The following is a 71,019-nucleotide window of genomic DNA, read 5'->3' as shown; positions in this document are numbered from 1 at the left end:
CTCTATATGGGTTCTTGGATACCCCATAAGGAAAAAGGGCAATTTTTATTTACAACAGAGGCTCTCTGGGAAGTCAGCCCAAATCACAGCCTGCACCGCATCCCAGAGAAAAAGGGAACGTGAGCCTAAAACGTACAGGGGAGGGAACCAAGCAAGCTGTTAAGGGCCAATTCTCATTTACTGCACCCTCATGGTAAGACCTTGGGAAAATGCCACCTTTTCCCAGACATGAGCTATATAGATCATGGTTATTCCTCTTGTGAAATCAGGGAGACTTTAATTAGTAAGGAATTCCATGAGTAGTAATGATACCACCACAAATAGCTCTGTCTCCAATTTCTACATTTTACCCTGGCCAACCCCTGAAAGAACTGAATGGTTCTGGCTTTGGAACAAAATTCTGCCTAAAAGGTCCTTCCTGGGGTTTTTTTATGATGTTAGCCGCTCTGAGCCCGGCCTCAGCCGGGGAGGGCAGGATACAAATAAAAAATTCTCATTCTTATTCTTATTAAAAGGGAACACAAATGTCAAGTTAAAACTAAATATACCACACTGACTTTGGGGAGAAAAAGAAAACACACTCACTCTCTATGGGGGTCGCTGTGTACCAGCGTTGCTAAGGGCAAGCCCCTGGAGACATGAGGTCACAGCACTATGACAACATGATGGAATGATGATGTCAGTGGAAAGGAGACCTCTTGCTCATCTCTTTTTCTATTTACATTATATTTGCTGATTTATGATCCGGCAAACCTTCATCGAAGATGAACTAAGAACTTTTTAATGGATTGAATATTTTTAAAATTAATTCTCCATTAGTAACATTCCAATGATAACAAATCAAATCAATTCTTGCCACATCATAATACAAACAATAAAGCCAATTATACATTCCAAACTAAAAATTTTGGGGAGGCCTTTCCATGTTCTCGCTGTCGGGAGAAAGTTTCTTTCACTTGTTCCTGCGTTCTTCTCTCTTGTTTCCCCCCAGATTCAGCTAGGTAGACCAACTACCTACCTCTAAGGGGCTACGGTACAATTTTTTAATTTTTTGGAAAGGATTCTTTTAAATACTTTTTAGGACTTTTTTTTAAAGACTTGATTCTTTTAAAGGGATTTTTGGAAGAGTTTTTTTAATATATTCCCCCCCTCCCCATTTCATAATTCTGATCTTCCAGTCATTTTAAAATATCCTTCCTTCCAGAACACTCTCCTGTTTCTTAGTCCAAATTCTAATAATTTTTGAAGAGCTGAGTCCAGGGTGTCGTACATTGTCCTGGGCAAAGGTGGTTGGCATTGCAGGGTAAATATTAGGCTCAAGTGGCATCGCAAATTTTGCACACAGTGATCTCTAGGATAAGCCAGGCATGTGTTGCACTGGGACCTATAGCACTGTGTTTAGAGGTCAACTACAGTTCCCATGATTCTCGGGGGGAAGGAGTCATGTGCTGTAATGTTATGGCATGTCCACAGCCATTAACAATAACCAAAGTGAATAGTTTCTGATTAATTTCTGATGAAATGTCTTGTCTCAATTATATTTTTAGAGTTTATCATTGCAATGGTGAGCTAGATACTGCAGCTTTTGGTTGTGGTGACCTGCTATTCGATATAATTAGTTAAAGATGTTTCTATATGTAACAACAGCAGCTAGGATTCTATATGCGCAGAAATGGAAGGAAAAAGAAGTTCCAAAGAAGGGATAAGTGAGATAACGGACTATGCAGAACTGGCAAAATTAGCAGTTTTGTGGGCAAATAGGCCTTTTTCGGATTATAGTACTGTCAGGGACTCAGCGGGAGCGCAGGGAGGAGAGGAGATGGAGAGCGAGGGGGAGCAATCCGAGGGCAGCGTAGGAGAAGATGACAGCAGCCCGATAGATTCCATGAGCCTCTCCAGCGAATCGGAAGATTCACAGAAGGGGGCGCCGATGGGCAGGGCAAGGGGCGACCCAAGGGGGACACCCCAGAAGCAAGGGGCCTGCGGGGACTCCCAGAGCAGCAGTTGGAAATCAGGACCAGCTTCCCCACCAGAGCGTAGTGGGGGGGAGGAGTCCCAGGTGTCAGAGCCCACATATGCACCACCAGCGAGAGAAGATGAGTCAGGGTTGGCCACGCCTCCATCGGAGAGCGAGGGAACGGTCAAGAGGAAAGTTGCAGGCTGGGCGCGCACGCCAAGTTCAAATGTACAGGCGAGCGGCACAGAAGGTAGCCCGGATAGGGAACCAGGTCCTAAAGCCCGCCAGAAGGAGGGGGAAGAATCATCAGGGTCAGCGTCAGAGGAGTCCAGCAAGGATGAAACCCTAGCGGGCAGGAGGTCCCAGAGGAGAAAGGAACTTAGGAAGAGGTGGAGCAAAGCGAGAGTCTTAAACTGGTGTGGAAGGGGCGGAGACTCAGACGGGACTTCGCCGGTCTAAGGTCGAGACGTAGAGCTGCGCGCTGCGGCTTTAAAATGGAAACTGAACCTCAATAAAGACTTGTACATAACTACAGCCTAGCGTTGGTCCTCTGTGAGCTGGGACCTGGAGGCAGCTCTGACAGTAAGTCCCGTCTCCTTCAAAGAACCTCGCAACGTGAGAGGACGCAGCGAGGGGCGAAGATTGGTGCTTCGCGAGCTCACAAAAGCAGCACAAGATGACTACAGAAGAACGACTGGCAGCTTTGCAAGACGCCGTGGTACAACTTAACGCAGAAATACCAGCGGCAAGGAGGAGAGAAGAGGAATCAGATGCTGTCTGCAAGGATCTGCAAACCAGGTTGGAAATGTTGACTAAACAGGGGCCACCGGGAGCCAAATCAGAGGGGATTGGGCTCGGGAAGAGAGGAGGGAGCCTTGTGTCGCATTTCGATGGGAGTCTGCAGCAATATCCTAACTTCAGAGCAGACGTAGTTTTTGCGCTAAAGTTGCTGGAGAAGGACTTTAGAGATGAGCAGGAGAAAGTAGGCTTCATACTAACGCATCTCCATGGAGAAGCTAAAGCGTGGTTGCGCAATCTGTGGAGAGATAATGATCCAGCCCTCCAAAACGCAAAAGCCTTCATTAAGGCAATGGACGATTGTTTTTTATCGCAGATAGATGTGGATGTCGCTAGAAAAGAGATTCACGGTTTGAAACAAGGCAGAGCCACTGTAAGGCAATATCATTCCCGCTTTTTTGCATTGGTCAACGCGCTGGGATGGGAAAAAGACTCAGCGTCCGTCAGGGACCTGTTCTGGGAGGGGCTCAACGGGGCTGTGAAAGACGAAATCGCAAGGGGGGAGAGACCACGGAGCACTCAAGAAGTGGTCCAGAAAGCGCTGACGATTGGGGTGCGGCTAGAAGAACGTCCCTGGAGCAAGGACGAAGGGCGTTGGGGACGCACGCGAGCAAGAGCACCTCCTTTCTTTCCCAGAGACTCAGCGCGCGCTCAATCCACGCCTCCACTGGGAGGGGGAGAGGAGCCGATGGAGATAGGTGGTGCCAAGGCTCAGTCAACAGCCAGAGCCCTCACACCGGGAGCAGTCAAAACGAAGGCTCCTAGAGGGAACAGGAAGTGTTACATCTGCGAAAGTGCTCAGCATATGGCAAAAGAGTGCCCCCAGAGGCTCCGCAAGCACAATGCAGCCTCAGCAAAAGTAACAGAAGCAGTTCAGCAGAGGGAACCACAGCAGGGAAACGACGAAGTCTGGCTGGAAGCAGAGCCGCTGGGGCCCAGCCAGACGAATCAGTGAAGCAGTCCCCAGGAATCTTACAGCCCACAGACCCCCTCCCGCCCAAACCAGTGGTGCAGCTCACCGCAACACTCCAGCTTCCCAATGGGCTCACCATGGAAGTCCCTATTACCATTGACTCTGGTAGCAATGCAGACTTTATAGGAGTGGATTTCATCAAGCAACATAGCATAGCGCTCCTGCCTGCCACGATGCCCCTGAAAGTAGTGACAGTCGATGGAAGAGAATTGCTGGGGGGACAGGTGGTACAGCAAACGCCGCCAATGGTGATGCGAATTGGAAATCACCGCGAAGTCATCAGCTTCAACGTCACCCAACTGTCAGACACGCCCATAGTGTTGGGCATGAGCTGGTTGGACAGGCACAGCCCGGCATTGGCATGGTACCAGCGTAAATTGACCTTCTGCTCCTCCTACTGCGCAGAACATTGCATCATGACTAACCAGGAGGACGAGGGGCAAGAGGATGACCCACAGCTACAACTGGGCATGCTGCAAGCGGTACCCGACAAGTACAAGGCGTTTTTGGAGGTCTTCTACGAGAAGGAAGCGGACAAGCTGCCTCCCCACAGACCCTACGACTGCAAGATTGACCTCCTGCCGGGGGCAACGCTGCCGACCGGAAAACTGTACTCCATGTCTGAAGACGAACTGCAAGAGCTCAGGGAGTTCATAGATCACAATTTGAAGCGGGGATTCATCCGAGAATCCAAAGCAGTGGGGGGCAGTCCTGTGTTCTTTGTGAAGAAAAAAGACACGCCCCAAAAGAGGCTGGTAGTTGATTTCAGAATTTTAAACTCGAAAACCAAGCCCACGGCTTTCCCGATGCCCAAGATCGACGACTTGCTCGCGACGGTGAGGAAGGGACGCATCTTCACCAAGTTGGATCTACGAGGGGCGTACAATCTTATACGCATGCGGGAGGGCGACGAGTGGAAGACGGCCATGTTCACGCCCTTGGGCACCGATGAGTATAGGGTTATGCCCTTCGGTTTACAAAATGGCTCCCACTGCTTCCAAGCCTTCATGCATCACGTGTTAGCGGGGCTCCTCTACAAGAAGTGCGTCTGCTTCCTGGACAACATTCTGATCTTCTCAGAATCGCAGGAGGCTCACGAGAGAGATGTCAAGGAAGTCCTGCAAAGACTACAGGAGCACAGGCTTTACGCCAAACTGGAGAAATGCCAGTTCGACATGACGGAGGTGGATTTCCTGGGCTACTAGCTGTCCGACAAGGGAATCGCCATGGACAGCGCCAAGGTACGATCAGTACTGGACTGGAAAAGCCTGCGCAATTGGAAGGAGGTCCAGAGGTTTGTCGGCTTTGCTAACTTTTATCGCAAGTTCATCAAGGGCTTCGCTATGCAGATGGCGGCCATCACGGACACCCTCAGCTCCAAGAAGAAGACGTTCATCTGGACGGAGCAGGCGGAGCAGTCCTTTCAGAAACTCAAGCGTCTTTTCACTTCCGAGGAACAACTGCTGCATGTGAACCCCAGCAGACCCATGAGGGTGGAGACGGATGCCTCCGACAGAGCCGTGGGGGCAGTCCTGTTGCAGCAAGACCCGCAAGGGGATTGGAGGCCGTGTGCTTTCTACTCCAGGAAACTCAGCAAGTCGGACCAGAACTACACCATCTGGGACAGAGAGTTGCTGGCCATTCATGCAGCATTCAAGGCGTGGCGGCACTTCCTCATCGGAGCCAAACACACGGTGCAAGTTCGCACGGACCATAAGAACCTGGAGTACTGGCGCACGGCGCGGTTCCTGAACCAGAGACACATCCGCTGGGCGGAGTTCTTTGCGGATTTCGACTTCAGGATAGAATATATCCCCGGAGACAACAACATCATGGCTAATGCGCTATCCAGGAAGCCGCAGTATCTGGAGGAAGCAGCACCGGTAGCGGCCAAACACATTTTCGCACCCAAGGCGTGGGCATGCGCTTCAGCCACCGTAGACCTGGAAGCAATACGGCGCGAGCTACGAACAGATTCCTTCGCACGATCCAAGATGGAGGAGGTGCGCAGCGGCACGGCGAAGGACGACAAGTTCCAGATACACGACGGACTGCTCCTCCGCAAGGGGGCCATCTACGTGCCAGGAGATGAACTCCGCGCGACAGTACTGCAACAGCTACACGACGCACCCAGCACCGGACATTTTGGCAAGGACAAGACGGTGGAATTAGTAGCCAGAGACTTTTGGTGGCCCAAGATGCGGGGAGAAGTCGCGGATTACGTCACGAGGTGCGACACATGCCAAAGGGCCAAGCCAGTACACAGACCGCCAGCGGGACTGTTAGAACCGCTACAGACCCCGTCCGAACCGTGGGAGAGGGTGGCCTTGGACTTTGTCACTGACCTGCCCGGCTCGAGGGGCAAAACAGCAGTACTCGTGGTAGTCGACATGTTCACCAAGATGGCGCACTTCATTCCTTGTGAGAAGGTGGCCACAGCAGAACAGACAGCCAAGCTGTTCATAGACCACGTGTTCAAGGTGCACGGCCTGCCACGGTCTATCCAGTCCGACCGGGGGCGCCAGTTCATCTCGAGTTTCTGGCAGAAGCTGATGGGGATCCTGAACGTCAAGGTCAACCTAGCGTCGGCAAGACACCCGCAGACCAACGGACAAGCGGAGAGGGTCAACGCCATCATGCAGCAGTACCTGAGATGCTACGCCAACCAGCAGCCCTCGACCTGGGTGGACTACCTGCCCCTGGCCGAGTTTGCCTACAACAACACACAACACGTGTCCACGGGGGTGACACCGTTTTTCGCCAACAACGGGCGACATCCCAGGACCTTCCCGGGCTTAGAGAAAGAGGGGGAGGGGGAGCCGCAGGGAGCAGAGGCATTGGCAGAGGAGTTACAGGAGGTCCATGAACAGCTCCGTAGGCAGTTAGACCTAGCAAAACACGTATACAAGATGCAAGCAGACAAACACAGAAGAGTGGGGGAGGACATACGGGTAGGGGACTGGGTCTGGTTAGCGGCCCAGGCAGTGCCGGCCAGATCCTTAGCTAAGAAGAAGCTAGGACACAAGCAGCTAGGGCCTTACCTAGTCGAGGCACAGATCAACCCAGTGGCTTTCCGTTTGACACTACCGGAGGGTTCCAGAATGCACCCGGTCTTTCATAGATCGGTGCTAACGCCCTACAAGGCACCTCACAGGTTTCAGGAGCCAGGGACAGCTCCCAGTCCGCTTAGAGACGCAACCATGACAGGGGGGTCGCCGAGGGCGGAGCCACTCAATGAGGTGACGGAGATTTTGGACTCGAGATGGGGGGAAGAGGGGGTCGAATATCTCATCGCAAGGGAAGGTGCCCCGGCCAGCGCCAACAGCTGGGTGCCGTACTATGCGGTGGAGGAGCACTACCTCAAAGACGAGTTCCACGCACTCTTCCCACACAGGCCCATGCCGGAGGATTATTTTGACGAATATCTTTTCACCCCTACACTCTCAGCCAGTACGTTTCAGGGGTTCTCCTCGGCTGAGGAGACGGTTCCAGAGACTACCTTGCCGGAGGGGTCGATCTCAGACTTGGGTGCGGAACGCTCTTATTGGTGGGACACTCAACCCGAGGAGGAGTGGCGCAGAAGACTGCTCAGAGGGCCTTGGCACGCAGACTCCCCAGAGGAAATGGGGGAACAAGGGGGCATGGACGGGTTGGGGGAGGACCCTGGGTTCGAGCACACCGGCAACGAGATGGAAGCGGAGGAGAGCGACGTCGATGTACCCGTCACGGACTGGCAGCATGCCAGGGGGGAAGAACTGTATCCGGCATGCACCCCCACAGCATTGGAGCACCCGGAACCCACGCCAGAAGAGGGGGAGTGGGGAAGGGGGGCTTCGAGGGGGGGATGGATGTCAGGGACTCAGCGGGAGCGCAGGGAGGAGAGGAGATGGAGAGCGAGGGGGAGCAATCCGAGGGCAGCATAGGAGAAGATGACAGCAGCCCGATAGATTCCATGAGCCTCTCCAGCGAATTGGAAGATTCACAGAAGGGGGCGCCGATGGGCAGGGCAAGGGGCGACCCAAGGGGGACACCCCAGAAGCAAGGGGCCTGCGGGGACTCCCAGAGCAGTAGTTGGAAATCAGGACCAGCTTCCCCAACAGAGCGTAGTGGGGGGGAGGAGTCCCAGGTGTCAGAGCCCACATATGCACCACCAGCGAGAGAAGATGAGTCAGGGTTGGCCACGCCTCCATCGGAGAGTGAGGGAACGGTCAAGAGGAAAGTTGCAGGCTGGGCGCGCGCGCCAAGTTCAAATGTACAGGCGAGCGGCACAGAAGGTAGCCCGGATAGGGAACCAGGTCCTAAAGCCCGCCGGAAGGAGGGGGAAGAATCATCAGGGTCAGCGTCAGAGGAGTCCAGGAAGGATGAAACCCTAGCGGGCAGGAGGGCCCAGAGGAGAAAGGAACTTAGGAAGAGGTGGAGCAAAGCGAGAGTGTTAAACTGGTGTGGAAGGGGCGGAGACTCAGACGGGACTTCGCCGGTCTAAGGTCGAGACGCTGCGGCTTTAAAATGGAAACTGAACCTCAATAAAGACTTTTGTACATAACTACAGCCTAGCGTTGGTCCTCTGTGAGCTGGGACCTGGAGACAGCTCTGACAAGTACGCTGAACTCGTAAGGAGGATTTGAGCTATGAGCAACGTAAGTAATTGGATTATAATACTGGGGTTATGATTTGACAAACAGAAGACGGGGTGCAGCAGGAGAGAAACAACAACTCCATGGAAAACAGGGTGGGAAGTTGACGAAAATTAAGAGAAAAGTCAAAATTGTGTTTTGACTGTATATGATTTTTAAAATATTGAAACAATAAAATATAATTGTAAAAAAAGAAGAAGTTGTAACCATTTTTAAGCTTCTGGGTAGGCAGCCTCAGAATGGCTTGCAAATGTACTTTGAAGAAGCCAGCTTTGGCAGAGGCCACTGTGACTTCAATGCCAGCCCATAATAGGCCTTATGGTAGATGGAAGCTGGGCTCTCTCTTGGCACCTCGGAATTCAAAGAGGTCAGCTCAAGCCCTGCTGTTTCCTAGCTCAGGGCGCCATATCACCAAAGTCTACCCCTGGGGTTTTTTTCATAGAATCATAGAATCATAGTGTTGTGACGTGGGGTTTGTGATTTCAGCTCTCTTGACATAATATGCTGGAGACAGTTCTCTAGTAACACTTCTTTATTAAAGCAACAAGACTAAGACCTGAGGAGGGGAGAGCTACATTTATAGGGACAGGGAACTAGCTAGAAAGGATACATTTTGGAGGGAACAATATCAGGCAATCACAGTCCTGCCTTTTGGAGGCAACCAATAAGACAGAGGATCCAAATACAGCAGCTTAAATGAACCAATAGTAGCTGTACCCTCTGGAACCAAAAGGCAGTTACTTTAAAGGTAAAGGTAAAGGTACCCCTGCCCGTACGGGCCAGTCTTGACAGACTCTGGGGTTGTGCGCCCATCTCACTTAAGAGGCCAGGGGCCAGCGCTGTCCGGAGACACTTCCGGGTCACGTGGCCAGCGTGACATCGCTGCTCTGGCGAGCCAAAGCCGCACACGGAAACGCCGTTTACCTTCCCGCTGGTAAGCGGTCCCTATTTATCTACTTGCACCCGGAGGTGCTTTCGAACTGCTAGGTTGGCAGGCGCTGGGACCGAGCAGCGGGAGCGCACCCCGCCGCAGGGATCTGAACCGCCGACCTTTCGATCGGCAACTCCTAGGCGCTGAGGCTTTAACCCACAGCGCCACCTGCGTCCCATACAGTTACTTTACCCTAATGCAATTACAGACAATAATAATACAGATATAAAATCCTTTCACTCAATACACAACACCCCTCCCCCCCTAGTGAGCACAGCAGACGTAATCTCTAAGGTACTGTGGGGTCCTACAACTTCTACTTGATCTCCTGACAACACGTGTTGCCGGTTCTGGATTGGGTATCACCTGTGGTAGGGGGGCTGCTATAGGGGTTTCGTCAGGAACAGATGGAGTCCCAGACATCTCAGGGTCCCCTACCTGTACCTCGTCATCCTGAGGACTAGCAGACCCTGGTTCATTTGCTGAAGCCCCTGGTGATTGCACCTCTGGGCCATTTTCACTCTGGTCTTGCAGCTCTGTGTCGTTAGCCAGGGATGAATTATCAGACTCTTCCCTGCTGAGCGCCCGGCGCCTCAGCTGATCTATATGTCTCTTCCAAACTTGCCCATTTTCCAAGGTCACATAATAGGACACAGGTCCACTAGCCCGGGTGACCACACCAGCCACCCACCGTGAACCTCGTGAATAGTTCCTCACCCAGACCAGATCTTCAGGGGCGAAATACCTTGTTGTGTCAGTCTCAACCTGGGGGTTTGCTCTTGAATTACGGTTTGGCATTTTATCCGGGTGGACATAATCCAGCACCGTTCCCAATCTTCTACCCAAGAGCAGCTCAGCTGGCGACTTGCCCGTCGCAGTACACGGCGTCGCATGCTGCAAAAATAACATTCGTGCGATGCGAGCTGACCAGTTACCCTCCATTAAGCGCGCAATGGATTCTTTGGGCCTGCCCATTGGAGGATGGGTGGAAGGGCGCGGATGTGACCCCTCTTATGAAGTTATCAGCCAAGAATGCCCTGAATTCTTGGGATACAAAAGCTGCCCCATTATCTGATACAATGGTCTCAGGTAACCCGTGGGTTGCAAACAGCTGCCTCAACACCTTGATTACGGCAGCTGATGCCATGCTAGGGACCATCGCCACTTCTAACCATTTGGAATATGCATCGACGATAACCAAAAAGACCTTCCCCTGGAATGGCCCAGCAAAATCTAAGTGCAGCCGGCTCCAGGGAGATCTGGACTGCTCCCACCAGTGAACTGGTGCTCTGGCCACTTCTGGCCGCACCTCTTGGCATGCCTTGCATGTTCGTACCCATTGTTCTATGTTCTGGTCCATTCCAGGCCACCACACATAACATCGGGCTAGCGACTTCATCCTGACCATTCCCGGGTGTCCCATGTGAAGCGTCTCAAGAACCCTGTTTCTCAGTGGTGCTGGGATGATCACCCTATCTCCCCACAGGAGACAACCCTTATGCATGGATAACTCGTGCTGCCTTGTCGCATAAGGCCTGAATTTGTCTTCATGCGGACCACCTGGCCACCCCCTCCCCACCCAAGTGAGCACACGGGAGAGAACAGCATCTTTCCTCGTTTTCTCAGCAATATCAGTAGCCGTTACAGGAGCCCCCGGAAGTGTTTCCAGCATCATTATGTGCTCCGCTGGAGCAGGATCCTCATTGCTCCCGCCAGGAAGGGGGCAATCGACTCAGCGCATCAGCGTGGCACAACCGTTTCCCCAGCACATGGGTCAAGGTGTACTGGAACCCGTTCAGGAATATAGACCAACACAACATTCTGGGGGAGAGAATTTGTGGCGTTTGTTTGTTCGGGTTAAACAACCCCAACAGTGGTTTGTGGTCCGTTTCAATGGAGAAATGACGACCGTACACATAATCATGGAACTTTTTGATTCCTGCCACAATTGCAAGCGCCTCTTTGTCAATTTGAGCATAGTTGCGCTCCGTGGGCGACAACGTACGGGAATAGAAAGAGATGGGCTTTTCCGACCCATCCAGTTCCCTATGACTCAGCACCGCCCCCAGGCCGTATTGAGAGGCATCACATGCCAGGACCAGCGGCTTCGATTCATCATAATGAGCCAGGACGTTCTTGCTACTCAGCATTCCTCGCAAGCAGTCAAAAGCCTTCTGCTGCTCCTGCCCCCATCGCCACACATTCTTTTTCTGCAACAGTCTATGTAATGGTTCAGCTACCGAAGCTTTCTGGGGTAAGAACGAATGATAAAAGTTAATAAGTCCCAGGAATGACTGCAACTCCGTCTTGTTCTGTGGTCGTGGTGCCTCGATGATGGCCTTAACCTTAGCATCTGTGGGGTGGAGGCCTGATGCATCAATTTTAAACCCCAAGAATTCCACAGTTGGCACCCCAAAACTGCATTTTTCCTTTTTTAGTTGCAACCCCGCCTCCTTGAACTTGAGCAACACTGCACGGACACGCGCAACCAGTTCCTGTGGGTCTTTTCCAGCAATCAAAACATCATCAAAAAATGGCAACACCCCCAGCAGACCTCTTAACAGGCGTTCCATGAGCCCTTGAAAAATCCCTGGGGCCACACAAACTCCAAATTGTAATCTGTTAACTCTGAACGCCCCTTTATGTGTGACAATAGTCTGTGCTTCCGCTGATTGTGGGGTTACTGGCAGCTGTTGGTAAGCTTGTGCCAGGTCAATTTTGGCGAACACCTTGCCCCCAGCCAGTTTAGCCAACAGATGTGATACGACTGGAATGGGGTATGAGTTTCCCCTGAGTGCCTTATTGATAGTACATTTGTAATCAGCACAGATCCTGACTTCCCCATTTGCTTTAAGGGGCGTGACGATTGGAGTCTCCCACTTAGCGGAGTCCACGGGTGAGAGAACTCCCTGCTTGACCAATTTATCCAGCTCTGCTTCGATCTTGGGTTGCAGTGCAAATGGCACTCGCCTTGGTTTGAGTCGGATTGGGGCCACCCCAGGGTCCAATTCGAAGTCAACTGGGGGCCCTTTATAACAACCCAGTTTTCCATTAAAGAGACCAGCAAATTCTTTGCATAATGCCTCGCTCATCTCAGGGCAGGTTTGGATTGAATTAAGCCCTGATATACTCAGTCCCAGGGCGGGGAACCAGTCAGTGCCCAGGAGACTGGGGCGACTGCCCTTCACAATCACCAGTTTGAGTACCGCCTGTTTGTCCCGGAACTGTACTCTCACGGCACACATTCCCATGACATGGATGAGGCCCGCTGAGTATGACTGCAAAGATGCCGGGAAGGGCTCCAGAGGGGGCAACTTACCCCTGGAGAAGAATGTCCTCGCGGTCTGGTCCGACACGATAGTGAATCCAGATCCGGAGTCCACCTCCACGTCGCACAGCTGACCCTCAATCTTCACCTTGACCTGTGCCTTGCCTTGCGCTGGAAACTGCACGACCCTCCCATTGATCTCCGTTACGTAGTGGCATTCCTTTAGAACATGGTTTGCTGTGGGCGATCTGCGATGCTCCAGTCTAGGTGCTCCAGTCACTCCCAACGCCGCCGATCTACAGACCCTGGCGATGTGACCTGTCTTTCCGCACATAGCATCCCGGAAACGACAACTCTTCCGCTCATGGTTTCCGCCACAACCAGGGCACCTGCCTCGGTGATCTTTGCGCACTGTGCAGGCCTGACGCACTGACTCGACCCCACGGACTGGGCTCTGGCTCGGAGCAGCCTCTAGCTCGTCCATGGCATACGCAACTTCTATCTGTGGCTTAGGGGCCCTGCGACTGGCATCAAGCTCCTCTCTTTCATAATTCTCCGTGGCGGTGGCCTCCTTCAAGGCTGAAGCAAGGGTAACCTCTTCTTTAGCCACAATGCGTCTTCTGGCTTTCTTGCTGCTCAGACCACCGATAAACCGATCCAGGAGAGTCTCTTCCAGATCTTGGAAGTCGCAGTGCTGAGCAAGCTTCCGCAGTTCAGCTAGAAATGCAGATACAGACTCCCCAGCACGCTGCTGCCTCTTATGAAACTCCATCCGCCAGGCCATCTTGGTCTCAGTAGGCGCTAAATGGCTTGTTAGGCAGGCAAGAATATCTTTGAGAGATGTCTCACTTAGCTTCACTGGGGCAAGCAATGCATTGGCCAGAGTGAAGATCTCAGGCCCACAGTAGCTCAGGAATGTGGCCCTTCTTTTGCTGGCATTGGTGATCCCTTGAGCCACTGCGAAGAACTCGAAGCGTTCGACGTAGTCTTCCCACGTGTGGGGCCCTGATGGCTGGAAGGGCTCCAATACCCTTGGACTCTCCATTGTCCTGTGGGCAGGGTCGTCTACTCAGCTGGCCAGTGAGTCTTGTTCTTAGCTACAATACGGACTCTGAGGCAGGGCTGCGTTTAACCGCTCCTCAGCATTCCGGATCCCATCCTCATCGCCAGTTGTTGTGACGTGGGGTTTGTGATTTCAGCTCTCTTGACATAATATGCTGGAGACAGTTCTCTAGTAACACTTCTTTATTAAAGCAACAAGACTAAGACCTGAGGAGGGGAGAGCTACATTTATAGGGACAGGGAACTAGCTAGAAAGGATACATTTTGGAGGGAACAATATCAGGCAATCACAGTCCTGCCTTTTGGAGGAAACCAATAAGACAGAGGATCCAAATACAGCAGCTTAAATGAACCAATAGTAGCTGTACCCTCTGGAACCAAAAGGCAGTTACTTTACCCTAATGCAATTACAGACAATAATAATACAGATATAAAATCCTTTGACTCAATACACAACACATAGAATCATAGAATCATAGAGTTGGAAGAGACCACAAGGGCCATCGAGTCCAACCCCCTGCCAAGCAGGAAATACCATCAGAGCACTCCTGACATATGGTTGTCAAGCCTCTGCTTAAAGACCTCCAAAGAAGGAGACTCCACCACACTCCTTGGCAGCAAATTCCACTGTCGAACAGCTCTTACTGTCAGGAAGTTCTTCCTAATGTTTAGGCGGAATCTTTTTTCTTGTAGTTTGGAACCATTGCTCCGTGTCCGCTTCTCTGGAGCAGCAGAAAACAACCTTTCTCCCTCCTCTATGTGACATCCTTTTATATATTTGAACATGGCTATCATATCACCCCTTAACCTCCTCTTCTCCAGGCTAAACATGCCCAGCTCCCTTAGCCGTTCCTCATAAGGCATCGTTTCCAGGCCTTTGACCATTTTGGTTGCCCTCCTCTGGACTCGTTCCAGTTTGTCTGTGTCCTTCTTGAACTGTGGTGCCCAGAACTGGACACAGTACTCCAGGTGAGGTCTGACCAGAGCAGAATACAGTGGCACTATTACTTCCCTTGATCTAGATGCTATACTCCTATTGATGCAGCCCAGAATTGCATTGGCTGTTTTAGCTGCCGCGTCACACTGTTGGCTCATGTCAAGTTTGTGGTCAACCAAGACTCCTAGATCCTTTTCACATGTACTGCTCTCAAGCCAGGTGTCACCCATCTTGTATTTGTGTCTCTCATTTTTTTTGCCCAAGTGCAATACTTTACATTTCTCCCTGTTAAAATTCATCTTGTTTCTTTTGGCCCAGTTCTCTCTCTCTTTTTTTTTTAATAAATATTTTATTAAATTTTCAAAATACATAATAAAAAGAGAAAAATATAACCAACCATTCAATATAACTTTTCTTCTATAACTAACTGGACTTCCTCGCGTCTCCTTACCCTGCGTTATTTATAATCAGAATGTCAGCAAATTATTACCTTATTTCATACCTTATTTTGTACTTTCCAGATATTATACTTCTAAATTTAGACTAATTTTTTTCAATTGCTCATACCTTAAAATTAAACCAAATATTGCCTTAAATTTTGACCTTTTCTTACTTATAACTTAATTTTCTATTTTACAAAGCCTATTTGCTGGAGCTGGTAATTTTGGCCCAGTTCTCTAATCTGTCAAGGTCGTTTTGAAGTGTGATCCTGTCCTCTGGGGTGTTAGCCACCCCTCCCAGTTTGGTGTCATCTGCAAATTTGATCAGGATGCCCTTGAGTCCATCATCCAAGTCGTTGATAACGATGTTGAATAAGACCGGGCCCAAGACAGAACCCTGTGGCACCCCACTAGTCATTCTTCTCCAGGATGAAGAGGAACCATTGATGAGCACCCTTTGGGTTCGGTCAGTCAGCCAGTTTTGTGGGGGGGGGGTATTTTGTTGAGTGCTCTCTTGTTGCCACACCTGCTCCTTGCATTTGCTCCTGACCTGAGCACAAGGAGACCCTTTTGTTTCTGGCGGACCACCTGATACAAGCGTTTCCTCACATGTGCAAGCAAACAAATACCTCTGCGCATGTGAAATGCTTTGCTCTGCCTCCATGCTTCTGAATCCCAGTTTCTGGAAACCTCAGGAGCAGAGAGGGCTCATGCGCTCGGGTGCTGCTTGCTGGTTTCCCACGGCCATCCGGTTGGTCACTGTGAGAACAGGAGGCTGGACTAGATGGGTCATTGGCCTGACCCAGCACAGCCTTTTCTTCTGTTCTGTTTCTTCTGTTCTTAAGCAACCATAAGGCCTGATTGAAGTGGAAGAAGGTTGCGCTCCATAGACAGAGGGGCATGGAGCTGAGCATGGCTGTGAGGCGAAAGGCTGGGGCAAGGTTTTGGAAAATGCTCCATTCAGTTCTGCCAAGCTTCACCTGGAAACCCAAATCCCCTCTATCGTAGGGCAGCAGTATTCTGAGGGCATCTTCCATGGGCCATGGGCCTGATCCAGCAGCCTCTTCTTGTGTTCTTAATGTAGAACGGTAGCAGAGGAGGGGAATCAGGGTTTCCAGGTGAAGCTGACCTTCTGATCGGCAAGTCCTAGGCTCTGTGGTTTAACCCACAGTGCCACCCGCGTCCCTTTGTAGCAATATAGCAAGTGGGAAAATGAAGAAGGGAGAATCAACAAAAGATCCACGAAAATGTCAATGAATATCAAGCAATACTCATTGGTTAAAATCATGATGCCTGTTTAAGCAAACCAACAAAGCTTTCCAAAGATCTCTGAAGGAAGGGAGGGCTGCTCCTTGACAATATCCGCCCTCCCTTCCCCACAAGTGGGCAGGGTTTGCGGCACCGAGCAAGGCTCACCTGGGCGGGTGCCACCCACCTGCTTGAGCTGGCCTTTGACCTGCCCTCGGCCAGGGAGGACAATGGACGGCTGGCCAGGGGCGGGCCTAAGGCCAAAAGAAAAGAGGCTGACTCCTGGGCTCAAGCCTCTTTTGCTGTTCTTACGCAAAGCCTTATCTGCTTGCAGTGTTAGTCCCCAGGAATATTCCGGGCACTTGTTCCGTATCGGGGCTGCCACTTCAGTGGCGATACAGGGTTGGGACCCCGCACACATCAAGACACTGGGGCACTGGTGCTCAGCAGCCTACAAAAGTCACATTCGTCCCGGCTCCTCCTCCTTATCACTTGCAATTTAATTGTCTTACAGGTTTGCCCACCATGAAGATCTGGGTTATAGGCCACAGCATTGTCCATTGGGCAGCGGATTATGCACAGTCTCAAAATCGTGGCCATAACCTTAATATCCATCCCAAGGTATGCTTTTGTTGGATGGCCCAGCGGGGCATGCTTTGGCGGAGCTTGATGCCCATGCTGCGTAGTGCCGCAGCGACCCATGGCCCTCCAAGGGTCTTGATTATACATGTGGGGGAGAACGATCTAGTGGAGCAAAAAGGCAGATTTAAAAAGCCTGCATGACTTGTACCCATCAATGACCATCGGCTGGTCCAATCTCCTACCCCGTCTTCACTGGAGGGGGGCTTCCAATCCCTCTCGCCTCAGTTATGCAGTGAGTAAAATTAGCAGGGCCATGTGCAACACCATGCGCCAAATTGGTGGGTTCTCTATCCCACATCCCACCATCACAGCAGATAGAGTTGACCTATTCCGGGGGGACGGGGTGCACCTGACCCCACTGGGCAATGACTTCTGGCTCCACGACTTGTGACGAGCCCTTGGGGACTGGATAGATTGCGGGGTTTAATTGGTCCTCGGTTGTGGGACTTGGCTGCGAGGCCCCTTAGGGCCTCGAGTGGCGGTTCTAGGCCTTGGCAAGGTAGCCTTTAGTCTAACATCAAGTTGGGGGGGATGCAGTCATGCTTGCAGGGCCCATTGAAGGGCAAAACCGGGAGTCCCTGGCCCTAGAGCGGCGGCATGTAGGTCAAACTCACCAGACGAGGTCAGTGGAAGGGCATGCTGTGTAAGTTTGCGCTTTGCAGTCCCCTCTCACTGGGCCTCAACTGCCTGCATATCCTCAGCCAGGTGGGTGGAGAGGGTTGCCTGCCAAGGCCTGTGCCAAGTTCCCCACTTCTGAAGCTCAATCAAGTTGTGGCCAATTTGAACCCATACTCTGGTTGTTGGGGACTTCAGAATACAGACCAGAATGGAAAAATCCAGGCAGCAATATTTCTTTTAAAAAGTCTTTTATTCAGTTTGAATTTTGTCAGACAAAATACAAAAAGGGGTGCATTCAGGAAGAAATGAGAGAATGCCCACGAACACCAGGGGCAGACAGTTTTTATACCCTTAGGCAAAGCAAAATTTCAGCCCCTTGACCCACCCCTTAAACATTCCCCTTTATGCATATTCATTAAAAGCTCAACCAGTGAAAATTGGTTTTTGCCTCGTTCAGTTCCAAGCTGCATTATACACTAGGTGGCGCTGCGAGCTTAAAAACTATTTGACCTAATTGCTGTTTCCAGGAAATGCTCTGGCCCCCTGTTTATCAGGAAAGGGGACTGTGGTTTTAACTAGTTCAGGCCTAGGTCTGCATTTAGAATCCTGCGGTGGGCAGACATCCTGGGCAAACAGACAGTTTCTCAGAAACAGCTCAACTACTAGCAAAATCCCCTGACCGCATCCTCTTGCAAACTCACTGTGTTGCAAAAATATTGTTTTTGCAAGCAGGGGAGAGAGAGAAATGTCTTTTTAGCTTTTAGTTTGCTCTCTAAGATGGCTTTCAGCTTATAAAATGGCTCCAGCCTGGCTCTCCAAAGTGGACCCCTGGTCTTCACTCCTTCATGGTCTCTTGTCTTATCATTTGGGAAAAGGGGTAGGCACCACAAACAGGGTTTAGCGTGTGTGCCCGCAAACGTCTAGTAGCAGGGAGTTCCACAGGGCTTGGCTTGTCACACTAAAGGGTACATCCCTAGTGAAGACTAGATGAAACTCAGGGGTGCTGGGAACCACCAGAGATTCTCTGTGAGGGAGGTGGAATCATTTGGGTCCTAGTCATTGAGGGCTTTTCTTTGCTTCTAAGAGCCTTCTTCCCCTGGGGGTTCCCCAGCTTGGGCCTCCCCCCAATTCTCTGCATCCAGACAGTCCATGACACCCCTGTCCTGAGACCAAGCTTCTGGTCAGCAGAAGCAGGAAGGCCTAGAAGGCCTGGCAAGGCCTGCACAAATCTTTCCAGCCTAACTGTTAGCAGTCAAATGCTGCGTCCCTGAGACATGGGACTCCTCCCTGTGATAGGAATTTTGAGGTCTTAGATATATGTTAAATGTTCATAAGTGTACCAACCAAGCATGTACATAGATCAGCACAGGAAGACTGACCTGGAACCATTTTGATTCCCTAACTGACCAAATGTTTTCTCTGCAAGGTCAAAGGAAAATGGAAAAGCCTCCCCATTGTCTTTTCCTTCACAAATCCTGTCTTTATGGGTATGTCTCTGTTTGAATAGGGTGAGCCTGTGACCAGCCCAGGAACTAAGTATTTATCATTACGAAAGACTGGCCGGGCTCCCCAAGCAATCCAATCAAGTAACCTGCCAGAGAGGAGATAAACAAGGACAGGAGAAAAACAACATTCAAATTGCTGTTTTAAACATCCCTTGAAATAGTCGCCACGTGCTCTGTGGGCCTGAGGGTGTCTCAGCCAGGAGAAGTCTGTGGAATTGGGCTACTGCTGCTGCTGCTGTGTAAACTAAGGCAGAGTGGCTCCAGGACTGCAGTTAATCTGTAAGGAGCCACTCTGAGCACTCTGTGTATGCTCTTTGGCTGTGCTGTTTAGGAGCAAGTTTATTTTCTCAAGTCAAGTCTCACCGCTGCATGACAACCACTGCACGGCAGTTTCCATCAGCTGCCAATCTCCCAGAGATCTGGGGGAAGATGGAATTGAAGCACGAGTTTCTTAGCCAGTCAAAATGACCAAGGATTTGAGGGAAAGCTGCCCTTGATTAGTTGCAACGAGTCTCTAATCTCAAGAGACTGAAGCGATGTATGCACTTCAGGCCAGACCTTGGACCCATTTCGAAAGGCAAGCCCCTCATGACGTAGGAGCAATGAAAACTGCTGCTCTGACATCATTTATGACACAGGATGGAATTCTACAACGCTGCTTTCTTATCTTCAAAGGGTCTTCCATTCTCCGGAGTTGGCCAGTTTTCTCGCTTCCTGGGTGAATGTGACCTAGGTCGCAAGGATTTCCTAAAGAGCAGTCACTTACTGTTCTCTTCTTTCAGTGTTGGGGTCTCCCTATTAGCTTTGGGGGTACATTCTGTCCTTTTGGTCTCTTCTGAGCAATCTTAAATCTTACAAGCTTCTTTTAAAGGCATTTTTTCTTTTGTTGCCCTGTGTCTTCCTTGAGCTATTTTAACTCCCCTTCATTAGCAAGCTCTTGCCTTCCAAGGTAATATCTGCCTCCTATCTCCTGACAAGGTTCCAGCTGCTAGTTTGCTGTTGTTGTTGTTTGTGTCCGCCTCTTTGTGACCCCCTGGACCAGAGCACGCCAGGCACTCCTGTCTTCCACTGCCTCCCTCATGCTGGTAGCTTCCAGAACACTGTCCCACCATCTCGTCCTCTGGCGTCCCCTTCTCCTTGTGCCCTCCATCTTCCCCAACATCAGGGTCTTTTCCAGGGAGTCTTCTCTTCTCAGGAGGTGGCCAAAGTATTGAAGCCTCAACTTCACGATCTGTCCTTAGTCTTCCTAAAATAGTACTCATTATAAGCAGTTTTCCAAGACTTTTCTATATTTATAGATAATATTGGGGTACACAACAGCCTTCTGTTCAGAGAGACTCTCTACTCAGCTTTTAGGGTGTCCATGTAAATAGTACTCTTTGAGGACAGTCTCTTATATGGATTTTGATCACCTTTTAAAATCATTAAACTGTACTGTTTTGCTTTCATAAAATTCCATTGTACGCATTCCCTGTACAATTTGCCCCTTGGGAGACCAGAGTTCGACCATGGGGTGGGGGGTCAGTCAATGCCTGTCAGCCTGGTCTACCTCACAGGGCTGTTGTGGGGATTGAATGAGGAGGGAGAGAACCACCTTGGGCTCTTTGGAGGAAAAGGTGGGATAAAAATGCAATAAAAAAGTAGCCCTAGAGCATTTTTGTCCATTACCTTGATATCCCACCTTTGCTCTGAGGAGCCCAAGATGGGGCACGTCATTAATTTCTCCCACATTTTGTCATCACAACGACCCTGCAGGAAGGTTAGGCTGGGAGGAAATAACTGGCTGCGGAGATTCTCAAGCCCGGAAGGAAGCTAGGCTGATAGCAGAGAGCCACTTTAAGAGGGGGTCCTACTGCAAGACGCCCCACTGCCCCCACAAAACAGGAAAGGGTTGCTAAGGGAAAACCAGAAGGAAAAGTCTGGGGGGGAAAGGAGGTGGGGGAAGAATGCGCGCCAGAGAGAAACTGTGGCTCATTTGCATCAACTATTTATTGTGACTTGCAAATTCATCCAATGTTAGCAAGAGCTAATGGAAAGTGTCAGGGAGCTAGCAGTGCCTTTTACCAGCTTTGTCAGGTTCGCTAGCTGCAGTAGGGCCATTCCTGGACGACAGATTGCCCCATTCCCCACTCCCTATAGGTCTTCAGCCCCTCTTATTTCTCTGAGTCCCCGTCATGGAATAGGGCAGAACTACTGTTCCTCGCATAGGGGACGCAGGTGGCACTGTGGGTAAAACCTCAGCGCCGGACTTGCCAATCGCATGTGTCAGAGCCCACATATGCACCACCAACGAGAGAAGATGAGTCAGGGTTGACCACGCCTCCATCGGAGAGCGAGTTAACGGTTAAGAGGAAAGTTGCAGGCTGGGCGCGCGCGCCAAGTTCAAAGGTACAGGCGAGCGGCACAGAAGGTAGCCCGGATAGGGAACCAGGTCCTAAAGCCCGCCGGAAGGAGGGGCAAGAATCGTCAGGGTCAGCGTCAGAGGAGTCCAGGAAGGATGAGACCCTAGCGGGCAGGAGGGCCCAGAGGAGAAAGGAACTTAGGAAGAGGTGGAGCAAAGCGAGAGTCTTAAACTGGTGTGGAGGGGGAGGAGACTCAGACGGGACTTCGCCGGTCTAAGGTCGGGATTTTAAAGCCGCAGCGTGCAGCTCTACGTCCCGACCTTAGACCGGCGAAGTCCCTTTACCTTTACCTTTACCTTTACCTTTACCTTTACCTTTACCTTTACCTTTACCTTTACTGTTCCTTGCACCATAGTTGTGCTGGCTGAGACTGATGGGCTTTGGACGGATAGTCCAAAACATCTGGAGGGCACCAGGTTGACAAAGGCTGTTCTCTATCATGGCCTGTGATGAAGTCTTCCTGAAGCAAGCTATGCCTGGCTTTCATCTTTTATTATTATTATTATTATTATTATTATTATTATTATTATTAAAATTTGCATACCGCTCTTCATCCACAAATCTCAGGGTGGTTTACCACCTAAAACTGCAATATAAAAAACACAAAATGCATAATAAAAATAAGAAGAAAAACAAGCATCCCCCCACCCAACATATTTAGAAAGATATCAGGAACATTTTCGCCTGACGCCTACAGATAAGTCGCGAAGGTGCCAGGCGAGCCTCCCTGGAGAGAGCCTTCCACAAACAGGGAGCCACTGCAGAAAAGGCCTGTTCTTGTGTAGCCACCCTCCTCTCGGGGAGGAGGCACCCGAAGAAGGGCCTCAGAGGATGAATTTCCCTTGGAAACGCCTTTATCCTTTGTAGAAAGCACCGAGGCCCAGTTCGTCATCCCTAGGCCCCCTTGAAAGGTGGGGTGGTCTGTTCTTCTCATCCTGCGGTCTCTCTTCTCTCTTCCAGTTGTCACCCTGCATTCTGAGATCTGGTTTCTGGACCGAGCTCTCTACTGGCATTTCCTCACCACAACCTTCACCGCTTACTGTGGGCTCCTGATCACCCACCTGGGGCTGCTGCATTGCCAGTATGCCTTCACCAGCTACGGCATCAGCCTCCAGGCTAAAGTGAGAGAACGACAGACGGCCCGTCCCTTTTCCTAGGCTCTGCCACTCCTGCTCATTCTGTCTTCACAAAAGCCCTGCGAGGGAGGTCAGGCTGAGAGTGAGTGACTGGCCAGATGTCACCCAGTGAGCTTCATGGCCAGACGGGAATTTGAACCCCGGCCTCCCGGGCCCTAGACCGACATTCTGATCCACTGTTTCTTCCCAGCTGTTGTCTGGACCCAAGTTTGAGAAACACTGCTCTTACCACTATGCCACACCACCTCTACACTGACTGGCTGCTGCTCTCCAGGGCTTCAGGTGGCATGGTGGGGGTCTCTCCCAGCCTCCCTTGCAGATACCAGTGAGGATTTGCCTGCAACATAAATGCTCTTGCCTCTGAACTTGAACACTGACTCCAGGATTTGGGCCCTGGATCTGTAGCACCCTGCTTATGGTTAACGCTTAGCTGGAATGAAATATTCAACGCAGCAATAGAGAAATTAAAATAATAATTTATTTGTCGGACAAATAAATATGAGGCACAGTGGTATATGGTTACCAAGCTCTGGCCTGGCCTCCTGCCGTTATGGCCAGCACTTATATTTCCTTAACCCAGCCCCCTTGCTCCTCCTGTGGCTGCCTCTGTCCAATCAGCCTGGTTGAAATTCCTGTTGGCTGTTTGCTAGAACCAATCACAAAAGATACACTCATTTCCTTTTTGCCTTTTATGGGAAACAAAAAGCTATATATTCTTCTATCTATAAATGACAAATAAGTCATTTATCTTACATTTGTCTCAACAAGGAACCTTAATTACCAGCTCACCCCTTGCCCTCCTTGCCCTATTGCCCTCCAAAACAGATGGATATTAGTTTTAAATTTTTATCTTAAACATATGTCAAGGATCTTGAGTTCACATCAACATTGAAAGATCTCCTTCTTTTGGAGGTCTTTAAACAAAGGCCTGACAACCATATATGTGCTCTAATGATGTTTCCGGCTTGGCAGGGGGGCTGGGCTGATGGCTGACTTAATTTCAGGATAGTTACAACTCTTACAACTATATGAAATAAGAATCCAACATTTCTTAAATCCTTTGCATAATTACATTTAAGCCAATATATTTCATACTGTCAGAGCTGCCTCTAGGTCCCAGCTCACAGAGGACCAACGCTAGGCTGTCGTAATGTACAAAAGTCTTTATTGAAGTTCAATTTCCATTTCAAAGCCGCAGCGCGCAGCCCTACATCTTAAACCCTAGATCGGCGAAGTCCCGTCTGAGTCTCCTCCCCTCTGACACCAGTTTAAGATCCTAGCCCTGCTCCACCTTTTCCGCTGCTCTCTCCTCTTCTGGGTCCTCCTGCCCGCTGGGGCATTGCCTTTTCTGGACTCTTCCAACGCTGAGTCGCTTAGCTCCTCCCCCTGCCTCCTGCGGGCTTTAGGACCCGGTTCCCAATCCTCATTCTCTGCTGTCCCGCGCTCCTGTACATTTGAACTTGCCTCTCGCGCCAACCCAGTGACCTTTCTCCTAACCGTTACACTACTTCGGTCACTGCTTCCCTCTTCCGGGATACTGGCCGGATCTGACCTCCCCTCCATTGTCCGACTTTCTGATGGAGGCGTGGTCAGCCCTGCCTCATCTTCTCTCCCTGGTGGGGAATGCACTGGCGCCGATCCTTGGGACTCTTCCCCCCCACTCTGCTCTGGTGGGGAAGCTGGTCCTGATTTCCAACTACTGCTCTGGGAGTCCCTGCTGCCCCCTTGCTCCTGGGGCATTCCCCTTGGGAACCCCCTACCCCTGGCCACTGGCGCCCCCTTCTGTGAATCTTCCGATTCACTGGAGAGGCTCATGGAATCCCTCGGTCCACTGTCCTCTTCTCCTACGCTCCCCTCGGATTCTTCCCCTTCGCTCTCCATCTCCTCTCTTCCCTGTGCCTCTGCTCCTGAACCCCTGACAGGAAGGTTTACAGCCTCAAAATAAAATAGGAAGAAAACCTCTTCTTCTGTTTACACCTCCCTTCTCCAGCCAAGCCAGTTGCTTTTTTCCATTTGCTCTTGACCTTTTAACCTTAGGAAAATATGGCTCAAGTTTAATGGGAGGCACATGGTTTTATTTTACTATTTACCAACTCTTAATTTATGTTTTTCTCTGCTGTCAGGGGCTCAGGAGCAGAGGCACAGGGAAGAGAGGAGATGGAGAGCGGATGAGAGAGATGACAGCTTTGATTGGGCTTCTTTCAATTCGCATGGTGTTTTTTGCGTGTGCACCAGAATCGCCCCCAACCAAAGAAAAAAAGAGTTTCGGGTTCAATCTACATAAAAAGATGATAAAGCTCTGATTAGGCTTATTTCCAATTGTTGTTTTTGGGGTTAGAATGCACATTCACCCAGAAATCGCAGATTGAAAGGTTTGTTATCAGCCCAATTCAAGCACAGGTGTTTTGGTTCCAGCTCAATAGAAAGAGGACTATTAAGCTTTGATTTTTCTTTCGGTTTTCATTCACCCACAAATAGCAATGCGAAGTGTAAAATGCCATAACAAAGCAAAACAGGTTGTTTTGGGTTCCATCTACATAGAAAGAGGAATCTTGGATGTCGCTTATTTCAAGTCGTGTTCTTTGGTGAAAATGCACATTGACCCAGAAATCGCAAATGTCAGAGCTGCCTCCAGGTCCCAGCTCACAGAGGACCAACGCTAGGCTGTAGTTATGTACAAAAGTCTTTATTGAGGTTCAGTTTCCATTTTAAAGCCGCAGCGCGCAGCTCTCCTCCCTGTGCTCCCGCTGAGTCCCTGACATCCATCCCCCCCTCGAAGCCCCCCTTCCCCCCTCCCCCTCTTCTGGCATGGGTTCCGGGTGCTCCAATGCTGTGGGGGTGCATGCCGGATACAGTTCTTCCCCCCTGGCATGCTGCCAGTCCGTGACGGGTACATCGACGTCGCTCTCCTCCGCTTCCATCTCGTTGCCGGTGTGCTCGAACCCAGGGTCGTCCCCCAACCCGTCCATGCCCCCTTGTTCCCCCATTTCCTCTGGGGAGTCTGCGTGCCAGGGCCCTCTGAGCAGTCTCCTGCGCCACTCCTCCTCGGGTTGAGTGTCCCACCAATAAGAGCGTTCCGCACCCAAGTCTGAGATCGACCCCTCCGGCAAGGTAGTCTCTGGAGCCGTCTCCTCAGCCGAGGAGAACCCCTGAAACGTACTGGCTGAGAGTGTGGGGGTGAAAAGATATTCGTCAAAATAATCCTCCGGCATGGGCCTGTGTGGGAAGAGTGCGTGGAACTCGTCTTTGAGGTAGTGCTCCTCCACCGCATAGTACGGCACCCAGCTGTTGGCCGGGGCACCTTCCCTTGCGATGAGATATTCGACCCCCTCTTCCCCCCATCTTGAGTCCAAAATCTCCGTTACCTCATTGAGTGGCTCCGCCCTCGGCGACCCCCCTGTCATGGGTGCGTCTCTAAGCAGACTGGGAGCTGTCCCTGGCTCCTGAAACCTGTGAGGTGCCTTGTAGGGTTCCAACAGGGGACTGTGTACTGGCTTGGCCCTTTGGCATGTGTCGCACCTCGTGACGTAATCCGCGACTTCTCCCCGCATCTTGGGCCACCAAAAGTCTCTGGCTACTAATTCCACCATTTTGTCCTTGCCGAAATGTCCGGCGCTGGGTGCGTCGTGTAGCTGTTGCAGTACTGTCGCACGGAGTTCATCTCCCGGCACGTAGATGGCCCCCTTGCGGAGGAGCAGTCCGTCGCGTATCTGGAACTCGTCGTCCTTCGCCGTGCCGCTGCGCACCTCCTCCATCTTGGATCGTGCGAAGGAATCTGTTCGCAGCTTGCGCCGTATTGCTTCCAGGTCTACGGTGGCCGAAGCGCATGCCCACGCTTTGGGTGCGAAAATGTGTTTGGCCGCTACCGGTGCTGCTTCCTCCAGATACTGCGGCTTCCTGGATAGCGCATCAGCCATGATGTTGTTGTCTCCGGGGATATATTCTATCCTGAAGTCGAAATCCGCAAAGAACTCCGCCCAGCGGATGTGTCTCTGGTTCAGGAACCGCGCCGTGCGCCAGTACTCCAGGTTCTTATGGTCCGTGCGAACTTGCACCGTGTGTTTGGCTCCGATGAGGAAGTGCCGCCACGCCTTGAAGGCTGCATGAATGGCCAGCAACTCTCTGTCCCAGATGGTGTAGTTCTGGTCCGACTTGCTGAGTTTCCTGGAGTAGAAAGCACACGGCCTCCAATCCCCTTGCGGGTCTTGCTGCAATAGGACTGCCCCCACGGCTCTGTCGGAGGCATCCGTCTCCACCCTCATGGGTCTGCTGGGGTTCACATGCAGCAGTTGTTCCTCGGAAGCGAAAAGACGCTTGAGTTTCTGAAAGGACTGCTCCGCCTGCTCCGTCCAGATGAACTTCTTCTTCTTGGAGCTGAGGGTGTCCGTGATGGCCGCCGTCTGCATAGCGAAGCCCTTGATGAACTTGCGATAAAAGTTAGCAAAGCCGACAAACCTCTGGACCTCCTTCCGATTGCGCGGGCTCTTCCAGTCCAGTACTGATCGTACCTTGGCGCTGTCCATGGCGATTCCCTTGTCGGACAGCTTGTAGCCCAGGAAATCCACCTCCGTCATGTCGAACTGGCACTTCTCCAGTTTGGCGTAAAGCCTGTGCTCCCGTAGTCTTTGCAAGACTTCCCTGACATCTCTCTCGTGAGCCTCCTGCGATTCCGAGAAGATCAGAATGTCGTCCAGGAAGCAGACGCACTTCTTGTAGAGGAGCCCCGCTAACACGTGATACATGAAGGCTTGGAAGCAGTGGGAGCCATTTTGTAAACCGAATGTCATAACCCTATACTCATCGGTGCCCAAGGGCGTGAACATGGCCGTCTTCCACTCGTCGCCCTCCCGCATGCGTATAAGATTGTACGCCCCTCGTAGATCCAACTTGGTGAAGATGCGTCCCTTCCTCACCGTCGCGAGCAAGTCGTCGATCTTGGGCATCGGGAAAGCCGTGGGCTTGGTTTTCGAGTTTAAAATTCTGAAATCAACTACCAGCCTCTTTTGGGGCGTGTCTTTTTTCTTCACAAAGAACACAGGACTGCCCCCCACTGCTTTGGATTCTCGGATGAATCCCCGCTTCAAATTGTGATCTATGAACTCCCTGAGCTCTTGCAGTTCGTCTTCAGACATGGAATACAGTTTTCCCGTCGGCAGCGTTGCCCCCGGCAGGAGGTCAATCTTGCAGTCGTAGGGTCTGTGGGGAGGCAGCTTGTCCGCTTCCTTCTCGTAGAAGACCTCCAAAAACGCCTTGTACTTGTCGGGTACCGCTTGCAGCATGCCCAGTTGTAGCTGTGGGTCATCCTCTTGCCCCTCGTCCTCCTGGTTAGTCATGATGCAATGTTCTGCGCAGTAGGAGGAGCAGAAGGTCAATTTACGCTGGTAGCATGCCAATGCCGGGCTGTGCCTGTCCAACCAGCTCATGCCCAACACTATGGGCGTGTCTGGGTGACATTGAAGCTGATGACTTCGCGGTGATTTCCAATTCGCATCACCATTGGCGGTGTTTGCTGTACCACCTGTCCCCCCAGCAATTCTCTTCCATCGACTGTCACTACTTTCAGGGGCATCGCGGCAGGCAGGAGCGCTATGCTATGTTGCTTGATGAAATCCACTCCTATAAAGTCTGCATTGCTACCAGAGTCAATGGTAATAGGGACTTCCATGGTGAGCCCATTGGGAAGCTGGAGTGTTGCGGTGAGCTGCACCACTGGTTTGGGCGGGAGGGGGTCTGTGGGCTGTAAGATTCCTGGGGACTGCTTCACTGATTCGTCTGGCTGGGCCCCAGCGGCTCTGCTTCCAGCCAGACTTCGTCGTTTCCCTGCTGTGGTTCCCTCTGCTGAACTGCTTCTGTTACTTTTGCTGAGGCTGCATTGTGCTTGCGGAGCCTCTGGGGGCACTCTTTTGCCATATGCTGAGCACTTTCGCAGATGTAACACTTCCTGTTCCCTCTAGGAGCCTTCGTTTTGACTGCTCCCGGTGTGAGGGCTCTGGCTGTTGACTGAGCCTTGGCACCACCTATCTCCATCGGCTCCTCTCCCCCTCCCAGTGGAGGCGTGGATTGAGCGCGCGCTGAGTCTCTGGGAAAGAAAGGAGGTGCTCTTGCTCGCGTGCGTCCCCAACGCCCTTCGTCCTTGCTCCAGGGACGTTCTTCTAGCCGCACCCCAATCGTCAGCGCTTTCTGGACCACTTCTTGAGTGCTCCGTGGTCTCTCCCCCCTTGCGATTTCGTCTTTCACAGCCCCGTTGAGCCCCTCCCAGAACAGGTCCCTGACGGACGCTGAGTCTTTTTCCCATCCCAGCGCGTTGACCAATGCAAAAAAGCGGGAATGATATTGCCTTACAGTGGCTCTGCCTTGTTTCAAACCGTGAATCTCTTTTCTAGCGACATCCACATCTATCTGCGATAAAAAACAATCGTCCATTGCCTTAATGAAGGCTTTTGCGTTTTGGAGGGCTGGATCATTATCTCTCCACAGATTGCGCAACCACGCTTTAGCTTCTCCATGGAGATGCGTTAGTATGAAGCCTACTTTCTCCTGCTCATCTCTAAAGTCCTTCTCCAGCAACTTTAGCGCAAAAACTACGTCTGCTCTGAAGTTAGGATATTGCTGCAGACTCCCATCGAAATGCGACACAAGGCTCCCTCCTCTCTTCCCGAGCCCAATCCCCTCTGATTTGGCTCCCGGTGGCCCCTGTTTAGTCAACATTTCCAACCTGGTTTGCAGATCCTTGCAGACAGCATCTGATTCCTCTTCTCTCCTCCTTGCCGCTGGTATTTCTGCGTTAAGTTGTACCACGGCGTCTTGCAAAGCTGCCAGTCGTTCTTCTGTAGTCATCTTGTGCTGCTTTTGTGAGCTCGCGAAGCACCAATCTTCGCCCCTCGCTGCGTCCTCTCACGTTGCGAGGTTCTTTGAAGGAGACGGGACTTACTGTCAGAGCTGCCTCCAGGTCCCAGCTCACAGAGGACCAACGCTAGGCTGTAGTTATGTACAAGTCTTTATTGAGGTTCAGTTTCCATTTTAAAGCCGCAGCGCGCAGCTCTACGTCTCGACCTTAGACCGGCGAAGTCCCGTCTGAGTCTCCGCCCCTTCCACACCAGTTTAAGACTCTCGCTTTGCTCCACCTCTTCCTAAGTTCCTTTCTCCTCTGGGACCTCCTGCCCGCTAGGGTTTCATCCTTGCTGGACTCCTCTGACGCTGACCCTGATGATTCTTCCCCCTCCTTCTGGCGGGCTTTAGGACCTGGTTCCCTATCCGGGCTACCTTCTGTGCCGCTCGCCTGTACATTTGAACTTGGCGTGCGCGCCCAGCCTGCAACTTTCCTCTTGACCGTTCCCTCGCTCTCCGATGGAGGCGTGGCCAACCCTGACTCATCTTCTCTCGCTGGTGGTGCATATGTGGGCTCTGACACCTGGGACTCCTCCCCCCCACTACGCTCTGGTGGGGAAGCTGGTCCTGATTTCCAACTGCTGCTCTGGGAGTCCCCGCAGGCCCCTTGCTTCTGGGGTGTCCCCCTTGGGTCGCCCCTTGCCCTGCCCATCGGCGCCCCCTTCTGTGAATCTTCCGATTCGCTGGAGAGGCTCATGGAATCTATCGGGCTGCTGTCATCTTCTCCTACGCTGCCCTCGGATTGCTCCCCCTCGCTCTCCATCTCCTCTCCTCCCTGCGCTCCCGCTGAGTCCCTGACAGTACTATAATCCGAAAAAGGCCTATTTGCCCACAAAACTGCTAATTTTGCCAGTTCTGCATAGTCCGTTATCTCACTTATCCCTTCTTTGGAACTTCTTTTTCCTTCCATTTCTGCGCATATAGAATCCTAGCTGCTGTTGTTACATATAGAAACATCTTTAACTAATTATATCGAATAGCAGGTCACCACAACCAAAAGCTGCAGTATCTAGCTCACCATTGCAATGATAAACTCTAAAAATATAATTGAGACAAGACATTTCATCAGAAATTAATCAGAAACTATTCACTTTGGTTATTGTTAATGGCTGTGGACATGCCATAACATTACAGCACATGACTCCTTCCCCCCGAGAATCATGGGAACTGTAGTTGACCTCTAAACACAGTGCTATAGGTCCCAGTGCAACACATGCCTGGCTTATCCTAGAGATCACTGTGTGCAAAATTTGCGATGCCACTTGAGCCTAATATTTACCCTGCAATGCCAACCACCTTTGCCCAGGACAATGTACGACACCCTGGACTCAGCTCTTCAAAAATTATTAGAATTTGGACTAAGAAACAGGAGAGTGTTCTGGAAGGAAGGATATTTTAAAATGACTGGAAGATCAGAATTATGAAATGGGGAGGGGGGGAATATATTAAAAAAACTCTTCCAAAAATCCCTTTAAAAGAATCAAGTCTTTAAAAAAAAGTCCTAAAAAGTATTTAAAAGAATCCTTTCCAAAAAATTAAAAAATTGTACCGTAGCCCCTTAGAGGTAGGTAGTTGGTCTACCTAGCTGAATCTGGGGGGAAACAAGAGAGAAGAACGCAGGAACAAGTGAAAGAAACTTTCTCCCGACAGCGAGAACATGGAAAGGCCTCCCCAAAATTTTTAGTTTGGAATGTATAATTGGCTTTATTGTTTGTATTATGATGTGGCAAGAATTGATTTGATTTGTTATCATTGGAATGTTACTAATGGAGAATTAATTTTAAAAATATTCAATCCATTAAAAAGTTCTTAGTTCATCTTCGATGAAGGTTTGCCGGATCATAAATCAGCAAATATAATGTAAATAGAAAAAGAGATGAGCAAGAGGTCTCCTTTCCACTGACATCATCATTCCATCATGTTGTCATAGTGCTGTGACCTCATGTCTCCAGGGGCTTGCCCTTAGCAACGCTGGTACACAGCGACCCCCATAGAGAGTGAGTGTGTTTTCTTTTTCTCCCCAAAGTCAGTGTGGTATATTTAGTTTTAACTTGACATTTGTGTTCCCTTTTAATAAGAATAAGAATGAGAATTTTTTATTTGTATCCTGCCCTCCCCGGCTGAGGCCGGGCTCAGAGCGGCTAACATCATAAAAAAACCCCAGGAAGGACCTTTTAGGCAGAATTTTGTTCCAAAGCCAGAACCATTCAGTTCTTTCAGGGGTTGGCCAGGGTAAAATGTAGAAATTGGAGACAGAGCTATTTGTGGTGGTATCATTACTACTCATGGAATTCCTTACTAATTAAAGTCTCCCTGATTTCACAAGAGGAATAACCATGATCTATATAGCTCATGTCTGGGAAAAGGTGGCATTTTCCCAAGGTCTTACCATGAGGGTGCAGTAAATGAGAATTGGCCCTTAACAGCTTGCTTGGTTCCCTCCCCTGTACGTTTTAGGCTCACGTTCCCTTTTTCTCTGGGATGCGGTGCAGGCTGTGATTTGGGCTGACTTCCCAGAGAGCCTCTGTTGTAAATAAAAATTGCCCTTTTTCCTTATGGGGTATCCAAGAACCCATATAGAGTCCTTACATGGGTTCCTTATTGGTAGGAGAAGATAACAGAGGCCAACTAGAGAATATTGAGAAGCAAGGCAGCTAGTAAGCTTGATCTTTATTGATCTGTTGCAACAGGGTGCTCCCCTCACCCGCAGGAGTGACGAGGAACCCAGAACAATGGTGCGCAAGGCCTTACATGGACTCTTGAAATTGCCACCCTGTAGACCAAGACCACCCCCTGGAACATCATACATACATCATAGAAGGGGTGTAACCTAAGGCCACCCCTCAGATACATCACACCTACATCACAGAAAAGGCGGCCTAAACAGAAATTTAATGTTGTTTTTGTCCTTGTTTATCTCCTGTCTGGCAGGTTACTTGATTGGATTGCCTGGGGAGCCTGGCCAGTCTTTTGTAATGATAAATAGTTCCTGAGCCAGGTCACAGGCTCACCCTATTCAAACACAGACATACCCTTAAGACAGGATTTGTGAAGGAAAAGACAATGGGGAGGCTTTTCCAATTTGACCTTGCAGAGAAAACATTTGCTCAGTTTAGGAATCAAAATGGCTTCAGGTCCAGTTAAAAAAGATTTAGAAATATGGTCTAATTTGAAGCTTTCCTTGTTGGGTCGAATTGCAGTTATAAAGATGAATGTATTGCCAAAAATGTTATTTTTGTTTCAAACTTTACAGATTGTGGGCAAGATGGATTGCTTCAAGAAGTGGCAGAGAGAAATCTCTAGATTTGTCTGGCAGGGCAGAAAGCCCAGAATAAAATTTAAAATATTAACTGATGCGAAGGAAAGAGGGGGGTTTGCCCTGCCGGACTTTAAACTTTATTATGAATCAGCAGCATTCTGCTGGTTGAAAGATTGGCTGCTTCTTGAGAACACTGACATTTTGGATTTGGAAGGCTTTAATAATGCTTTTGGATGGCATGCATATTTGTGGTACGACAAGGTTAAAGTGCACAAAAACTTCAAACACCATATTGTCAGGAAAGCATTGTTTAATGTCTGGATTAGGTACAAAGATTTATTGGAAAATAAGACCCCAAGGTGGTTGTCACCCATGGAAGCAAAGGCTCTGAAAAGACTCAATATGGAGGCCAAATGGCTGAAGTATTGGGAGATATTAGAACAGGAAGGAGATAAAATGAATTTGCAGAGTTTTGAGAAATTAAAAGACAAAGTGCGAGATTGGCTTCATTATTATCAAATAAGAGAGGCCTATAATTTGGATAAAAAATTGGGCTTCCAGGTGGAAAAATCGAAACTGGAGACAGAACTGTTAGAACCTAAAACTAAGATCCTTTCAAGAATGTATAACTTGCTGTTGAAATGGAACACTCAGGATGAAACAGTTAAACAGCCATGATTAAATGGGCACAGGACATAGGTCATAACATTTTGTTTGCTGACTGGGAAAAGTTGTGGACCACCGGTATGAAATTTACGGCATGTAATGCCCTAAGAGAGAATATTATGAAAATGATCTATAGGTGGTACATGACCCCAGTCAAGCTTGCTAAAATTTATCACCTGCCTGATAACAAATGTTGGAAATGTAAAGAAACTGAGGGTATTTTCTTTCACCTTTGGTGGACGTGCCCGAAGATTAAGGCTTTCTGGGAGATGATATATAATGAACTGAAAAAGGTATTTAAATATACCTTCCTCAAGAAACCAGAGGCCTTTCTCTTGGGTATAGTCGGCCAATTGGTGTTAAAGACAGATAGAACGTTTTTTATGTATGCGACAACAGCAGCAAGAATACTTATCGCAAAGTATTGGAAGACACAAGATTTGCCCACCTTGGAAGAATGGCAGATGCAAGTAATAGACTGGCAGAAGTGGCAGAAATGACTGGCAGAATCCGAGACCTGGGAGAAGAAGCGGTGGAAGAGGACTGGAAGAAGTTAAAGAACTACCTGCAGAAACACTGCAAAGTTTATGAATGCTAAAATGATGTTGGACATAAAAATAATATGGCATTAGTGATACAGTGTTAAAAAGTATGCAAAAATGCAATAGAAATAGGGTGAAAGACTAAAGTTATATTATGTCAAAAGTAAACAATATGCTAAAGGTGTTTAAACATAAGGAGGAAAGATCGGAGACATAATAGAAGTGATTTTAATAATTAGAAATGAGTTTTTAAAGATGGTAAGGATTTGCTGTATTTGATTGGACAAAGAGGAACACAAAAAAAGGGAGGCGTGAGGAAGTCAAGAAAGAAAGTTTTGTAAACATGAATTAAAAAATTGGAGTTTTTATTTTTATTTTTTTATTTTTTATTGATGTGTATCTGTGATTGTTTTTGCTGTTCTGTATTTTTCTGATGTTTCTTCTTTTTCTGTAAAAACAAATAAATATATTTTAAAAAAACAAAACAAAATGGCTTCAGGTCGGTCTTCCTGTGCTGATCTATGTATGTGCGCCTATCACACCATCCCATGAGCGGTGTGAGTTGTTCAACTGCATTCTAAATGACATACAGCATTACCAAACCAATAAACAGAATATCCAGTCAACCTTCAGCTGAGGCTCCCACAAATGAGAGTTGTTGTTTTCAACACAACAAAGCCACTTCCGAACCTGGCGAGGAGTTGGGGTTGTGGGCTTCATGCCCCCACTCCATGTGCGCGGGGGGTGGTTCCAGCCCCCGTGAGACTGAGGGAATCCCAGCTGCGTCGTCAACCCAGCCAGCCAGTTGGGTGGCTGGGGGGCGTAGCCTGCCCTATTTAGGGCCGGCGCGGCCGGGGCTCACCCTCTTTTCACCTGGCCAGCCATCCCACTTTGGTTTGTATTAATGTTGTTTTGTCTCTTGCTTACCTTTTCTTTAGGCTGTGTATCTCAATTCCTTCGGTGATCGATTTTCACTTGGATTTACCCGCGCATCGGTGTTGTGCCTCCCATCAGATTGCCTGCCTCAAGCCCACCCGTGTTCCAGGCAGCCGCTTCGGCAGGCAGAGCCATTTAGCTCCGAAACAGCAGGGCTGAAACTGCGCTGGAAAACCCCATCGACCGGGTGTTCTGTTCTCTCTGGGTGGCTTCTCTGCAGCGGAGCTTTGCGGAACGCGGTTTGCACGTTCAGCGCCAGCCCATCGCCGTTTAGTCCTTTTACTTGGAAGCGCACAGCTCGCCCGACAGATCAGGTTTGACTGGGGGTTCTTATTTCTAGCCGCATTCGCAGGGTGGTGGGGCACCTTTAACGTTTTTTTGGGGGGGGGCTTGGTGGAGCAAAAGGAGGGAGGCTTAAAAGGACACGTCTTTGTCGCTACCCCTTTGCATTTGGTACTGGCCGCGTTGCCTTTGCGTTCCAACGGTTGCTTCTTCACCATTATACCTTTCCAAGAACTTCAGCCAGACTTCCAGATCGGATTTTACCTCTTTAGATAGGCGAACCCTGTGATGGGGTGACCGCAAGCCTGCTGACAACCTCGCGAGGCAGCTGCAAAATGGGTGGCCTGGGGAAACCACCCGGCAAGCAAAGTTCAAATGGCCTAACAACGGCTGAATCTGCCTGAGCGTAACTTTTCTTTTCTTTTTTTTAATGAATATTTATTGGCATTTTCAAAAAACCACACAAAAACAAAAGTAGACAAAAATAACAAAAATACAAAAATCCAATTCTTAAAAAAACAATTAAAAACACATAAAATTTCAGTTACATATTTTCATTTAACTTGTTTCTCAGACCTCCTTACACCTCCCCTTCTTGTATTCTAATTTAAATTATTAACTCAGCAAGTCCTTATTACTTATTTCTCAACTTTAACTTAATAATTTAATTTTAGCATGTTGCTATTTTACTTTTCCTCCTTCCATTTCCTAAATTTATTTTTGCAAACCTTATTTTCATTTAATTTAGACCATTTTAGAAACCAATTTTAACTTATCCAAACTTAAACCTCAATACTTATACATCATTACTCATTCTTAAACATTTTTCCTAAAGTCGACCAAAATTTCCCTTCCATGACTTTCCCAATTTCCATACAGATAGCAAAACAAAATAAAAACAGTAAAGGTAAAGGTAAAGGTACCCCTGCCCGTACGGGCCAGTCTTGACAGACTCTGGGGTTGTGCGCCCATCTCACTCAAGAGGCCAGGGGCCAGCGCTGTCCAGAGACACTTCCGGGTCACGTGGCCAGCGTGACAAAGCTGCATCTGGGGAGCCAGAGCCACACACGGAAACGCCGTTTACCTTCCCGCTGGTAAGCGGTCCCTATTTATCTACTTGCACCCGGGGGTGCTTTCGAACTGCTAGGTTGGCAGGCGCTGGGACCGAGCAGCGGGAGCGCACCCCGCCGCAGGGATTCGAACCGCCGACCTTTCGATCGGCAAGCCCTAGGCGCTGAGGCTTTAACCCACAGCGCCACCTGAGCAAGTTATAATTATATACCCTTTGGATTCCCTAACTCCACCCACCCCTTTCCCGGTTTCAGTCCCCAACAAGGGTTCATCAGTCTCAATATACTGTTTAGCCTGGAGATCTCACATCCGAGGCTCTTAAATCTCTTTCAATTCCTCTCTGCTGGTCTTTTTGATAGTCCTTAATGTTAAACCCCAAATCTCGGAGAGGCTCCGGCCCAACAGGATCCATGTTTCTTCCAGCCAGATCCCCATACTTAAAAGTAAAGTCTATGGGGTACTCCAAATCTTGTTTCATACTCCTTTCAAATCCAAATGTCCCCAAAGCTTCAACTTCCATCTTAATCAAATTTATAATCCTTCGGTCTTCAGATCTCCACACAAGGAGATCTCTCAGTTTTCCGCTCTCCAATTCAGGCCAGACTTTCCACATCAGGTTTTTATTTTCCTTTGTTGCCATCATGTCAGGCCTCAAATTGCAGCTCTCCTTTAACATCTGCAAAATTACAGCTGCTCCTACCTTTTCTTCAGGGGCAACATATGTCTCCTCCATATTCTCATGGCTCTCAAGTTTCTCTATTTGTTCAATTGAATGGGCTTCCTGCTTCAAATCCTTATCAGATTCAACAATGTTATTTACTGTTAAGTCCAAAGTTGTGACGTTTATAGCCAAAACATCGATTTGGCCTTGTAACTTTCCCAAGAGAACAAATGTTCTATCCAATTCAGCCTCGATTTTCCCTCCTCCAGCCATTCTTGTAATGTCCCTAAACCCCCTCTAGGGGGATTTTGGTTCCTTAATGTTCCTTTCAGCTCAAATCCAAAAATCAAGTTAGTTTGTATCAGCCCTTCCTTATTTTCAACAAATTGTAACAAATATAACCAGCAGAAACAACAGAAACAAAGTTCTCTTTTTCCTTCTGACAGCTAACTTGACAGCTGTCAAACTCTTCAATACTTCATCAACAGGCTCTCTCGCGGGACGCTCCCGGGTCCGGGGGGGGGGTGGAACTTCAGCTCCCAAAGTTAATCTTTTATCCTCCAGTAACATTTCTTATAATGTCAGAACGTGAAAGTTAAAGTATTTTAGAAAAAAGAAAGAAAAGATTCTCTCGACCTTAGTTAGCAGGTCCTTTGCTTTAGGTTATTTACAAAGGGGGGGGGCGGACTTCCTTTTTAACCCTTCCCCGCTCGTTCCTGATTCAACAAAATTTTCTTTAAATTCCAATTTCCGTACTACTCACGGGTTGTTACTTTAGAGTCCAATTGTTCCAAGGAAAAAGTCAGCGCTCTCCGACAATGGCTTGCGGCTTCACTCCGCAGAAGGAGCAGTCTACTCACAGCACCGCGCCGCACCCTGTCCCTGTTCCGGAGCCTTTAAAAAGGCTCCTTCGCAGATTGGGGGGCGCAAATGGTGCCCGCCGAGTCACCACGCTCACAGGCATCCACGCTTGTGATTTTTAAGGGTCCCCGCGTGGCTGCCGCGGACAAGACCCAATCCTGGCGGAGCCGGTTCCCTCCGGAGCTCGGAAGGAATCCACCATTAGACGATGGCGCTAACCCAGAAGTCCCTGAGCGTAACTTTTCTTAGAGGGAGAAGTTGCTGAATGAGGTCCCTAAGCGCAACCATTTTTTCAATAGGAAGTTTTGAAGTTTGGGCGACTGTGTCCAACTCAATGCCTAGGTAAACCATAGTTGTAGCTGGGCCCTCCATTTTATCTGCAGCCAAAGGTACTCCCAGCTGTCCTGCTAAAGATGTGAAGGCTTCTAGAAGGGCCGAGCACTTATGCCTACTATCAGCTACGAGAATAAAGTCGTCCAAGTAGCGCGACACACCCTCAGAGCCTATTCTAAAACGAAGCGCCCAGTCCAAAAAGGTACTAAATGCCTCAAAGGCTGCACAGGCCACTGAGCAACCCATAGGCATTGCTTTGTCTACAAAGTAAGTAAAGGTAAAGGCACCCCTGCCCATACGGGCCAGTCACGTCCAACTCTGGGGTTGCGCGCCCATCTCGCTTAAGAGGCCGGGGGCCAGCGCTCTCTGGAGACACTTCCGGGTCATGTGGCCTGCGTGATGAAGCTGCTTTGGCGAGCCAGCACCAACACAGCACACGGAAACGCTGTTTACCTTCCCGCTATAAAGTAGAACCTATTTATCTACTTGCACTTAAGAGTGCTTTCGAACTGCTAGGTGGGCAGGAGCTGGGACCGAACGACAGGAGCTCACGCCACCGCGGGGATTCGAACCGCCGACCATACGATCGGCAAGTCCTAGGCGTTGAGGTTTTACCCACAGCGCCACCCGCGTCCTGTGTCTACAAAGTATGCCCCGTCAGATTTAAAACCCAGCCACCGGAAGTCTTCCGGGTGGACTGGCAGGAGTCAGAAAGCAGACTCTATATCACATTTCGCCAGCAACGCGCCTTTTCCAAATTTGCGAATAAGTTTAACTGCTTGGTCAAATGAGGCATACCTCACAGAGCAAAGTTCCTGAGGTATCGCATCATTGACGGACCCTCCCTTTGGGTAGAATAGGTTGTGAATCATGTGAAACTCACTGGGTGCCTTTTTGGGGACGATGCCTAATGGGGAGATATGCAAACCCTCTATGGGAGGGACAGAAAAGGGGCCGGCTGCCCTCCCTGCTTTAATTTCTTTAAGTATTTTCTTGCGCGCCACTTTGGGCATCTCTCTAACTGATTTCTGATTTGGTGGGTCACCTGAATAGGGGGGGAGCAACTGGGATCCTAAAACCTAAACTAAAACCTTCCCAGAGAAATAATGCAGCTGTTCTGTTGGGATAGAGATCCAAAAGGGTTTTTAAGGCTCACGTACCCTTTTTGTCTGGGATGCGGTACAGGCTGTGATTTGGGCTGACTTCCCAGAGACATCACATGAGCGGTGTGAGTTGTTCAACCACATTTTAAATGACACACAGCATTACCAAACCAATAAACAGAATATCCAGTCAATCTTCAGTACCTATAAAAGAACTTCAGGGATAGGACCAGAAGCATTAGCCTCATCCTTAGGATCAGAAGCTGAGGCTCCCACTGATGAGTTGTTGTTTTCAACACAACAAAAGGGATAGCGTTTCACTCCTGCATCTGCTGGAGAACCGCCCCCCCCTTCCAACTAACTGAAAGTACAACCTGGGAATATACACAGAAGCCCAAATGATTATTTGGAGGTGGAACAGGTACTGCTTGAAGCTGATGGGGTGCGGTGTCCTGAAGCGACTGTCTGTTGTCCATGCCTTCCCCTTTCTCCGGGGGGGGGGAGAAGCCAGGGAGTGAAGGAGGTGAGGACAGGTGACCCCCCTAGGCCCAAAGTCACCCCAGGCCTCAAAACCAAATTTCCCCTTTCTCTCGTCTACAACAGCTTTTCTCTGCTCTTCTCTGCTTTCTCACAAGATGCTGCTGCATAAGCAAAAGGTTATTTTTTATCAGTACAAGAAGCCTTCAAAAAGCTAATGAATAGGCTCTGTCAATGCCAGGAATAAGCAGGTCTGGGAATTGAGTCTTATCTCATCCAGTTGCAACACATCTTGGACACGCTGAACGCAAGGCTTCTCAACCCTCTTGGCTTCTCATCCCTCTTTCCTGGGAAGGGCGCTAAGAGTCCCAAGAGTCCCAGGACAGGAGCTTTCTGTTCATGCTCAGGGAAACTCATGAGGCAGGACTCCTGAGGAGGGGGAGAAGGGGGAGGGAACTGGAGGGGAATATATGCTCTGTGCAAATGGCTGTGAACTTGTGCTTGTTTGTGAAGTTATCACACTAGCTCCTTCTACCAAGCCCGGATGATAGAAATAAAGCTCTTTCTCTGAAATTATCCCTTGAGTGCCTGTTCGACTCCCCTTTCCCTCTCCCGGGTGCAATGCTCTTCCCATCCGAGGGCAAAGCCTGAAGAGGCTACAGGAGTTGTGGCGTCCTCAGGCACAGAGGTTTTCCAGGTAGCTAGTCCCAGGGTCCACTTCTGCAGGCAGCGCGCCTCCACCCGCACACAAGACAAGCCGCCTGCAGGAGTCGACTCCTGCAAAGTGGCCCACCAAGGGGAGATCCTTCCAGCAAGGTTTCAGGGCAGACCTTCAGCCAGACCTAGTCTGTCTTGGGATCCACCCATAATGAGAAAACGAAAACAAAACTGTTCACACAAAAGGCAGGCCTTACATCCAGGCTTTTACTGACCGTACATTAAAATACCTTTTCACAAGAGATAATAAAACACAGCACCCAGAATTAGGAAGAGATAACCAGGCTGGAATAGTAGATCATGTCAGATCATTTTCCTCCACAAATTTTACAATATTCTTCCGCGGTATCCACTTCCTCCCCCCTTGGATCGCTTGCTATTTCCAGGTCTGTCAAATATTTGGTCATCCTTCTCACTCTGAGTAAAAAGACTTCCTCATTTCAATGTTTACAAATAAAAATACAATACCAAATACTTTGAATCATTCCCAGATTCTGTCAATATCCAGGATAATATTTCCCAATTGCTAAATTTCTAGCAATCAGAACTGGAATATCATATTCCAGTCTTAATAGATTACCTAAAAATGACACTTGTTATCCAGAGATTCTATTTATTTTTTTAAAATAATTTTTTATTGATTTTTCCATGGATTCTACTTCTAACAATATATCTTTAACAATTTTTCATATTTCGACCCTCCTCCCCTGGACTTCCCTCGTACTCACATTTTGTTTTATTTCCCTATTGTTCACCTTGCGTATTTGATGTTTCCCCAAAATTTCCTCAATACATATAGTCTTATTTTTTGTTGTAGACAGTTGTGATTGTTCACTGCCAATGAGTCCATTTCTTTATGTTGCCTCTTCATATATGTTGTAAATGGTTCCCATTCTCTTTTAAAATCTTTGTTGTCCTTTTCATGTAATTTTTCTGTTAGTTTTGCCGGTTCTGCATATTCCATAAGTTTCCCTTGCCATTGTTCTTTCATTGGTATTTCTTCTGTCTTCCAAGTTTGTGCTAATTAAATTCTTGCCGCTGTTGTTGCATACATGAATAATTTCCAATTTTCTTTTTTTACATCTTGGTCTAAAATTCCTAGAAGGAATGCTTCTGGTTTCTTAACAAAAGTCTTTTTAAACAGTTTTTTCAATTCATTATATATCATTTCCCAATAATTCCTAATCTTTTTGCATCTTGCAGGATGGCTTTTTTTCTAAAAAGAAAAAAGAAGAACAAGATCTACCCCTCATATGAGGAGGAGGCCCCTGCCCTACTGCCAGCATTGGCAAAGCCTTCAACATCAGCCACAGAGGGCAGGAGGAGAAATCAAAAGATCTACCCCTCATATGAGGACGAGGCCCCTGCCCTACTGCCGGCATTGGCAAAGCCTACCCCATCAGCGGCAGAGGCCAGACCGGCAGAGGCCAGACCCCTAGTCTTGCCAGGGCTGGTGAAGCAAGACCCAAGCCAGCAGCGGCCCTCAAAAAAGAAGAGCCTTGAGGACTCTGGGCCAGCGTTCCCAGGTGAGTAGGCAGAACCAGATCCCGCTTGGGTTCCCCTTGGTCTTAGACCTGGTGTTTACCTCTACGGATGTTGGTGATCTGACACTAACTAAAAGCGAAACAAAAGAAGTGCCATGGTCAGATCACTTCCTGGTGCAACTGGACTTCTCCGCGACCCTTCCCCTCTGCAGGGAGGTGGGACCGATTCGGATGGTCTGCCCCTGCTACTTAATGGATCCAACTGGTTTCCAGAGAGCGGTAGGGGATGTTTTATCCCAAGTTGGTGGCCTCTCGGCTGATTCCCTGGTGGCCCGTTGGAATGCGGAGTTAACCAGGGCTATTGACTGTCTGGCTCCGAAGCGCCCTCTCTGATTGCATGGAGCCTGGACAGCCCCGTGGTTTTCCCCAGAGCTGAGGGCGAATCGTTGAGATGGCTAGAGTGCCGGTGGCGGAAAACTCACTCTGAATCAGACTGGACACGGGCTAGAGCTCAACGTCGAGCCTACCAAGTGGCAATGCAGAAAACAGCAGCGGGAGACTTTTTCAGGTGGTTCACAATCTATCAGAACCACTTGCACCACCAGGGCCTGGTAGGGACCCCAAGATCTCCTGCAGTGCTTTTGCAAAGTTTTTTTGCAGATAAAGTTGCTCAGATTCAGAAGGAGGTAGACTCCACCGTGGGAGCAAGGACAGGGCGGGAGAGTAGCACTGTCTAGTTCTGTCTAGTCCTGTTACATGGGATCAATTCCAATCTGTTACCTCCGAGGATGTGGACAGGCTGCTTGGACAAGTGAAACCAACCACCTGTCTCCTTGATCCTTGCCCATCCTGGCTGATAAAAACGAGCCGGGAAAGGCTGGGCGATGGGCTCTACGGGGTAGTGAATGCTTCTCTCTGTGAGGCAGCCTTCCCAGACCCACTGAAAGAGACGGTCATTAAACCGCTTCTTAAAAAAACTTTTTTAGACCCAGCCAATTTGGCCAACTATCGCCCAGTCTCAAATTTACCATTCTTGGGCAAGGTGGTTAAGCGGGTGGTTGCTGAACATCTCCAAGCATGCCTGGAGGATACGGACCATTTGGATCCCTTCCAATCAGGATTCAGGCCTCACCATGGGACTGAAACTGCCTTGGTCGCACTGGTTGATGATCTCCGGCGGGCTAGGGACAAAGGTGAGAGCTGTTTCCTAGTTCTGCTGGATCTCTCAGCGGCCTTTGACACCATCGACCATAACATCCTTCTGGACCGTCTAGAGGGGCTGGGAGCTGGGAGCACTGTTATACGGTGCTTCCGCTCCTTTCTCCTGGGCCGTGCCCAGAAAGTGGTGTTGGGGAATGAGTGTTCAGACCCCTGGGCTCTCACGTGTGGGGTGCCTCAGGGTTCCGTCCTCTCCCCCATGCTTTTTAATATCTATATGAAGCCACTGGGAGAGATCATCAGGGGGTTTGGGCTGGGTGTTCATCAGTATGCAGATGACACCCAGCTTTACCTCGCCTTTAAATCAGAACCAGTGAAGGCGGTGAAGGTCCTGTGTGAGTGCCTGGAGGCGGTTGGAGGATGGATGGTGGCTAACAGATTGAGGTTGAATCCTGACAAGACTGAAGTCCTGTTTTTGGGGGACAGGGGGCTGGCGGGTGTGGGGGATTCCCTGGTCCTGAATGGGGTAACTGTGCCCCTGCGCAGCCTGGGAGTCACTTTGGACTCACAGCTGTCCATGGAGGCACAGGTTACTTCTGTATCCATAGCAGCTGTCTACCAACTCCACCTGGTATGCAGGATGAGACCCTCCCTGCCTGCAGACTGTCTCACCAGAGTGGTGCATGCTCTAGTTATCTCCCGCTTGGACTACTGCAACGCACTCTACGTGGGGCTACGTTTGACGGTGACCCAGAAACTGCAATTAATCCAGAATGTGGCAGCTAGACTGGTGACTGGGAGCGGCCGCCGGGACCAAATAACACTGGTTCTGAGAGATGTGCATTGGCTCCCAGTACGTTTCCGAGCACAATTCAAAGTGTTAAAGCCCTAAACGTCCTCGGTCCAGTATACCTGAAGGAGCCTCTCCACCCCCATCATTCAGCCAGGACACTGAGATCCAGCACCTAGGGCCTTCGGGCGGTTCCCTCATTGCGAGAAGTAAGGTTACAGGGAACCAGACAGAGGGCCTTCTCGGTAGTGGCGCCCACCCTGTGGAATACCCTCCCTTCAGATGTGAAGGAAATAAGTAGCTACCCTATCTTTAAAAGACATCTGAAGGCAGCCCTGTTTAGGGAAGTTTTTAACATTTAACACTGTATTGTTTTTAATACTTGATTGGGAGCCGCCCAGAGTGGCTGGGGAAACTCAGCCAGATGGGCGGAGTATAAATAATAAATTATTATGATGATGATACAAGGTCAGGGTCTCTCTTGGTTTCCTTGATGTCTGGGTGGAAGTCCCCCACCCCACCCCACCCCTCCTTGTTAAGAGGCGTGGGACTTCCGGGTGGCTGCCCCTGTTCTGCATTGTTGGGGGTTGGACTAGGTGACCCCCGCAGGTCCCTTCAGACGCTACAGTTCTATGATCCCTGTTCAGATATGGCATGCACCCGCTCATTGCAACAGGCGAGAAGCCCCCTGAGAAAGAACTTGCCGTCTTTTCTCATGTATAAGACGAGGTTTTTTACCCCCCAAATCAAGTGTCAAATTGGGGCTCCTCTTCTACAGGGGGAGTGCTGAGGGGGGACGGGCGCTTGATTGTAGCCGCCAGGAAGAGATTCCCAGCTATGATTTCTTTGCTGTGGAAAGGGCTGTTGTCAACTGGCAGACGATAGGTGACTTGGTGGCTGATGCCTGCCTGCAATTGTGCAATTTGATTAATGGCTCCCTCCCCACCAAAAAAGCTCAACCACTCTGGGCAACCCCTCCCCAAAAAAGCTTAACAAGTCTTGGCAATCTGCCCCCGTTTTCTAAATTTTGAGTGCCCAGAAATAGGGGGCGTCTTATACATGGGGGCGTGTTATACATGGAAAAACACGGTACCTTTCCCTCTCATCCACCTCATTTACTCACCTCTCTCTCTCTCTTTTTTTCTGAAGAACTCTCTGATGAAAACTTAGAGTACTTGTTGGTGGGTAAGAAAATGCTGGGAGGAAGAACCGTCAGAGAAGCTTTGGAGATGATGGATGAAAGGGAGATTTTGGAGACCATCCTCCAACACCTCCAGCCACCTCCCCAGGTGTGTGTGATGCAGGGTGGATTTGATTGAAATCAAATCTATTTAAAGCATATTTTTACATTCTTGCTTGTATAATCTTAATATTTACAATCAGATGAAGGTTTCATTTTGGGAATAATAAATTTCCAGAGTAGTTTTTACTACTGATTTGGTTATACTGTTAGGAATGCATTGACACATAATTATGAAATTATTGTGGGGTATAATAAGTTAACTGCGTACAGACTCTTCAGGTTACATACGCTTCAGGTTACAGACTCCGCTAACCCAGAAATAGTACCTCGGGTTAAGAACTGCCATCGGCTCAGGGGCGAGAGGGGAAAAGCCGGGTGGATTTCAGAGAGCCCCCAAAGATCGTGGGAAGCAGCACTTCCTCAGCGGAGGAAGGAGAGGAGAAGCATTTTATTTTAGAAATCCAAATTAATTTTTTTAAAAATGTGATTTAAATCAAAGAAATCCATTTTTAAAAAAGGGGGTCATTGATTTTTAGCCACCCTGGTCTGATGTTGCGCAGCGTGAACCAGGATTCCCCAACCTGGTGCCCTCTAAATGTTCTGGACCATATGCTGCCTGGGGCTGGTGGGAGCATGTAGAAGGGGAACTGCCATGAACTATCACAGGCAAAGGCAAACCCAGCCCTCCAGCTGTTTTGGGACTACAGCTCCCATCATCCCTAGCTAACAGGACCAGCAGGTCAGGGGTGATGGGCATTGGAGTCCCCAAACAGCTGGAGGGCCGTGTTTGCCTCGGCCTGAACTATTGGGAGCCCAGCTTGGAGGAAGGTCCTATTTGCAGATGCAAGAGACGACTTTCTCCTGGTGGGGCTTGAAAAGAGGACCAGGCAAATTTGGGGAAGCAGAGAAGGCGATCAGTGCAGCATCTGTAGACCGGAAGAAGAACCAATCCATGAACTTGATTTGGTGGGATGACTTGGACCCCAGGAAATGTTGCATGTTTTTTTCTTTAACTTTTGCAACTGATCGTTCCCGATATCTGGGAACGTTTGAGAATCCGATATTGTGCAGTAAAAGTTTTTGTGACTGTATTGTGCCTGATATGGCCAATATTTCCTCTTCGCTCTCAAGAGCAGTTAATTTGCCAGGCCTGGGCATTTGGCAGAGCAGGCAAGCAAATACTTTCTGCAACAGAAAATTTAATAAATAATCATACTGGGAGTGGTATTGTCTGTTTGTTATTATGGTATGTATTTTTGAGTTTTTATATTGTAAACCGCCCAGTGATCTTCGGATGAAGGGCAGTACAGAAATTTAATAAATAATAGTAATAGCCACAATGCCTAGATTCTGTTTGTTCATGGCAAGAAACAAAGTGCTTTAAATGAATGGTGTGTCTCCCAGTCCAGAGGATTTATTGAATCTTCTTTGGAGTGTTACTTTAAAAAAGAAGAAGAATTGATTGCAATAGATTTTACTCCAAATGATTTTTGCAAGAAGTCTATTTCTAGGCATGTGGGTTTTTTTTAGAGAAGACAAGTGGCAGATAGATGGCAACTGTTCTCTAGACAAGAAACATGACACTTTTCTTCATTTTATTCCCAGCAGAAGACATCCAAGCCTGGACACAACAAGGTAAGTCCTTGTCGCGAATTCCTCGCAACACTTTTAGCGGAATGCTCAGAGTCCCAGGTTCTTTAGTGCAGTATTTATTATTGTGAGCTCAATATATATACAAATATCTACAGAAGCAGTTCATCTAATCAGACAGAGTACCTCCACCTTGAGGCAAAAGAAGACTCCACACTCATCTACACCACTCCACCACTATTGGACAGGCTTCCCTTTTAAACCGGTGACAGCCAATCACATTACTGCTGCGTCATTCTGACCCAGCACTTCCACAGAGAGTATTGGATCTGTAGCCTTATTGGAGTTCACTGACTGGGTCTGCGTTGCTCCGGGACAGGAGGAAGGAAGCCAAATGACACCAAGGTTGATTCAAAGAAGAAAGAGTTTATTCTGCTCTCCGGATAGCAGAAGGTACTTGCGTGATCAAGTCCACAGCAAGTCCAAAGGAATTTTAGGTGGTTCACCGGGGAGTCCCCCGGTGTCTTCCGACACCGGTACGTTCTCCTGGTCAGTGTTATCAGCAAGCCAGATGTCTCTCGCACATGGACAGCTTGAGCGCATCCCACGCCTCACTTGCTGTCACCTTATCAGCTACGTAGACTAGCTGGCTGTCGTCCATTCCAAGGATGATCATAGCCAAGGTTTTCTCATCCTTTTCATCCTCCTCAGGGGGCTGCGGTGGATCTTCCACCACTTTCCACAGGCCCTCACGCTTGAGAAAGTGTTGCATGCGGACTGACCAGATGCTGTAGTTCATGGCCGTCAGCTTCTCCAGCAGCACGCCAGCTCTGGACTGCTCCATTGCTGCAGCTCCCCTCCAGCACCCACGGCTAGATAACAGCCACCTGTATTCATGCGCAGCAGAAGTGTGCTGGGCCCATAACCCTGTCACGAATTCCTCGCGGCGCTTTTAGCAGAAAGCTCAGAGTCCTAGGTTCTTTAGTGCAGTATTTATTATTGTGAGCTAAATATATATACAAATATCTACAAAAGCAGTTCATCTAATCAGACAGAGTACCTGCGCCATGAGGCAAAAGAAGACTCCACACTCATCTACACCACTCCACCACTATTGGACAGGCTTCCCTTTTAAACCGGTGACAGCCAACCACATTACTGTGGAGGGAGGCTGGGGACACCTGTAAGAGGCTGCAGGTGCAGGTATTAGTCCTCTAAAAAAGCGGGAAGAGCCTAGGGTCAGCGTATCTAGGACAAAAGTGTGTCATGAGAATGAAAGACGAGGCTGCTGGGTTAGACCAGCATCCTTATCTCACAGTGGCCAACCAGATGCCCATGGGAAACTGGAAAGCAGAATTCGAACACAGAGCACTCTCCCCTTCCTGTGGTTTCCAGCAACTGGTATTCAGAAGCATTCCTGCCTCCAACAGTGGAGGCAGAGCAATTAGGACATGCTGAACTTGTCAACTTTCAAATTCCCCAAATGAGGAGTACTAAAGAGTTGTAATAGGGACGCGGGTGGTGCTGTGGGTTAAACCACTGCGCCGCTTGGGCTTGCCGATCGGAAGGTCGGCGGTTCGAATCCCTGCGATGGGGTGAGCTCCCGTTGTTCGGCCCCAGCTCCTGCCCACCTAGCAGTTCAAAAGCACATAGTGCAAGTAAATAATAATAATAATAATAATAATAATAATAATAATAATAATTTATTTATATCCCACCCTCCCCAGCTGAAGCCAGTACTGCTCCGGCTGGAAGGTAAACGGCATTTCTGTGAGCTGCTCTGGTTTCGCCAGAAGCGGCTTAGTCATGCTGGCCACATGACCTGGAAAAACTGTCTGTGGAAGCAGACAAATGCCGGCTCCCTCGGCCTTAAAGCGAGATGAGCTTTAAGCCCAGAGTCGTTTGCGACTGGACTTAATTGTCAGGGGTCCCTTTACCTTTACCTTTAAAGAGTTGTAACATGACTTGGGAATTCAGAAGATGTGTAAAATTGCATACAAATCATTAAAACAATTGCCTAGTACTTGCAATCTATTGTTATTATTTAGTATTACCCGACATTTTCAGACGGTAAAATTGAAATTCTTTGGTTTTCCAAAAGCAGTTGATGTAGCTGGTGGGGTCTCCTCCCTGTGACTCACCCAAACCTTCCCCAACCCTTAGAACGCCCTCTATAGATACTATGGACTCAAGCTGCGGGATTCCAGGAGCGCAGAGACAGTCCACCAGTACCTGCACTTACTCCTGAGGTTGCCTCTCGAAGAGGAAGCAGACAGAGAGGTGAGTGAATGTGTGGGATGTCAGGGGGGAGGAGAGCCAGTGGGACTGGGACTGCGCTCACACGGAGACTGTCCTGGAAGAGCCTCCTCCTTCTGAACCCTCCTGATTCAAGCGCCTCCCCAGGCTGCTCCCCAGTGTCCCACCACCACAATCCAGGGTCCCCCACTCTTACTCATCCAGCCAGTCCCTGACATTACCCCACCAGCCCTCTGTCCTGATTTCCGGATTGGTCTCTGCTCATGACCTTCCTCCCTCCAAGGATTTTGTGCCCACCCACTCACCCCCTCAAAGCCTCTTACAGGAGCAACTGCTTTTCAGCATTCAACATATCTGGGCAGATTTGTTTAGTTTTGGGTTAGATCAGAGCAGCCAGCAAGTGGCCCTCAATGCCTTTCTTGGCAGCCCTCAGCAAGCTTGGAGGCACCCCTACACACCTGTAGGCCTTGCACTGCCTTCCCAAAGCTGGGTAAGGAGGTGCTGGGCTTGGGGAAGGAGGCAGGTGTGATCTGTCAGGGTCCTAGAGTCCTCAGTTAGCTCTTTCCCACCTTTGGCAAGAAGGTGGGAAGGCTCTAGGTCCCGCCAGAGCCTCGTGCCTCCTTCCCAAAACCCAGTGCCTCACCTGCCTACCTTTGGGAAGGCAGCATGCGGGCCGGGGCGTGTGTGTCAAATTGTGGCCTTGCTCCCCTCTCCCACACGACAAGTCAGTGTGCGGCCCACAGGTTCTGTGCTGAACTACTCTTGTGGCCCACTTGGTATGAGAAATTGGAGCACCCTGGTTTAGATGGTGCATATTCCTGCTCTGGCGCCTTTGGGTGAGGGGTGGATTACAAATACTTCCAGGGAATAAATGGTGCATTTTAATGTAGTTGAGTGTTTAATGAAGCCAAGAACTGTATCACAAGATTTGAAAATGTCAGAATGCAAGGCATCCTTGCGTTGCAAGCTGCACGAGTCTGGGAGGTGTGGTCTGGTCAGTTCACATCAGAATTCACAAAAATATCGTTCTTCAAACCACCCCTATTATTATCCGGGATGAAAGGATCTCTTCAAATTGGTTCTCTAAGTGTCTCATTTCTCCATTCTTAAATTCTTAAATTTGGTTCCCCACATTTCGCAGGAATCTGCTTACAGAATCACATTTATCCTCCATCCCTCATGATCAGCTTAGCTTAATGGTTGCCATCAGTTTCATTTTAATTGATTTTATTTAATTTTTATAATGAAATGTTTTTAGAATGTTGTACTATTTAATTGTTGTTAGCTGCCCTGAGCCCAGCTTTGGCTGGGGAGGGTGGGATATAAATAAAATTTATTATTATTATTATCACTAATTGCAATCAAGAAAACGACATGTTTGACGTGCCTCATTCTCCCTAGGGAATTTCTGAGGCTATTGGTGTGGCTTCAAGCACCCATATTTCACAGGTGCTGATGGCAGTGCGGGACTTCGGCCACGCAGCCATTGCAAGGAATACTGAGACGTCTGAGGTAAGGGTGTGAAGTGAGGAAGGAGCGTAGCCCCTGAGGTAAGGGTGTGAAGTGAGGAAGGAGCGTAGCCCCGAATCCTGCCCCATTTCCAAACATGCTCTTTTTCAAGGGATGGGATCCTTACCATTCCAAAAAGGCAATTGGATCTGCTCTCAGTATGGAAGCCAGACAGCTTCCTCTGTGGGTATGTCTCAGTCATCCTTCTGAAGTGGGCTCCAGCAGTCCTGTCTCTGTGGCTCCAGATCCTAGATCTGATCTGATCCCTTGGCTCAGTCAGTCAGTCAAACAGATTCGTTAGAAACCATTGGTCACCCCTCAAAGTACACTGACCCCTGTTTTTAGGTTGGTTGTCAGATGGTTGGTTGGCATTTCTTCAATAGTGGAAGCTAATGGGGACCCCCAAGGGTCATCTAGTCCAACCCCCTCCAATGCAGGAATCTTAAGCATCCCTGAGAGATGGCCATCCAACCTCCAACGAAGGAGAGTCCACAACCTCCCAAGGGAGAGTGTTCTGCTGTCAGAAAGCTTTGAATGAAGAACCTCTTAGAGTTTGGAAGAGGGGACACCTCTCCAACTGAGGGGAGGGAGCAGAACCCAAGAGAGAAGGCAGGCGGCAGGCTGGGAGAGGCAGAGAGAAAGAGGGGAGAGGTTTCAGCTGCATCCCCTGCCAAATTTGCTCTCGTGCAAGGGTTCTTCTGCCTTACGGGAGTGCCTGCTGGCCCCATTCAACTATGTTCTAGAGTAGACCCACTGAATTTAATGAAGATGACTAAGTTAGGCCCATTCATTTCGACAGGTCTACTTGAAGCAAAGCATAGTTGAGTGTCGCTCTCTGTGTTCACCTCCATATATTTGTCAATTAAGCAAATTATTACAAAGGCATGTGAGGAGAATCAGAACTTACAGGGTTAAACAGTTCTGTGTGACGTCTCACATTCTGAGGCGTGGTTATGTTCACATACGGGAATCTTTCTTTGTGTGTGAGTTTCCTTTCGTTTTTGGCTGACAGGCGAAAGGATGTCTGCTCTTTCGCCGGGCTGATTTATGATGTTTTTCTACTCATTAAAAGACTGTTGGAGTTTAGCAAGAAGCCTGCATTCAGTCTGATTTATTATCCACACACAAGGCAACAGTTTCTGCCGCTGCAAAACTCTGCTAAGGACTTTGCTAAGAGAGCTAAGGGAGCTCAAGTTTTCTATCGGCACAGACGTCCATCGGCGCAGCAGAAGTGTACTGGGCGCCATTTTATCTCACAAGGCATAGTAACAGTTCCATAACCTGAGGGGGCCTTGGGGTCATGTGCCCCCGACTCTCCAATTCTCCAACCCAGCTGGAAGGAGATCAGATCCTTTTCCTTCCACTTTCAGTTAACTTCCCTCAAGCTTCCGGTCTCCGTTTTGCAACTGTGCTAGAGGAGAAGGGAGCAGGAGCCGATGAGTCCAAGGCTCATTCACACAATAATAAACCATAGTTTATCACAGAGGTAACCAAATGGTGCCCTTCAGATGCTACAGACTGCAACTCCCATCCCTCCTGACCTCTGGCCATGCTGGCTGAGGCTGATGGGAGCTAGAGGCCAACCTATGTTGATGCCTATGTTTATTGTTACATCTGAACGCAGCCCTGAACTCTCTTGTGCTCTGCCATCCAAGAGAAATGAAACCCAGGAGTGTGGTACCTCTGGATTTTTGCTGTGAGTTGGTAAATGACCAAGGAAATTTCCCAACCCTCACTATGGAGAAGATGAGCAGATCCACCTGGTTCATTTTAATTTTTAAAAAGCAGCTCCCATGGAAAAGAGCACCAGTGGTCAGTCTACCCTACACTGTCCTGCACTTTCTCCCTGGTTGACTGACCGAACCCAAAGAGAACACCTTCATGGTTCCTCATCATCCTGGGGAAAAAGTGACCAGTGGGGTGTCACAGGGTTCTGTCCTGGCCCGTTGTTGTTCCACGTTTTTTTAAAATAAAAGACTTGGATGAAGGAATTGAGGGGATGCTCATCAAATTTGCAGATGACACCAAACTGGGAAGGGTAACCAATGCCACAGAAGACAGAATCGGGATTCAAGATAACCTTAACAGATTGGAGAACTGGGCCCAAACTAACAAAATGAAATTCAATAGGGTCAAATGTCAGGCTCTACATTTAGGCAGGAAGAACCCGATGCACATATATAGGGTGGGGGAGCCCTGGCTTGCCAGCAGTTTGAGTTTCCTGGAGGAAAAAAAATACAAAATTTGTAAGTCTGCACAACAACTTGTTGTTGTTGCTTAGTCGTTTAGTCGTGTCCGACTCTTTGTGACCCCCTGGACCAGAGCACGCCAGGCACTCCTGTCTTCCACTGCCTCCCGCAGCTTGGTCAAACTCATGCTGGTAGCTTCAAGAACGCTGTCCAGCCATCTCGTCCTCTGTTGTCCCCTTCTCCTTGTGTCCTCCACCTTTCGCACAACAACTTACTGACTACTAATATTTTCCCAGCTGCTAAAAGGTCCCAACTAAATGGTGATTTGTCTCCAATTGCACTTAAGGTTCCCAAACTCACTTTCCCCATCCTTTCCCTCTAGAATACTAGCGAGACGAATGCCAGTATCACCGTCATCCTTTGCTGTGGTCAAATGGCATCCGGGGCACGGCAGGATGACCTCCCCCTTTTTATAGACCTCATCACAGAGGAGCTCCTCTTCCAATTCCAGAACAGCAGGAAGGTATGGCTCTGATTATCACACGGACTCCTGTTGTTTGTTCTCTCAGCTATACCATACTTTTCCGTGTATAAGACGAGGGTTTTTTTTATTATTATTAAAAAATGATGTTTAAAAATGAGGGTCATCTTATACACAGAGAGTGCATAGGGGGGACGTGGGTTTGGTTGCCGCTGCAAGCCGGAGATAGTCAACAGCTATTGTGTGCGTTATTGGTGGCTGCGGCAAGGGGTGGTGTTGATTGGCTGTCGCTGCGGAAATTGGGAAGGCGATTGGCGGTTTCTGCCGGCGAGGGACAGACAATAGGTGGGTTTTGCGACATGTGTGAGTGGCTGCATAGGTTCAGCGGGTGAGCAATTTTTGGAATCCCCTCCCCCAAATAGCTGAACAACTGTGGGTAATCCTACCCCCGAAAAGCTCAGCAACTCTGGGCAATCCTTCCCCCCTTTTCTTAATTTGGAGTCCCCCAAAATAGGGGGTGTCTTATACTCGAAAAAATATGGAGAGGCTCATGGAATCTATCGGGCTGCTGTCATCTTCTCCTACGCTGCCCTCGGATTGCTCCCCCTCGCTCTCCATCTCCTCTCCTCCCTGCGCTCCCGCTGAGTCCCTGACAGGTATATTCTGCCTTTCTCCTGTCATACGTCTCCAGGAGGTGTGCAACCATTTCCCCCATGGTCACCATCCAGGCACTGAGCAGACCACCTGAGCTCCATCAAGGTCCTTGCACCACACGCCTTCAGACTGTGCCCTAGGGAAGGGTTTTTGGCTTCATCCACCGAAGGGTTGTAGACTGGGGTGTATACTGACTCCACACTTAGGACCAGATGGGGCATTACAGTGGTACCTTGGTTCTCAAACTTAATCCATTCTGAAACCAAAGCGTTCCAAACCAAGGCATGCTTTCCCATAGAAAGTAATGCAAAATGGATTAATCTGTTCCAGACTTTTTTTAAAGAAACCCTAAAACAGCAATTTAACATGAATTTAACTATCTAACAAGACCACTTCTGGGTGAGGGTTAATTTTTGGATTGGTATCTGAAGAAGTGTGCATGCACACGAAAGCTCATACCTAGAACTAACTTAGTTGGTCTTTAAGGTGCTACTGGTAGGAATTTTTTGTTTTTGGATTGGGTTAGTGTTAGGGTAATGTCAGAGCTGCCTCTAGGTCCCAGCTCACAGAGGACCAACGCCAGGCTGTCGTTATGTACAAAAGTCTTTATTGAGGTTTAGTTTCCATTTCAAAGCCGCAGCGCGCAGCTCCAGGTCTTAAAGCCTAGACCGGCGAAGTCCCGTCTGAGTCTCCGCCCCTTCCTCACCAGTTTAAGACTCTCGCTTTGCTCCACCTCTTCCTAAGTTCCTTTCTCCTCTGGGCCCTCCTGCCCGCTAGGGTTTCATCCTTTCTGGACTCCTCTGACGCTGACCCCCCTGATTCTTCCCCCTCCTTCCGGCGGGCTTTAGGACCTGGTTCCCTATCCGGGCTACCTTCTGTGCCGCTCGCCTGTACATATGAACTTGGCGTGCGCGCCCAGCCGGCAACTTTCCTCTTGACCGTTCCCTCGCTCTCCGATGGAGGCGTGGCCAACCCTGACTCATCTTCTCTCGCTGGTGGTGAATATGAGGGCTCTGATACCTGGGACTCCTCCCCCCCACTACGCTCTGGTGGGGAAGCTGGTCCTGATTTCCAACTGCTGCTCTGGGAGTCCCCGCTGGCCCCTTGCTTCTGGGGTGTCCCCCTTGGGTCCCCCCTTGCCCTGGCCATCGGCGCCCCCTTCTGTGAATCTTCCGATTCGCTGGAGAGGCTCATGGAATCTATCGGGCTGCTGTCATATTCTCCTACGCTGCCCTCGGATTGCTCCCCCTCGCTCTCCATCTCCTCCCCTCCCTGCGCTCCCGCTGAGTCCCTGACATCCATCCCCCCCTCGAAGCCCCCCTTCCCCCCTCCCCCTCTTCTGGCGTGGGTTCCGGGTGCTCCAATGCTGTGGGGGTGCATGCCGGATACAGTTCTTCCCCCCTTGCATGCTGCCAGTCCGTGACGGGTACATCGACGTCGATCTCCTCCGCTTCCATCTCTTTGCCGGTGTGCTCGAACCCAGGGTCCTCCCCCAACCCGTCCATGCCCTCCTGTCCCCCCATTTCCTTTGGGGAGTCTGCGTGCCAGGGCCCTCTTAGCAGTTCCCTGCGCCACTCCTCCTCGGGTTGAGTGTCCCACCAATAAGAGAGTTCCGTACCAAAGTCTGAGATCGACCCCTCCGGCGAGGTAGTCTCTGGCGCCGTTTCCTCAGCTGAGGAGAACCCCTGAAACGTGCTGGCTGAGAGTGTGGGGGTGAAAAGATATTCGTCAAAATAATCCTCCGGCATGGGCCTGTGTGGGAAGAGTGCGTGGAACTCGTCTTTGAGGTAGTGCTCCTCCACCGCATAGTACGGCACCCAGCTGTTGGCGCTGGCCGGGGCACCTTCCCTTGCGAGGAGATATTCGACCCCCTCTTCCCCCCATCTTGAGTCCAAAATCTCCGTTACCTCGTTGAGTGGCCCCGCCCTCGGCGACCCCCCTGTCATGGGTGCGTCTCTAAGCGGACTAGGAGCTGTCCCTGGCGCCTGAAACCTGTGAGGTGCCTTGTAGGGCGTGAGCACCGATCTATGAAAGACCGGGTGCATTCTGGAACCCTCCGGTAGTGTCAAACGGAAGGCCACTGGGTTGATCTGTGCCTCGACTAGGTAAGGCCTAGCTGCTTGTGTCCTAGCTTCTTCTTAGCTAAGGATCTGGCCGGCACTGCCTGGGCTGCTAACCAGACCCAGTCCCCTACCCGTATGTCCTCCCCAACGCTTCTGTTTTTGTCTGCCTGCATCTTGTATACGTGTTTTGCTAGCTCTAACTGCCTTCGGAGCTGTTCATGGACCTCCTGTAACTCCTCTGCCAATGCCTCTGCTCCCTGCGGCTCCCCCTCCCCCGCTTTCTCTAAGCCCGGGAAGGTCCTGGGATGTCGCCCATTGTTGGCGAAAAACGGTGTCACCCCCGTGGACACGTGTTGTGTGTTGTTGTAGGCAAACTCGGCCAGCGGTAGGTAGTCCACCCAGGTCGAGGGCTGCTGGTTAGCGTAGCATCTAAGGTACTGCTGCATGATGGCGTTGACCCTCTCCGCTTGTCCGTTGGTCTGCGGGTGTCTTGCCGACGCTAGGTTGACCTTGACGTTCAGGATCCCCATCAGCTTCTGCCAGAAACTCGAGATGAACTGGCGCCCCCGGTCGGACAGGATAGACCGTGGCAGGCCGTGCACCTTGAACACGTGGTCTATGAACAGCTTGGCTGTCTGTTCCGCTGTGGCCACCTTCGCCCAAAGATTTCATCCTTTCTGGACTCCTCTGACGCTGACCCCCCTGATTCTTCCCCCTCCTTCCAGCGGGCTTTAGGACCTGGTTCCCTATCCGGGCTACCTTCTGTGCCGCTCGCCTGTACATTTGAACTTGGCCCGCGCGCCCAGCCGGCAACTTTCCTCTTGACCGTTCCCTCGCTCTCCGATGGAGGCGTGGTCAACCCTGACTCATCTTCTCTCGCTGGTGGTGAATATGTGGGCTCTGATACCTGGGACTCCTCCCCCCCACTACGCTCTGGTGGGGAAGCTGGTCCTGATTTCCAACTCCTGCTCTGGGAGTCCCCGCTGGCCCCTTGCTTCTGGGGTGTCCCCCTTGGGTCCCCCCTTGCCCTGGCCATCGGCGCCCCCTTCTGTGAATCTTCCGATTCGCTGGAGAGGCTCATGGAATCTCTCGGGCTGCTGTCATCTTCTCCTACGCTGCCCTCAGATTGCTCCCCCTCGCTCTCCATCTCCTCCCTTCCCTGCGCTCCCGCTGAGTCCCTGACAGGTAAGGATTAGAATTAGGATTAGGGTAGGTGTGGCTTTATGTTTCCTTGTGATTTTGATTCAAACTCAATTTTATAAAATCCCTTCTCCTTTCAGAATGAGGCTTTGAAGAAGAGCTTTATTAAGGCAGCAACTCTAACAACCAAGGCGCTTGTGCAATCGAATGTGGGATATGTCACCTTCCCCCACAAAGACGAGCTCACCTTCTGCATCACAGTGAGTAAAAAGAAAAAAAGAGGGGGAATCTCCTGGGGTTTCTTTTCAGAGCGTTTTTTCTTAAAAATAGCTGTGTAGGTCTAGCTCTGGGTTGCATGTTCTGATCATCTGGCCTCAAACCATTTCTGGGTAGTCACGTTCTGCTCCAACTCAAGTTTCCAAACCCACTTGAAAGGCAGCCCTACATTGTGGCAACCTCAGCAGGATGTCACCAGTGTCTAAGTAAAAGAGGCTAGGTTCTCCCAGGAGGAGAGGGCTGTCGATGGCTCCCAGCCATGATTGCTATGTTCTACCTCCACAGAGGAAGGAACCAATGTTTCTGAATATAGTTGCTGGAAGCCACAGGCGGGGAGAGGGCTCTTGGGCTCATGGTCTGCTCCCTGGTTTCTCACAGATGTCTGGTTGGCCACTGTGAGAATGCTGTGAGGATGCTGGACTAGATGGGCCCTTGGCCTGGTCCAGAAGGCTGATCTTATGCTGTTCTTATGCGGTACAGCTCTGCCCAGGAGAAAAAGGGATCTTATTCCCAGATCCAGGAAGCCCACTCTCCTCCCCTAGGACGACCCACTTGCCAATTGCAAAGAAGTTGTCAAGTGGGCTGGATAGAGAGCACAACTCAGGCCTTGGTGTGGTGGCAGGGATGGCGCCTCCAGTTCCCTGACATGCTGTGTGCTTCCCCACCACAGGAGGTCATCAAAGAGGAGCCAATGGCATCACTCAGCATCTTACACCCCGCAATGGAAACGATCATTCGCATGACGTAAGTACGGCCAGACACAGTACATATTTCTTCACCAGGTTTATGGACTGGTGGGTGCTGATCCTTTCCTCTCCCCTTCTTTCTCTTTTCAGTGCCTTGAGACCATGCATGGACCCCCTGCTCCGGTCTCAGCTGCTACAAAAAACCATCAGGAAAGTCTTCCAATTGCCATCATTGCAGGTTACGAAGGTCAAAGCCGGGAGCTCCGTGCCGGCAACACAGAGCCAGGTGACTGGACCTTCTGCTTCTGGAGGAAAATGGGGTTGCCAGGTTAAAGGATTTGAGGGCAAAGAGTCTGAGCCGTTTAAGCTGCAAAGAATGCTGCCCGAGACACTTGACCCATCACAATGATGTAACAGCCAGAGACTTGGGGTGTATATTTTTGATTTTAATCCTGTTTCCATATTTATTGCATTTCACCTTTGGCTAGAATGCATCCACGAATGATTCCTGCATGCCTGCATTTTGTGACTCTCATGCCTCCCTCCTACGCTGCATTTAATTTTATTTGTTTGCTTGTTCGTTTATATGCTGCCCATCTGATTGGGTTACTCTAGCCACTCTGGGTGGCTTCCAACAAATTAAAACACAACCAGACATCAAATATTTAAAACTTCCCTATGCAGGGCTGCCTTCAGATGTCTTCAGATGGAAGTATAATGATGTATCTCTCTGACATCTGATAGGAGGGTGTTCCACGGGGTGGGCCCCACCACCAAGAAGGCCCTCTGCCTTGGAACACCCCAAGGAAGTTGAGCCCAGTGTGGAGTCCTATATCTTTATATTGCATGACCTGTAACCTTACATACATCAAGAAACGTTTGATGTTTATGACTCTGTGTGCCTTGCTTGAACCCCTGCATAAGCTTTGTTACGAATTTGGACTAGAAGGCTCCAGAGCATATGGGATTTCCATGGGGGTCTTCAGCTTCTAACTGCTTTTGCTTCTCTCCTTCCAGGACTGTTATCAAGAGACGATCTACATCTGGCTCAACATGCTCACCAGCTTGCTGTCGGAGGCCCCCTCTCTGGAGACGCTGCAGAAGATATTAGTGGTAAGGGAGTCCCCAAGGCGTCAGAGCAGGGGGAAGCAGCAGCTCCCATGCCGGAGGACAGACCCTCTTGAAATGATTGCACGGGGGGCATCTGTGGCCAACTCACTGGTTGTGGGTGCTGATGGTCAAGTGGGCCTCTGTTCTGCTAGCAATGCTTGTGCAAGGCACACAAGATATGTCCTCTGCTGATGGCCTATGGGGAAGGGCCGTGGCTCGGGGCAGAGCATCTGTCTTGCATGCCCAAGGTCCCCGGTTCAGTCCTCAGCATCTCCAGGTGGGGCTGTGAAAAGGCTCTCTGTCTGAAAGGCCAAAGGGCCAACTGCCAGTCCTCATTACCTGTGGATCAATGGCTGGGCTTGGTCTAAGGATGCTTCCTGCATTCCATTGCTATGGCTGTGGTGAGGTGTATGTTGTATTGTTGTAATTATCACACACACAAACACACCAATGACAGATTGCAGGGCAGTTCACAACATAAAAATACAAAATCAGAACAGAAAATGCATAATAAAACAAAAGCAACCCAAGAGCCAATTAATATCTAATTCTACTAAGCTGCCTCGAGTCCCTGTCTGGGAAAAAGGTGGGGTATTATTATTATTATTATTATTATTATTATTATTAATAATAATAATAAACAAATTGCAGCAAACTTTCTCCTTTACAAAACAACCCCCTTTTGCAATTTGTCCCCTCTATGAAGCTTTGTGAATTTGCAAACCTGGATTAAGGGTTGTCCTTCCATGTGATGACGATGATTTCTCTCCCGCAGCACACAAATGGCTGGATTGACTCCACAAAAATCAGTGAGAGGCAAAGAGCAGTCAAGACCACCAACGTACTCATGAAATATGTCTCCGAGCATTTGGACTTTGATGTGAGTGACCAAGGCTTAACGCTGCAATTTCAAATCGTATTGCGTTGGAAAGTTCAGGTGTGAACTAGATGAAAGCTGTATGGCATGGCCATTCCAGGGGAAGGTGCCAGCCAGTGCTATTTTTCTAGAAAAAGAGGTGCCAGGACTCACCATGAACTCACCACCCTTGTTCTCTTATAACGGCAATAGTGCCCACCTGAGAGGTGCCAGTGTTAGCTTTTTGCAGTATAGTAGCACTGCAGAGAGCTTGCTGGGGAGACAATGCATAAAAAGGGACTCAAAAATAACTTAAACAAGATTTTAATAACAAAAACAAAAACTCCTTATACGCTAAATACACCAACAACAAACCAGACCCAACCACCAACCCATCCCCCAGGGTAATGGGAAAGCTAGGTGCTGCTCCTTATATACTATACCCAAATGCTGACACAGTTTAATCAATACAACTCAGCACCTGCTATGTTTCACAGCTGTAAAGCTGGGTCTCGTTATTTTGCTCTGGCCCCTTAAAGACATACACAACTGGTGGAACAATGATGAACCTTTACATTTAAAGAAACCATTCAACATTTCCCCTGCAGTTCATCATTGTGGAACAAAAACATAAAGCATATTTTGTATATGTCTTTCATGTGTAACCTTTGGAAGTGCTTTAGTAAAAATGTCTGCAATTTGATTGTCACCTGGAACATATTGCAATACAATCATTTCATCAGCAATTAGTTTCTTTACTAACTGTAAACGTAACCTTAAGACTCTAGTGCGCTGCGTATTGGTCTCTGAAAACAGGATAGCGAGTCCGCTCTGGGAATCAAGGTAAACTCTTACTAGTAGTGTTACTTTCATCTGTAGGTGTCAGAGCTGCCTCCAGGTCCCAGCTCACAGAGGACCAACGCTAGGCTGGAGTTATGTACAAAAGTCTTTATTGAGGTTCAGTTTCCATTTTAAAGCCGCAGCGTGCAGCTCTACGTCTCGACCTTAGACCGGCGAAGTCCCGTCTGAGTCTCCTCCCCTTCCACACCAGTTTAAGACTCTAGCCTTGCTCCACCTCTTCCTAAGTTCCTTTCTCCTCTGGGCCCTCCTGCCCGCTAGGGTTTCATCCTTCCTGGACTCCTCTGACGCTGACCCTGACGATTCTTGCCCCTCCTTCCGGCGTGCTTTAGGACCTGGTTCCCTATCCGGGCTACCTTCTGTGCCGCTCGCCTGTACATTTGAACTTGGCCCGCGCGCCCAGCCTGTAACTTTCCTCTTGACCGTTAACTCGCTCTCCGATGGAGGCGTGGTCAACCCTGACTCATCTTCTCTCGCTGGTGGTGCATATGTGGGCTCTGACACCTGGGACTCCTCCCCCCCACTACGCTCTGGTGGGGAAGCTGGTCCTGATTTCCAACTGCTGCTCTGGGAGTCCCCGCTGGCCCCTTGCTTCTGGGGTGCCCCCCTTGGGTCGCCCCTTGCCCTGCCCATCGGCGCCCCCTTCTGTGAATCTTCCGATTCGCTGGAGAGGCTCATGGAATCTATCGGACTGCTGTCATATTCTCCTACGCTGCCCTCGGATTGCTCCCCCTCGCTCTCCATCTCCTCTCCTCCCTGTGCTCCCGCTGAGTCCCTGACATCCATCCCCTCCTCGAAGCCCCCCCTTCCCCACTCCCCCTCTTCTGGCGTGGGTTCCGGGTGCTCCAATGCTGTGGGTGTGCATGCCGGATACAGTTCTTCCCCCCTGGCATGCTGCCAGTCCGTGACGGGTACATCGACGTCGCTCTCCTCCGCTTCCATCTCGTTGCCGGTGTGCTCGAACCCAGGGTCCTCCCCCAACCCGTCCATGCCCCCTTGTTCCCCCATTTCCTCTGGGGAGTCTGCGTGCCAGGGCCCTCTGAGCAGTCTCCTGCGCCACTCCTCCTCGGGTTGAGTGTCCCACCAATAAGAGCGTTCCGCACCCAAGTCTGAGATCGACCCCTCCGGCGAGGTAGTCTCTGGAGCCATCTCCTCAGCCGAGGAGAACCCCTGAAACGTACTGGCTGAGAGTGTGGGGGTGAAAAGATATTCGTCAAAATAATCCTCCGGCATGGGCCTGTGTGGGAAGAGTGCGTGGAACTCGTCTTTGAGGTAGTGCTCCTCCACCGCATAGTACGGCACCCAGCTGTTGGCGCTGGCCGGGGCACCTTCCCTTGCGATGAGATATTCGACCCCCTCTTCCCCCCATCTCGAGTCCAAAATCTCCGTCACCTCGTTGAGTGGCCCCGCCCTCGGCGACCCCCCTGTCATGGGTGCGTCTCTAAGCGGACTGGGAACTGTCCCTGGCTCCTGAAACCTGTGAGGTGCCTTGTAGGGCGTTAGCACTGATCTATGAAAGACCGGGTGCATTCTGGAACCCTCCGGTAGTGTCAAACGGAAGGCCACTGGGTTGATCTGTGCCTCGACTAGGTAAGGGCCTAGCTGCTTGTGTCCTAGCTTCTTCTTAGCTAAGGATCTGGCCGGCACTGCCTGGGCTGCTAACCAGACCCAGTCCCCTACCCGTATGTCCTCCCCCACTCTTCTGTGTTTGTCTGCCTGCATCTTGTATACGTGTTTTGCTAGGTCTAACTGCCTACGGAGCTGTTCATGGACCTCCTGTAACTCCTCTGCCAATGCCTCTGCTCCCTGCGGCTCCCCCTCCCCCTCTTTCTCTAAGCCCGGGAAGGTCCTGGGATGTCGCCCGTTGTTGGCGAAAAACGGTGTCACCCCCGTGGACACATGTTGTGTGTTGTTGTAGGCAAACTCCGCCAGGGGCAGGTAGTCCACCCAGGTCGAGGGCTGCTGGTTGGCGTAGCATCTCAGGTACTGCTGCATGATGGCGTTGACTCTCTCCGCTTGTCCGTTGGTCTGCGGGTGTCTTGCCGACGCTAGGTTGACCTTGACGTTCAGGATCCCCATCAGCTTCTGCCAGAAACTCGAGATGAACTGGCGCCCCCGGTCGGACAGGATAGACCGTGGCAGGCCGTGCACCTTGAACACGTGGTCTATGAACAGCTTGGCTGTCTGTTCCGCTGTGGCCACCTTCGCGCAAGGAATGAAGTGCGCCATCTTGGTGAACATGTCGACTACCATGAGTACTGCTGTTTTGCCCCTCGAGCTGGGCAGGTCAGTGACAAAGTCCAAGGCCACCCTCTCCCACGGTTCGGACGGGGTCGGTAGCGGTTCTAACAGTCCCGCCGGCGGTCTGTGTACTGGCTTGGCCCTTTGGCATGTGTCGCACCTCGTGACGTAATCCGCGACTTCTCCCCGCATCTTGGGCCACCAAAAGTCTCTGGCTACTAATTCCACCGTCTTGTCCTTGCCGAAATGTCCGGTGCTGGGTGCGTCGTGTAGCTGTTGCAGTACTGTCGCGCGGAGTTCATCTCCCGGTACGTAGATGGCCCCCTTGCGGAGGAGCAGTCCGTCGCGTATCTGGAACTCGTCGTCCTTCGCCGTGCCGCTGCGCACCTCCTCCATCTTGGATCGTGTGAAGGAATCTGTTCGCAGCTTGCGCCGTATTGCTTCCAGGTCTACAGTGGCTGAAGCGCATGCCCACGCCTTGGGTGCGAAAATGTGTTTGGCCGCTGTCAGAGCTGCCTCCAGGTCCCAGCTCACAGAGGACCAACGCTAGGCTGTAGTTATGTACAAAAGTCTTTATTGAGATTCAGTCTCCATTTCAAAGCCGCAGCGTGCAGCTCTACGTCCCGACCTTAGACCGGCGAAGTCCTGTCTGAGTCTCCTCCCCCTCCACACCAGTTTAAGACTCTCGCTTTGCTCCACCTCTTCCTAAATTCCTTTCTCCTCTGGGCCCTCCTGCCCGCTAGGGTCTCATCCTTCCTGGACTACTCTGACGCTGACCCTGACGATTCTTGCCCCTCCTTCCAGCGGGCTTTAGGACCTGGTTCCCTATCCGGGCTACCTTCTGTGCCGCTCGCCTGTACCTTTGAACTTGGCGCGCGCGCCCAGCCTGCAACTTTCCTCTTAACCGTTAACTCGCTCTCCGATGGAGGCGTGGTCCACCCTGACTCATCTTCTCTCGCTGGTGGTGCATATGTGGGCTCTGACACCTGGGACTCCTCCCCCCCACTACGCTCTGGTGGGGAAGCTGGTCCTGATTTGCAACTGCTGCTCTGGGAGTCCCCGCTGGCCCCTTGCTTCTGGGGTGTCCCCCTTGTGTCGCCCCTTGCCCTGCCCATCGGCGCCCCCTTCTGTGAATCTTCCGATTCGCTGGAGAGGCTCATGGAATCTATCGGGCTGCTGTCATATTCTCCTACGCTGCCCTCGGATTGCTCCCCCTCGCTTTCCATCTCCTCTCCTCCCTGCGCTCCCGATGAGTCCCTGACATCCATCCCCCCCTCGAAGCCCCCCCTTCCCCCCTCCCCCTCTTCTGGCGTGGGTTCCGGGTGCTCCAATGCTGTGGGGGTGTATGCCGGATACCGGTCTTCCCCCCTGGCATGCTGCCAGTCCGTGACGGGTACATCGACGTCGCTCTCCTCCGCTTCCATCTCGTTGCCGGCGTACTCGAAACCAGGATCCTCCCCCAACCCGTCCATGCCCCCTTGTTCCCCCATTTCCTCTGGGTAGTCTGCGTGCCAGGGCCCTCTGAGCAGTCTCCTGCGCCACTCCTCCTCGGGTTGAGTGTCCCACCAATAAGAGCGCTCCGCACCCAAGTCTGAGACCGACCCCTCCGGCGAGGTAGTCTCTGGAACCGTCTCCTCAACCGAGGAGAACCCCTGAAACGTACTGGCTGAAAGTGTGGGGGTGAAAAGATATTCGTCAAAATAATCCTCCGGCATGGGCCTGTGTGGGAAGAGTGCGTGGAACTCGTCTTTGAGGAAGTGCTCCTCCACCGCATAGTACGGCACCCAGCTGTTGGCACTGGCCGGGGCACCTTCCCTTGCGATGAGATATTCGACTCCCTCTTCCCCCCATCTCGAGTCCAAAATCTCCGTCACCTCATTGAGTGGCCCCGCCCTCGGCGACCCCCCTGTCATGGGTGCATCTCTAAGCGGACTGGGAGCTGTTCCTGGCTCCTGAAACCTGTGAGGTGCCTTGTAGGGCGTTAGCACCGATCTATGAAACACCGGGTGCATTCTGGAACCCTCCGGTAGTGTCAAACGGAAAGCCACTGGGTTGATCTGTGCCTCGACTAGGTAAGGGCCCAACTGCTTGTGTCCTAGCTTCTTCTTAGCTAAGGATCTGGCCGGCACTGCCTGGGCCGCTAACCAGACCCAGTCCCCTACCCGTATGTCCTCCCCCACTCTTCTGTGTTTGTCTGCTTGCATCTTGTATACGTGTTTTGCTAGGTCTAACTGCCTACGGAGCTGTTCATGGACCTCCTGTAACTCCTCTGCCAATGCCTCTGCTCCCTGTGGCTCCCCCTCCCCCTCTTTCTCTAAGCCCGGGAAGGTCCTGGGATGTCGCCCGTGGTTGGCAAAAAACGGTGTCACCCCCGTGGACACGTGTTGTGTGTTGTTGTAGGCAAACTCGGCCAGGGGCAGATAGTCCACCCAGGTCGAGGGCTGCTGGTTGGCGTAACATCTCAGGTACTGCTGCATGACGGCGTTGACCCTCTCCGCTTGTCCGTTGGTCTGCGGGTGTCTTGCCGACGCTAGGTTGACCTTGACGTTCAGGATCCCCATCAGCTTCCGCCAGAAACTCGAGATGAACTGGCGCCCCCTGTCAGACAGGATAGACCGTGGCAGGCCGTGTACCTTGAACACGTGGTCTATGAACAGCTTGGCCGTCTGTTCCGCTGTGGCCACCTTCGCGCAAGGAATGAAGTGCGCCATCTTGGTGAACATGTCGACTACCACGAGTACTGCTGTTTTGCCCCTCGAGCTGGGCAGGTCAGTGACAAAGTCCAAGGCTACCCTCTCCCACGATTCGGACGGGGTCGGTAGCGGTTCTAACAGTCCCGCCGGCCGTCTGTGGACTGGCTTGGCCCTTTGGCAGGTGTCGCACCTCGTGACGTATTCCGCGACTTCTCCCCGCATCTTGGGCCACCAAAAGTCTCTGGCTACTAATTCCACCGTCTTTTCCTTGCCGAAATGTCCGGCGCTGGGTGCGTCGTGTAGCTGTTGCAGTACTGTCGCGCGGAGTTCATCTCCCGGTACGTAGATGGCCCCCTTGCGGAGGAGCAGTCCGTCGCGTATCTGGAACTCGTCGTCCTTTGCCGTGCCGCTGCGCACCTCCTCCATCTTGGAGCGCGCGAAGGAATCTGTTCGCAGCTCGCGCCGTATCGCTTCCAGGTCTATTGTGGCAGAAGCGCATGCCCACGCCTCGGGTGCGAAAATGTGTTTGGCCGCTACCGGTGCTGCTTCCTCCAGATACTGCGGCTTCCTGGATAGCGCATCAGCCATGACGTTGTTGTCTCCGGGGATATATTCTATCCTGAAGTCGAAATCCGCAAAGAACTCCGCCCAGCGGATGTGTCTCTGGTTCAGGAACCGCGCCGTGCGCCAGTACTCCAGGTTCTTATGGTCCGTGCGAACTTGCACCGTGTGTTTGGCTCCGATGAGGAAGTGCCGCCACGCCTTGAATGCTGCATGAATGGCCAGCAACTCTCTGTCCCAGATGGTGTAGTTCTGCTCCGACTTGCTGAGCTTCCTGGAGTAGAAAGCACACGGCCTCCAATCCCCTTGCGGGTCTCGCTGCAACAGGACTGCCCCCACGGCTCTGTCGGAGGCATCCGTCTCCACCCTCATGGGCTTGCTGGGGTTCACATGCAGCAGTTGTTCCTCGGAAGCGAAAAGATGCTTGAGTTTCTGAAAGGACTGCTCCGCCTGGTTCGTACAGATGAACTTCTTCTTCTTGGAGCTGAGGGTGTCCGTGATGGCCGCCGTCTGCATAGCGAAACCCTTGATGAACTTGCGATAAAAGTTAGCAAAGCCGACAAACCTCTGGACCTCCTTCCGATTGCGCGGGCTCTTCCAGTCCAGTACTGATCGTACCTTGGCGCTGTCCGTGGCGATTCCCTTGTCGGATAGCTTGTAGCCCAGGAAATCCACCTCCGTCATGTCGAACTGGCATTTCTCCAGTTTGGCGTAAAGCCTGTGCTCCCGTAGTCTTTGCAGGACTTCCTTGACATCTCTCTCGTGAGCCTCCTGCGATTCCGAGAAGATCAGAATGTCGTCCAGGAAGCAGACGCACTTCTTGTATAGGAGCCCCGCTAACACGTGATGCATGAAGGCTTGGAAGCAGTGGGAGCCATTTTGTAAACCGAAAGGCATAACCCTATACTCATAGGTGCCCAAGGGCGTGAACATGGCCGTCTTCCACTCGTCGCCCTCCCGCATGCGTATAAGATTGTACGCCCCTCGTAGATCCAGCTTGGTGAAGATGCGTCCCTTTCTCACCGTCGCGAGCAAGTCGTCGATCTTGGGCATCGGGAAAGCCGTGGGCTTGGTTTTCGAATTTAAAATTCTGAAATCAACTACAAGCCTCTTCTGGGGCGTGTCTTTTTTCTTCACAAAGAAAACAGGACTGCCCCCCACTGCTTTGGATTCTCGGATGAATCCCCGCTTCAAATTGTGATCTATGAACTCCCTGAGCTCTTGCAGTTCGTCTTCAGACATGGAGTACAGTTTTCCGGTCGGCAGCGTTGCCCCCGGCAGGAGGTCAATCTTGCAGTCGTAGGGTCTGTGGGGAGGCAGCTTGTCCGCTTCCTTCTCGCAGAAGACCTCCAAAAACGCCTTGTACTTGTCGGGTACAGCTTGCAGCATGCCCAGTTGTAGCTGTGGGTCATCCTCTTGCCCCTCGTCCTCCTGGTTAGTCATGATGCAATGTTCTGCGCAGTAGGAGGAGCAGAAGGTCAATTTACGCTGGTACCATGCCAATGCCGGGCTGTGCCTGTCCAACCAGCTCATGCCCAACACTATGGGCGTGTCTGACAGTTGGGTGACGTTGAAGCTGATGACTTTGCGGTGATTTCCAATGCGCATCACCATTGGCGGCGTTTGCTGTGCCACCTGTCCCCCCAGCAATTCTCTTCCATCGACTGTCACTACTTTCAGGGGCATCGTGGCAGGCAGGAGCGCTATGGTATGTTGCTTGATGAAATCCACCCCCATAAAGTCTGCATTGCTACCAGAGTCAATGGTAATAGGCACTTCCATGGTGAGCCCATTGGGAAGCTGGAGTGTTGCGGTGAGCTGCACCACTGGTTTGGGCGGGAGGGGGTCTGTGGGCTGTAAGATTCCTGGGGACTGCTTCACTGATTCGTCTGGCTGGGCCCCAGCGGCTCTGCTTCCAGCCAGACTTCGTCGTTTCCCTGCTGCGGTTCCCTCTGCTGAGCTGCTTCTGTTACTTTTGCTGAGGCTGCATTGTGCTTGTGGAGCCTCTGGGGGCACTCTTTTGCCATATGCTGAGCACTTTCGCAGATGTAACACTTCCTGTTCCCTCTAGGAGGCTTCACCTTGGCTGCTCCTGGTGTGAGGGCTCTGGTCGCTGACTGAGCCTTGGCACCACCTATCTCCATCGGCTCCTCTCCCCCTCCCAGTGGAGGCGTGGATTGAGCGCGCGCTGAGTCTCTGGGAAAGAAAGGAGGTGCCCTTGCTGGCGTGCGTCCCCAACGCCCTTCATCTTTGCTCCAGGGACGTTCTTCTAGCCGCACACCAATCGTCAGCGCCTTCTGGACCACTTCTTGAGTGCTCCGTGGTCTCTCCCCCCTTGCGATTTCGTCTTTCACAGCCCCGTTAAGCCCCTCCCAGAACAGGTCCCTGACAGACGCTGAGTCTTTTTCCCATCCCAGCGCGTTGACCAATGCAAAAAAGCGGGAATGATATTGCCTTACATTGGCTCTGCCTTGTTTCAAACCGTGAATCTCTTTTCTAGCGACATCCACATCTATCTCCGATAAAAAACAATCGTCCATTGCCTTAATGAAGGCTTTTGCGTTTTGGAGGGCTGGATCATTATCTCTCCACAGATTGCGCAACCACGCTTTAGCTTCTCCATGGAGATGCGTTAGTATGAAGCCTACTTTCTCCTGCTCATCTCTAAAGTCCTTCTCCAGCAACTTTAGCGCAAAAACTACGTCTGCTCTGAAGTTAGGATATTGCTGCAGACTCCCATCGAAATGCGACACCAGGCTGCCCCCTCTCTTCCCGAGCCCGATCCCTTCTGATTTGGCTCCCGGTGGCCCCTGTTTAGTCAACATTTCCAACCTGGTTTGCAGATCCTTGCAGACAGCATCTGATTCCTCTTCTCTCCTCCTTGCCGCTCGTATTTCTGCGTTAAGTTGTCCCACGGCGTCTTGCAAAGCTGCCAGTCGTTCTTCTGTAGTCATCTTGTGTTGCTTTTGTGAGCTCGCGAAGCACCAATCTTCGCCCCTCGCTGCGTCCTCTCATGTTGCGAGGTTCTTTGAAGGTGACGGGACTTACTGTCAGAGCTGCCTCCAGGTCCCAGCTCACAGAGGACCAACGCTAGGCTGGAGTTATGTACAAAAGTCTTTATTGAGGTTCAGTTTCCATTTTAAAGCCGCAGCGTGCAGCTCTACGTCTCGACCTTAGACCGGCGAAGTCCCGTCTGAGTCTCCTCCCCTTCCACACCAGTTTAAGACTCTAGCCTTGCTCCACCTCTTCCTAAGTTCCTTTCTCCTCTGGGCCCTCCTGCCCGCTAGGGTTTCATCCTTCCTGGACTCCTCTGACGCTGACCCTGACGATTCTTGCCCCTCCTTCCGGCGTGCTTTAGGACCTGGTTCCCTATCCGGGCTACCTTCTGTGCCGCTCGCCTGTACATTTGAACTTGGCCCGCGCGCCCAGCCTGCAACTTTCCTCTTGACCGTTAACTCGCTCTCCGATGGAGGCGTGGTCAACCCTGACTCATCTTCTCTCGCTGGTGGTGCATATGTGGGCTCTGACACCTGGGACTCCTCCCCCCCACTACGCTCTGGTGGGGAAGCTGGTCCTGATTTCCAACTGCTGCTCTGGGAGTCCCCGCAGGCCCCTTGCTTCTGGAGTGCCCCCCTTGGGTCGCCCCTTGCCCTGCCCATCGGCGCCCCCTTCTGTGAATCTTCCGATTCGCTGGAGAGGCTCATGGAATCTATCGGGCTGCTGTCATCTTCTCCTACGCTGCCCTCGGATTGCTCCCCCTCGCTCTCCATCTCCTCTCCTCCCTGCGCTCCCGCTGAGTCCCTGACAGTAGGTCTGCAAATACTTGCAGATACCATTCCACATCACGAGTGGCCTGAACGCATGCACATAATTCACTCTCTGTTGTGGAGAGACAAATAATGGTTTGTGTCTGGGACTTCCATTCAAATGGACAACCTTTATAACAAAACACCATACCAGACACACCCCTGCAATTATTTTGTTCCACTGCATGAGATGCATCGCAGAAAATTTCAAAACCTTTGTCAATACATGATGTAAACTGCAACCTATAATGTTTGGTATGTTTAAGGTACATTACCACTCTCTTAAGAGCAGAGAAACATTGCGTAGTGGGCTTTTCCACAAATTTTGCCAGAAAGTGAAAAGCATAAGTTATATCTGGTCTTGAGATTCTTTGAATGAAATTTAGCTTGCCTATAGCAGAACGATACAAAGTTTTGTTAGGAAATGGCTTATCTTCACCTGTAAAGGTGAAACCACATACCATAGGCGTTTCCTTCCCATTTGCATTTTCTTAAACCCATTTTGAATCAATAAGTCTCATATCTGGGGTTTGTGGTACAAGAGACCAGGTGTTATGCTCTTTTAAAGAAGCTATCTCAGAGTTGATAGCTTTATACCAATTTACTTGGTGCTTAGGTAAATTCTGAACATCATTGTAGCTTTTTGGCTCAAAAACCGCCTTATTGGCATACACAGTATTTAAAAGTTCATCTGCAAAACGTTGTGGCTTCTGTCTCTTTCTATCTGAACGTCTCAGTCCGGAAGGAGAGTCAGACTCCTCAGACTTAATGGGACTAAGTAAACTACTAGTTTCAGGTTGTAAATCATCATTGTCAGACTGAAGAGGTGCCTGTAGGCTAAGATCACGGTCAGAAAACTCAAGAGAATCTAACCTCCCCTCGGGTGCCTGTGACTTTAAATCATCAAACAAATTATCAGATTCAACAGGCTTTTTGTCTTGTTCCATTAATTCAGAAGCACCATTTCCTCCTGCTGCTGCTGCTTCTTCCTCTTCTTCCTCAGTATCATTTATACCGTTAGTATCTTG

General features: G+C 50.3%; 1 protein-coding gene across 1 annotated transcript; it reads left to right on the top strand.

Moving 5' to 3' along the window:
- Nucleotides 1–41,686: 41,686 nt before the first annotated feature.
- On the top strand, nt 41,687–60,016 carry LOC307213264 (maestro heat-like repeat family member 5). The gene is made up of 9 exons (XM_079971046.1): nt 41,687–41,873; nt 44,929–45,068; nt 46,628–46,657; nt 48,776–48,892; nt 50,270–50,380; nt 52,949–53,089; nt 57,045–57,164; nt 58,884–58,979; nt 59,752–60,016. The coding sequence occupies exons 2-9, from the start codon at nt 44,973–44,975 to the stop codon at nt 59,917–59,919; spliced, it is 879 nt and encodes a 292-aa protein (XP_079827172.1). The 5' UTR covers nt 41,687–41,873; nt 44,929–44,972; the 3' UTR covers nt 59,920–60,016.
- Nucleotides 60,017–71,019: the final 11,003 nt, after the last annotated feature.

This window comes from Podarcis cretensis (assembly GCF_951804945.1).
Source record: "Podarcis cretensis genome assembly, chromosome: 3".
NCBI classification, from domain to species: Eukaryota; Metazoa; Chordata; class Lepidosauria; order Squamata; family Lacertidae; genus Podarcis; species Podarcis cretensis.
The sequence above is the reverse complement of the archived record's forward strand: the minus strand, read 5'-3'. Positions and strand labels throughout refer to the sequence as shown.

Bases quoted from the DNA above. Each gene is read 5' to 3' on its own strand.
- LOC307213264 (XM_079971046.1), top strand. From the start codon at position 44,973: ATGCTGGGAGGAAGAACCGTCAGAGAAGCTTTGGAGATGATGGATGAA. The intron at 46,658-48,775 runs GTAAGTCCTTGT...CCCAACCCTTAG, and splicing joins CCAAGCCTGGACACAACAAG to AACGCCCTCTATAGATACTA. The intron at 53,090-57,044 runs GTATGGCTCTGA...TTCTCCTTTCAG, and splicing joins AATTCCAGAACAGCAGGAAG to AATGAGGCTTTGAAGAAGAG.